We start from the raw sequence: 72,089 nt of genomic DNA on the forward strand, positions 1-72,089 counted from the left end.
CATAAAAAGCAAACCATCCAAACTGGCACCGCCCTTTTGTGCCATTCCAAGCATATTTACACAAAAGTGTTTAGAAGCAAGCTGGAAACAGCACAACCCTGGAAAAATAATTAAGAAATGAAGTCTACTATTTGGTGGCATCTGTCCCAAAAGGGAACAAAGTGTCCTTTGTGAAGTCTCCTCTCCAGAAGGCCTTCCAGGGCTTGAGCTGTATCCATGGCCTCCTCTGGAATTCTCCCCAAAGCAAGACTTCATTGTTCCTGTTCACTCCAAGGACCACATGCAGGGATGAAAATCCCCAGAGGTTTCAAAAAAATTACTGATCTGCCAGGCTTGGCTGCTTTTTTCTCAGGACATGAATCAACTTTATTGCAGTGAACAAAGAACTATTGGGGTTACTGAGATGCAGGCAGTATCAGCAAGTCTAAGCAGGGTGAAAGGGTATACAAATACTTTCAACAGCATGATGATACGTTTTGCTACTGGAAAAGCGACTGGAGTTTTTAAAAATGTGACCATACACAGCAAAGCAAAAACTACTGTATAGGCATTTCATAGACTCACTGGGGAATGCCAATAAATTAAAAAACCCACAAAACATACAACTTTAAATATTTGGCCTCTCAGTTTACTAGGAAAGAAAGTTAGTTGGACGGGAGAGCCTTTTTATATGATACATTTTCCTTGATGGATTGGATCTTGTCAAACTCCTATGAGTCACAACACAGAACAATTCCCCAGTGGAAATCTTCCAGAGAGGGCCTAGAGAAGAAAATAAAATAAAGTCTTTCCAAAGATTTAAGGTATGCTTTCAGTTTACGATATTAGTACAGTAAAATAAAAAGAACAACAAATGAAAATAAAATCACTTTCCCCCATCATCTTCTAAATTCATTTACAGATTCCTAGTATCGGATTTTTTTTTTAAGGCAGGATGCATAATGTGTGACCTAGAGCTGCTAAACTTTATCTTTCAGACACCTAAGCAATGTTAGGTGATGGTAAAACTGCTGGTAGGCAGAATTTAGCAGTCTAGAAAGTTACAGATTTCCTATAAAGACTTCCGTTTTTAAAATATTTTTTGGGGGGAGTGGGGAGAGCTGAGGAAGACAAAGCCTGTATACATTCAAGAATAATTCTTTCAAGTTAATTGTGACTTGAGCCCAAGCACTCCCTTTATATTCGTCAACAATAAAGATAACATGGAGATAACAACAACAGTGTGAAAGAATTGGAGGAGATGCATAATTTTAATAGAACAGAGGAATCAGTAAGTACTGGCCATTCCATGAAGACCTGCACAAAATCTTGCTCACAACTGATGCATAAACATGGCTATCAGCAAATTCACCTGCATTTATATTTCCTAAAATAAGCACAAGAGTGGCCAAAACGTAGAAGAAAAACAATAGAGAAAATTATTCAAAATAAGAAAGCATTTGTTTTCCACTGACAGCTGGCAGATTTTACTATTAGGGAATCTTTCTTTGTGTAAACCCATCAAGCAAATTATTCAGACTCTGTGGATGGTTAATATCAAATGATCTACTACTCTGGAAGCTCACATTTTTCTGTTTTGCTTCTTGTTCAGAAAGATGTAATTCCCCAAAGACACAAAGTTTTCGTAAGGTAAGTAAAACAGCTCATATGTATCATTCATTAATAACACAGGATGAAAGTCCAATTTAAAAGCTTTAGAGGAACTGAGTACTCAACTTTTTTCACTGTTTGTTTTACTGTTTTGCTTTTGACCTTCATTGTCATCAGCCCAGAGATCTCTAATTACTAGTATCTAGTTCAGTACTCTGTGTAGTGAATTACACTTACGATAAATGAATAATCATTGAAATACATTTTGACAATACAATCAAATGGTATTCTTTTTTCAAAAGGAAATTTCAGCTTCCCCCACCTTTTCTTCCCACCGAGAATATGACTCACAATCCTTTCCAGACCAACAAGCTCATATGGTGTTTATGCTTTTGTCCATGTCCATACATATAAATGGAAAAGGCTCAGCATAATCAACACATTAAAAAGAGATGGCAGATTGGCAAAAGTACCACTTTCATTCTGTCACCATCAGTTCTGCAGAGCAACAGATGAACACAAGCTAATGAATGAAATTCTCAGGGAAATCAGCAGCATTTTGTAACACATGGTGAAAGTCTCCCCAGCGTATTCATCTTCCACAGTCTATTTTATGGCTTATCCATCAACCAACATAGGAAAAAAGGGGGAAAAGTGTCTTGAGAATAAGTTGATGTAAAATATCATTCTAGAACATATAGCTGTAGAATTACTATGGGGGAAAAATCTGCTCTTAAACATAACAATAAAAACAACAGATGAGATATTTGAAATCACTAGGCACTCAGACAGCTGGAAATTATTCACAGCAGGAATAAAACAAAAGCAGGAAATAACAAATCTACAAATTCAGAGGTGAATAATTGTTCTTTTATAGCCTTTCCAAGTTTCATGATGGTTTCTAACACCATAGTAAATCCAATCCCATAACACATTCCTTGGTTCTCTGCATGCAGCTTTAAAAGAAAAAGAAGTTATCCAGAAAAGGAGGAAATGATGCAAAACTGCTCAAAGCCTATATGTCCACTTTACATAATTGCCAGATAGACTAGCAATGACAACAACAAAACCTTTGTTGTAATGACAACAACAAAACCTTTGTGGTGCAATGCAGAACAAACCATAATATGAAAAGGTTTACTTCAGTAGAGAGGATATTTTGTATAAGCAATGGATTGCACTTCTAACACTCTGTTCAAATAAAAATATACGATGAAGACCTAGTTGTGCATCAGAATTCCACAATCATCAAAGGCAGTGTGATCTCTTCAAACGAAATGAAACACAAAATAGAAGCTCTAGCTAGCTTTAAAGGTTAAAACTCTCCTGTAATCAACTTCAATCATGGAAGGCTTTCTGTATGAGCAAGACATACAAATAAAAGATGTGATGTGTGTATCAGTTTCATTATATGTACTACTATTGGTACTGTATGTCCTTTGTGATAAAGTAGAAATACATTGTATCAGGCCAAAAACAACATGAGAACAAAGGAGAAAAAACAGAAGAGGAGAAATGGGACAACTTGCCAACCTCTGATTATTAAGGTAAGTGGAGAATGGGGAGATAGATATATGTGCACAATTTGAAGTCAACTAACCTCAGCAGAGTTGCCTCCAGCTTCCCTCAGGCAAAGTGCCTACTAAGCCTCCCTTGTCCTTTCTCAGAAGTGTATATTACTTTTGAAAATTCTCAGCTACTATGGGCAAATTGATAAGAACTGAAGAAAATCTGAAGTATGCTCTTTGGAGAAGGGAACTTTTGAATTTCCCAATATAGGAAAAGGAAAACTTCCAGGGCTGAAGTGACTCTTGAGACAGCCAAAGAATGTTGAAAGTATGTATATACAATTATGAACAAAGAATAGGAAGATCCTGCTAGGAAGCTAAACTATTGTGCTCTCAAAGCGCACATAAGGCTAAGAATCTCAAGGCAACATAAAATCTTCTAAACAGAGATGTTGAAACTCAAGTTTGTGCAACCATTGTATCATAAACCTGCGCTGTTTAATTCTAAGTCTGATACATAAGTACACAATCTATGCAATGAAGAAAGTAGTCTGTAACAAACCCTGAATTATGTTTCTTCACTAGCACTGAAGTCTAGCACTGAAAAGCAATCCATAAACCACTCCCCTTGATGGTTTGTTTGTTCATTCAAGACACACTAAATAACATAGTTTATTTCATTGCAGCTTATTAAATGCACCCTATTATCTGGAGATGGCATAACACAACAGACTGAGCCACAAAGACAAATTAGTCATCACATTTCAACTCAGGAGGTGCCATGAATCATGGAAGTTATGTATGGAAGCTATGTATTAAAGTGAAAGTTATGTATTAAAGAAAAGGAGAGCAATGGATTGATACAGAGTGAAGAGATGACAAAACTCAGCAGGCCATTCTCAGCAGAAGAATCTCATTACCATCAGTGGAGTAAATCCACTGTAGAGGTTAACTCAGTCACAGGCAATGCAACAAATGGGCCAAGAAGTTGCATTATAGGCTATGATATGGTATAAAGAAATAATCAACCAATTTTTTTGGCTGCAGGTATGATGATGTACACAACCATTTCTTCCATATGTTCGCATATGAAATGCAGTAGGTCCGCAAGGGTCTGATTAGAAACACAAGCTTGAAACAGATCTGAGAGATACATTCATAACAACCCAGTTGGAGGCAGTAAAAATGCAGCCGTTCCCCAAACAACTCATGGACTCTGCTGGGGATAGTGTATTCGCACCTCAAAAGCTCTCAAAATCATCTTTACAAGTGATATGCAACAGTGAATGCTTTTGGAAAGGTAGCATGTGAGCCCATCATTGGCATATCTCCAACAGCAACATCTGCAGGGATGAGCCAGAATTATTATTTGTTGTTCTAGTCCAACACTCCCTTGCCACCCCCGCCCCCCAAGCTTTTCTTGAACTCCTTCATCTGAAAACTGTAACAGTTCCTGAGAATATCAAATTCTGGGATCAGGGAATATGACAATATTAACAGAACTGCTTCCCAAAGTCCCTGATGCTTTTTATTAATTTAGAGTCCTATGAATATCAATGAAAAATTTAAGAGAGCAGTATAAAATATTTGCTTCTTAAAAAAAATGGTAGGCTTCATTCATTAGAGTCAATCTTATTTTTCCCCACATAAAGTTTTATAATATTTATATTTGTTGTTGTTGTTGTTAGTTGTTTCTCCAGGCCTTCCTGTCCTCTACCATCCTCTGGAGTCCATTTAAGCTCACACCTACTGCTTCAGTGACTCCATCAGCCATCTTGTTCTCTGTCGTCCCCTTCTACTTTTGCCCCCAATCTTTCCCAGCATTAGGCTCTTCTCCAGTGAGTCCTTCCTTCTCATTAGGTGGCCAAAGTATTTGAGTTTCATCTTCAGGATCTGGCCTTCTAAAGAGCAGTCAGGGTTGATCTCCTCTAGGACTGACCGGTTTGATCGCCTCGCAGTCCAAGGGACTCGCAGGAGCCTTCTCCAGCACCATAGTTCAAAGGCCTCAATTCTTTGGCGCTCAGCCTTTCTTATGGTCCAACTTTCACAGCCATACATTTCAACTGGGAAAACCAGCCTTGACTATATGCACTTTTGTTGGCAGGGTGTATACTCATGTATATTTATATACATGAACATATTTAAAGAAAATAAAAGAACAAAGAAGTTATATTTTCTTAATATAGTCCAAACTGGACTAACAAGTTGGTATTTAGGCATCTTTACTAAATACTACTAAAGTAGTATATCTGAATTACTACACATTAGTCCGATGAGTATGTTTATTGCCAACATTTCTTCCTGTAGCTCAGAGTTGAGGATGTTGCTGAAATATAGCCTCAAGATATTGCTCAACTACAATTCCCAACACTCCTCACTATTGTTTATAGTAGCAAGCATTGCCATGGGTTGTACTATCAACATCTCAAAGGCCCCAAGCTTCACATCTAAATTCAACTGATGTGGTTATATAGGCTGAGTTGTGCTTATGTAAATCTGCAATGGCATGGATTGTAAATTGACATCTATTACCAGAGCATGTGTGTAGAGAATAGCTTGAAGTGATCAAACATGTGTCACAGGTCCCCAATTGAAATTCCAGTTTTAACGCTTTAGATGGTAATTGTTGCAACCAATTTGATGAAGAGGGGATGAGAATCACCATAGGTGTGTGCTGCACAAGATGTTGCTGCAAAAGATCAACAGTGGTCTCAGAATAAGACAGATTTACTGAAAATAATTAGATTTGTGGTTAGATCAGTCAATTATTCTTTTTTCTCCCCATATGCTACTCCTTGTGCCTGCAAGCATCAAATGATGCATATTACATTACTTTTCTGAACAGCTGTAGTGAAATTGAACAATTTTAATTTCCGTCTCAAGAATAGTGAATGAGGGCAGTAACAGTGTGAATTTTACTGGCTGATCATATGTTCATTCCATTTTCTGGAAAATATATCAGAATAGGGTGCCCATGAAAAGATAACAAGCTTTAAGAATAAGTTCACATCATTAATCTCTAAAATACTATGATTCACTAGCTGAGAACAAACATCAACAGACAGCATTGCACAAGTCTCTACTGTTGTATTATAACAAAACCGACTATTCAAATGTAGGTTTTCAAGTACTCTTCTTTAGTTTTTAATCAATGTGAAGTTTATACTAGGGGCTATTATCCTATTTTTCTCCTACTGTGGATTTCAATTATAAAAATTTAAAGACAAAAAGTCCTAAAAATCAATAGATACATATTTTAAAGGCGAGTTTTATACTCAACTTAAGAAAATCTATTGGTTTTGAATTCTGAAGATGGGGCAGATGTAAAAGCATTATCTACTGCCAATAGTTGGTGGAATTCATTTTACTATGTATTTTATAAAAGCCAAGTGGCAGTATTTCTTCTTTACCGTGTCACTGCTAATGACCCAAGAAATGGACACAGAATGATTATCTGGAGCCTTTCCAGAGGCCAGATAAGCAAGCAGTCTAAGGTTCAGATCCTTCCCTTTGTTCATGTATATGTTTAAGTGAATCAGCTTCATTTTTCACTAAACCAATTACATTATGTCCAAAGTCTATGAGCTGTGATTCTTTTACTGTATGGTCAGTCTAAATAAGGCAACATTTGAAATCATGCCTTGAAACCGGGTTATTATAAACTTATTGTAAATGAGCAGCTACAGTTCTCCAAGTTAGATATTAAACTGTGGCTTATTTAAAAGTGGTAGCAGATGCTTCCAATGCCCCCCTTCCTCAGCGTGAAAGAGAAGAGCAAAGGAACAGGCTTGTTTATATAGTATAAAACTATGTTTTCTGTTCTGTCTGAATGTGGCTGGTCAAATGTTCTGTGAGAAATAAATAAAGCAAGATGGAGATTTGCCACTCTGTTGTTTGGCCCTTACTCCTGCATCTGTTAATATATCACCGTTCATCTCTTAGCAAGAGCAGTCCACCATGGAGTTCACAGCTAGCTATCAGATTATCTTGTTAACGAATATCCAGCTGTTTCAGCCATTTCTTTAACTGTGCATCTTCTTCCAAAATTTTACAGGTGACTATCAGATATGGCATTGCATTCCATCTTCTTTACTCAGGTAATTTCTCATAAAATTATTGGTGTCATGCATTATTATTATTATTATTATTATTATTATTATTATTATTATTATTATTATTATTATTATTATTATTATTATTATTATTATTTGAATTTCTATACCGCCCTTCTCCCGAAGGACCCAGGACGGTGAACAGAATAAGATTTCATATACATATAATATTTTTTTTTATAAACAGTAAATAATAAATTGAGTCAACTTAGTGTATCTGCTAAGACCTTGGCATAGAATTTAGATGTTTATGCTAGCCCTGCTTGTTGAAACAGAAAGGTCTTCAGGGCACGTCGGAAAGTGCGAAGATCTGGGATTACTCGTATTCCAGGGGGTATTTTGTTCCAAAGAGTAGGTGCCCCCACAGAGAAGGCTCTCTCCCTTGGAACTACTAGACGACATTGTTTTAATGATGATTAAGGGTAAATGCTAATGAAGATTATTTTTCTTAATCCAGAAAGAAAATCTCTTTTTTTTTCCTGATATGGTAGTGGAATAGGTGGATAGTCAGAATAAAAATATACCTCTAATGAAAATAAGATTTGTTTGGCAGCAATGACAAACACCCAATCAAATACACTTTCAAACTTGCTTTTTATTGAATTCTCTCTGCAATAAAATATACTGTAATTTTAAAAATAGGGAGGGGGAAATAAAGTTCATGCAAAACCTGAGTCTTTTGCTAGACCTTTAGGAATGATTTAGAAAATAGAGAAAGAGATGCGTAACTGTCCTACTGACTATATCGTCTGTTCATTTAAGGTATTGAAGTTGACATGAGAATATGACATATACTTGGTTTATAAATATATTGCTATTCTCTTTTCTGCATTCTTTTCAGTGACTGCATAGAAAGTCCAGGCTGCCAGGCTTCATTCTTCAGAGTGCAGATTAAAGGCCAGAAGCAAGGAAGACACCCAGTTTAGCTAAAGGTTTTCTCCTGGCAATCAGGAGAAATGTGGCAGAAAATTGTTGGAGACAACTACCTGATCCCTTTTATCATAAATCATCAGAACTTTAGTTGCATATGTTGCATATGTTTTCAGACATTTTCTGAAGATGGTTGGTAATCTTAGATAAATTTAAATGCTGTGTAATTAATTCTAACATCAGCAATTCCATTCTGTTCTCAGTTTGACTGGTATGTAGTATGGAGATAAAAAATAAAACAAAACTTACTATAAATTAGATGTCTCTTGATCTACTTGAGTTGCACTAACTATCTCAGATCTTAGCACTACATTCAATTTTCCTACATCTCATAAAATACCTGAAAGCAGAAATGCAAGTAATGATCTACAATTACATGCATAATTGTAAATTGTAAAGATGTATTCTTAACCACAGAAGGTATAGTGTTGTACCATGTACAAAATTAGGTGTTCACTTAGGGATTCACTGAAATTTACAATTCTAAACGTAGAAGAGCTACATGCAAAAGTCCCTACACTTTCGCATGCAGTTCTTCTACATTGTGTTCTTTTTCACAATATTTTCTGGTCATCACCATGGAAATGTTCTATTATTTGACTCCATGTCGGATTCATGACCTTTGAGAAATATTTGGGTGGCCACGGTTAAAATCCTGGAATAACTTGGTTGAAATTTTTAGCAAATTCAAATCAAATTCCAAATTAATTAATAGTCAAAAGCCATTTTCACCATTCCCTTTCTTTTATCATTTCCCTCTACCTTCTGTCCTTCTACCTGGACAGAAAAGCAGTTCTCTAGATTCCATTATTTACATACATATGTATTTCTGCACCATTTTCTTCCACTATCACAACCCTGTTTCCTTTGCAGTTATCGTGAATTCCCTAAAGTACAATAAAAGCACAATTAAATGGCAAAATCCATATTGCCTAAATATAGTTATTAGATCTACTCAAGATGATAAAGTAGTATGGATGCTTCTGAATTGTTAAGAACTCTCTATCAAGCAAGATGGTAAATAAAGCAAAAAGTGAAAATCTGAATTTTACCTCTATTTAGTTTTTGAAGAGATATGGGAAAGTATAGATATGTAAATTACATCCTATCAAATGGTCAATTTCAGCTTATAGTGGAATAGTCTTCAGTCCTGCCAGGGAGATGAAATATGTATATAAAACTGATCAACCATTCTTTCGAAATATAAAATCTAGCTATTAAATTCTAGCCTGTCTTCATTCTATTCAATTCAATTCAAACGTTTATTGTCAATGCACAACATGTGTACAATGAGATTGGATGAGCCTCCCTTAGTACAACCCCCAAACACAAAATACATCTCAATAACTCATAAGTGAAAGAAAGGAAAAAAAAAACCCTAACCCAATAGATCATACTAACAGACACACAATCCTATATACATATATGTGCATAACATTACATTATATTATATTGCACCAGTGTAGACATATTACACGTTGTGCTGGCCCTGCAAGTCTATTAGACTAAATAGTTATGGTGTTATGTTGCATTCAGAAGTCTGAGAGCCCACGGATAGAAGCTATTTTTCAGCCTGTTCGTTCGGCTGGCTATGCTTCTATATCTCCTGCCTGATGGTAGGAGAATAAAGAAGTGCTGACCAGGGTGTGAATAATCCCTAAGGATTTTCTTCACCCTGCTAAGACATCGAGTCCTAGCAAGTTCATCTAGTGAGGTCAAGGGACAGCCTATGATATTTTGTGCGGCACTCATCACCCTTTGTAATGTCTTTCTATCTGCGGCTATCAAGCCAGCATACCATACCGTAACACAATATGTGAGGATGCTTTCTAATTCTTATGGGAAACACACAAATTATTGATTTCAGCTGAATCTGGCACATCTTAATTTTCCAGACTGAACCAACAAGAAACATCATTTCATTGTCCAATCATCAATAATTACTTGATTTTAAATGTGTTACTATGTATTGATTCATAAGAAAGCCTTCTACCAAAACTGGAAAATTGAAAAATGCCACTGCAAAACAAATATATTTTGCATATTTTTATGGAGCAGGTTACCAGTTTTGGAATACTTGCAGAACCTTTGGAAATAATCAATGAATCTCTATTAATTTGAGATTAGGTATCTAATTTACTATTTTCAGATATGCTGGGCAGATTTCGGTTTGTCTCCTTTATACTAAGAGAGCAAGGTACATTTCTTAGGCTGGTCAGAAGGGAAACAGAAGAGCACTGTAAATATTACTGATTAAACACATGTATACTTATCTAGATCCATTTCAGTTTAGCACCAGCCATATTTCTGGAAATGAAACAGCTCTGGTCTTCTCTATGCCAGGAACTAGAGTGGAGATTATATGCCTTATGGTTTGCTGAACATTTTGGCAGTGTGTGATACCACTGTGTGATACCACTGACTATGCATCCTTCTGTTCTGCTGGCAGGGATATATCTGGAATGTACTATTCTGGAGTGCCAGTCTTTCTTTACTTTAATACATGTTAATGAATATTCCATATACAAAGCATGTCACTGTTTAAGCTCAAATTTAACAGGTCTAGAAGTATGACACAATTCCAAAGTATGATTTTTTAAACATAAACATTCAAAGATTTTTTTACATTCTTTTTTAAATCGTTACAATGAAGCTATTGTCATTCTCTTCACCTAAGAGGTCTTATCATTTATAAAACCTTTTTAATATATCCAAAACAATCCTCACTTTTGTCAATCATCTGTTTATCAATCAACCAAAGATCCTCTAGCAATATATTAAGATATCACCTTACACCATTTCTCTTTTCTTTCTTTCTCTTTCTTTCTTTCTCTTTCTTTCTTTCTTTTTCTCTTTCTTCCTTCCTTCTTTCTTTCTTTCTTTCTTTCTTTCTTTCTTTCTTTCTTTCTTTCTTCATGCCTTTATCGTTTTTATAATTAACTGAAGGTAGCAAACATATCCAACCCTTTCTCTTCCTATTTGTCCCAGAACAACAACCCAGTGAGGTGAGTTGGGCTGAGAGAGAATGACTGGCCCAAAACCACGCAGGTGGCTTTCATGGCTAAAGTGGAACTAGAACTAATGGTCTCCTGCTTTCTAGCCTGGTGACTTAACCACTAAAACAAAGTGGTCTCAATTACGGTGATCGTGAATGAACTTATCTAAAACTGTCTGACTAAATGATCTAGGGTTTGAAAGATTACAAAATAATCTAAACAAGTACATGTATCATGAAGATGACAAAAAATATATTTCTGTTTAATTAAATTTAGCCTAATTCATATGATCCCTATTTTTCTCCTGAGGTAGATTCCAAAATATAAAGGTGGAAAACGTATCTCTGATGACTGTGCCATTAATATGTGGTGTCTCTTTGAGATCAACTTTCTTTACAGTATTTAAAAATAGATAACTAGGATATATCAGCCATGGGTCTGAAGTGCACTGACAAAATACATGGGTGGCATACAGCTCCATTTTTATTTAATATCAAGGAAACTATTGAAGATAGTAAGTTCTGCATAAGGACTGTTTTATTGAAGAATAATTCAAGCCAGGCAGATATCCCCTTAGTTAATTAAGATGGAGATATATGTATCTGTATATTGGAAGAAAGATTCAAGTTCTCTTAAATCAGATTACACTCCTTTTTAAAAATCTGTTTTGCAATGTTCTTGGATTTGGCTTTTCATGTGGTAATCCACAGGCTAACTGAGTCCCTTTGACACATTGGGATTTATTAAGTGCATCAGCTGTACTTTTTATCAAGAAAAGCAACCAAGGTTACATCAATGCTGTAAAAAGAAAATCACAAGAGGAGTTGGCCCAAAACATAGTAGAAATCATATAATTTTGTTAGTTTTGTGTGGGTTGCTAGTTTACGAAATATTTGCAGTACTTTTTAAAACCCTAAAAGGTCCAAAATTCCTAAAGGATTGCCATACATTAGACTAACTTTCCAGTTTTTGTAAGATCAGAAATAAGTTCTTATCTGTGTTCCACCAAGATTAGACACATGACTGATAAACATGTGTATTGATCCAACTACCCTCTCCATTTTCTCAGGATATAAGCAAGAATTTGATTCAGATAAATGTGATTACACAGTGCAATGGACACCACAGATATGGTACTTTATAAAGTAGTATCAGGTCCAGCACATACCCAAGCAACCATGTCCACAAAGAACAGCCCCAACTTGTCTCATATTTTGGTGCAAAGAAGAATACATCTGAGAAGTCTCAAAGTATTCCATAGGTGCAGATTTATTTTTTTTAAATCTATCTTTTGCAGTTTCCAATTAAGACAGGGAAAAATAGCAAGCTCATGTAAGGATGCAATGGAATGTGTTTCAGAGATATTCAATAAATACAGTTCTTTAATATAATTGCTTCTCTCCAACTCCAACTCTATTCTAATTGTACTTATTACGGTGGAAAAGCAAAAGGCTGGAGTTCGCTCAAAGATGTAAATGTCTGGTATTAGTCAGCTGCTAATGGAAGGACCACATTGTTTTATTCTAAGCAGGAAACACATGCTGGCTTGGAAAAAGACCAGTCCAACTTCTTAAGCGTATCTGTTCAAAAACAACCAATGGGTGTAAACTTATTTTTAGCAAGTTCTTGCCTTTTTAAATATATTACAATGATAAAGCCCAGCATGCTGAATATGCATTCAGAGACAGACAAGTGTGAATTCTTTTAAATAGGCAGCTGAAAAGAATAAAGGATTTATCATAAGGTAGAATTGCTGCAAATTTGGTACATTTACTAAGCATTGTGCTGGCATGTACCATTAATTGAGTTACCACCAACTTGCATAGACCATTTGTCCATAAATATAATGGCCATAAATATATTCAGAGATTGCTCCTTTCTGCATTCAGATACGCCCTTAGTGAAAAGACTCCTACTCAGTAAAAAGAATTCTCTACATCTTTGAGTGCCTGTTCAATTAAACCTGCAGAATCCGTGAGCAGATAACTGACGCTTACATTTCCTACTGTGTAGATTTTTTGCTATGGAGTCTTAGCAGATTGATGTTTGTCATCCTTTTCACTAACATAAAAGCACGGATGCCTTTGTTCAAATCAAAGCACATATTAGTTGGAAAGGGACAAAACAATTCTAATAAGTAATAGCAGGCTGAGAATGTTTGCTCTGAGGTCAGAGTTTGCTCCATCCTTCTCTGATCCATTCTGAAAAGTTGGCTAAGAAAATGCCAAATAAATCCCATATTGTTATTGCTTTAAAAATCTCCATACTTTCTAGAAAGTTTGCAGAGCTCAAAAGATTACATTAAAAGATGGTGCACCCAATAAAACGTTGCAGTTAGTGGCAACATATATAACACAGAAAGCATTTCCTAAATTATCACAGATTAATCCTAAGAGCGGGGAAGTAATGCTGAGTAATAGTAACTTGTCTACTGAGCTCATGGAAGAGGTGAGGTAATTCCAAGTTTGCAGCTCTTGTTCTAATCAAATGCTAACGCTAACACTGTGAAATATACACACAGACTCCTCCTACCAGGCAAATGAGCTTCTTGACTGATTTGGAACCTGTTCAAAATTTGCTTGATAATTAGTTCCAATACTTAAGTTTATGAATGCCAAACCTAAGCAACTTGATTCATACAGTATATGGAGAGTTGTTCAATATTTGAACTCATTAGTTATAAATATATCTTGGGCAAGCATTATTCTTGAATCATTAAGTTGGCCCTTCATTCAACCATACTGGGAATTACAACAAGGACTGAGTATTGCTGTTCAACTGACATGGATCTAGAAGTCCACTTTATCAATATGTTAGGAGGAAGGGAGACCATGCTATGTCCCGTAGTTTTCCTCAAGCAACTGCAGACTGCAAATTACCAGGGACATTTGTGATCTTAAACAAAAATTTTGACACATGAAGTTCCTTTACATTTGGTTCTATCCAGGGGTGAAATCCAGCAGGTTCTGACAGATTCTGGAGAACCGGTAACGGAAATTTTGAGCAGTTCAGAGAACCGGCAAATACCACCTTCGGCTGGCCCAGAGTGGGCAGGGAATGGGGATTTTGCAGTATCTTTCCCCTGGAATGGGGTGGGAATGAATATTTTGTAGTATCCTTCCCCTGCCATGCCCACTAAGCCACACAATGCCCGCCAAGTCATGCCCACAGAACCAGTAGTAAAAAAATTTGGATTTCACCACTGGTTTTATCATTGGTTCATATGGCAGTATCAATCTATTATAATCACCAGTTCTCTAAAATATAGGGTAAAACTTGGGCAGTTATTTGCTTGTTTTTAAAAAAGTAATAACTGAATTTGGGAACTATGTACTGCACCATTGAATGTGACCCATTCCATGTTCGCTGTATTTTTTTGTTCATAGCACTTTGGCAGCAGTTTTACTGCTCTTATCTTAAGTGAGCCTCAGCTGAATATTCTAGAAGAGATCAAGCTACATGATAAATAGATAGAGCTGAGGTGGTGCAGTGGTTAGAGTGCAGTACTGCAGCTACTTTAGCTGACTGCTAGTTCAGCAGATCAGAGGATCAAATCTCACTGGCTCAAGGTTGACTCAGCCTTCCATCCTTCCGAGGTGGGTAAAATGAGGCCCAGATTGTTGGGGGCAATATGCTATTTAGTATACTGTCTTTGGTGTAAGCCGTCCAGAGTCCTTGGAGAGTGGGAGGCATAGAAATATGAATAATAAATAAATAAATGATCTTACCCAATATCTTCACCAAAAAATTAAATCACTAACTCACCTAGTATTCCGTAGACTGTTAGTTGCTCCCTCCTTGCAATATGTTTTTGAACACCAGTCACCTTTCAGCACAGTGTAACTCCCTTTCCCCCCACCCATCCACTCCATCCCCTGTGCCCTGAAAGTCAAGTTACATGAATTCAGCTTTGCTGTGTGATTGCAAACAGCAATAAACTTTTCATAGGTATTATGAAAGATGGCTGTAGGTTGTGCTGATGCTCCAATCAGATATTTCATACACTCAAGCATACCCTACTCCAAATTGGGATTCCAAGGCAGCATAAAGATACAGGTGACAGGACAGAAACAAAAAAGATAATAATTAAGAGCAACAGCATCTTTGCACACTGTTAGAGACAGTTCAGGACAGGACTCATTCATTAGTTCAGCTGGTACTGCAGTTAAATGGTACTATAATTGGTACTACAGTTTTAATTCTTGGGAATAAAAAAAAAACCAACCCATAAATCACCAAGCAGATAGGTCTTTGAGATACTGCAAACACACCTACTCTGTTCTATAGAATCATTGATAATTATGGGGATGAAGTAATCTACTACAAATCCATATCCCTGCCTTGTGTATTCATTCATAAGTCTATTCCATTTTTGTATTAATCTGTATTTTTTTTTATAAAAAATGCATAAATGTATTCATAAAAATGTTCAAAATCTGAATCCCACCTAGGGAAGAGTTTCACTCGTTCACAGGTGATTTTTGTGATTCTTTACAAACTCCTGCTGGTTGCAGAGAGGATAAAACTATTTTTGTCTGTTTTTGTATCCAACTCTAATCTGCTACTGAACTGTATGAGAAAATTGCAAAGAGAAAAGCAAAGAAAGGGCAAAAAAGACAGATTGTAAACACACAACCCCTGCTTTCTGTTGGTGGAAATTTCTGGGTGTATTTATGTCAAGGAATGCACTTTAAGTATCAATAAAACTATTCAATCCATAGTTCTATTTTTTTTTCTTAAAATGCATACCACTAAATGCATTTGGGTGCTTTAAGACTAGAACTACACAGAAAAATTTAGAAAAGGTGAAATCTTGACAATTTTGATTGCAGGTAAGGTCAATTTTCTCTGGACTTGATGAAAATTAAATACTGCACTACCTTTATTATAAATGTTGTTATCCATACAGACATGTTCAATTCATGACATCATTGACCATATAATAAAAAAGATAGAACTCTTGTACTGCAAAGGTTTTTTTTCCTTATAACTAAAACCATCTTTGAGATCATTATGGATAATCATTACATCTAAAAGTAGTGAAAACTGTTGTTCAAAAATGTTTCTGAAGAATTAATTCTGAAATATATGGACTGATCAACCACCTCTTAGTTCCTCTGAGGCCTTCTCCATTTACTGATTGATTGATTGATTGCAATTTATATGTCATTTCAATCTAAATAGGACTCTAAGCATCTTATATTTTTCAAGAATACAATTAAATTAATAATTATCAATGCAATAAGTCCCAAATAGCATAGTGTGATGGATGCCTTCTTACAGGTCTTTCCATGAAATGAATTTTACTCACAATTGTTTGCTTTATCTTAGAAAAAGCATACTTTTTTGAGCAGGCTCCCCAGATACAAATTTCATCACCTCTTCTGATGGACAAGGGGAGCTAAAGTCAAGCACAGCAGGAGGGCACTCATTAGGAGTGCATTATGGACAATTGCCATATTGCCTTGGCCAAGAGATGATTTCTGTCTCCAATAATCTAGTTTAGTGAGAAGGGATTAGAAGAGTAATCTGAGAAAATCTCCTTTTCACCTCAGTTTTAAGCATTAGGGCATTCTTTTGTCAAAGCAATATAAAAACTTGGCAAAACCTCTTGGAATAAAACAAAGTCCCAAAAGACAGTTAGATGTACTACTGTTGCCACCTTAATGAACACAGGGAAATGTGTGATCTTTGAGACAAATGCAGAGGTCTCTACAATCAATAATCCAATTTAATTTCTCAAGGACAGTCATTCATACAAGCCTACATGAAACACCAAACACACTCCATTTTTTCAGAATAAAGCCTGTCTCCCTATCATAAAAAAACAAAAAAACCAACCTTCATGTACATTCTTTTTCTACCTTCTCTTTTTTGCAAAAATAAAACTGGGGTGCTGTTAAAAGTCTTAACTTGGCTGGGTTTTTTCCATTTCAGATCTAAAACAGGCAAGGATCTGGATCGGGCATGGTTTCTCTATACCTGTACCTATTGGTTGCTCTTAAGTTAGACCTTTTCCTGAGCTTGCACATTAACTAAAGAAGCTTTGAAAATATATGCTCAAGTTAAGGAGGCATTAAGGAGAATGTTGCCATCTGTTTCATTCAAACACTATTTTTGACTCTGTATTTTCCAGAATCAGGATGCAAGTCTGTTAACCAGACAATAACAACAGTGAGGCTGCATATATCAGATTAGAGGTATCCTTGCTTGTTTCAGATGCAAAGAGTAGGTATCTTTATCTTCCATTCTTTTTAAATATGGAACAGAAAGAATCTGTCAGCCCTGAGGGCCATCTTTTACTTTGGATCTTCAGGGCTGCCACACTTGAGAAACAGGAGGGGGGCTGGATAGAGACAGGGTGAGAAGTATAGCCATAACAGCATTCTTTTCCCTGGGAGTCAAGGACGTTCAGCCTGCACCTGGAGAGGCGTGATTGGGCCATGTGATGGACACGTGGGTGCAGGGGGAGGACTTTGACTTTCCTTCGGATGGGGAAAACTGGGGGCCCTTTCAGATTTGGATTTTCCCAGATGTGCCAATATGACATCTCTAATAAAATGGAACTTTGAGGAAAATCCCTGCCTTGGAGTTTTACTTCTGTTGGAGGTGTTACCTGGAACCCTGTCACAAACTGTACTATACAGTGACAGTATAATATGCCATTGTTATCTGTTATCCAAGAAATGGCTGATACTTTGGCCTAGAAAATTTGTACCCAAATAAAAGTATTTATATAGCTAGGACAAAGATGTTTGATTAAATAAAATTCAGAACACAATAAAACTGCATTTTCACACATATCAATCAGATGACATTAACTTTCAAGTATGGGGAACAAAAGCGGAACAGAAATTTCTGTGACTACTGGGAATATATATGTCAGCCCTGAAGCCATTTTGGGAGCATCTTCAGGGCTGCCACAGTGAGGCCAGTTGGAGCTGTGGGAACAGGAGTGGGGAGGTAGAGATAGCTGGAGATGTGTAGCCAAAATAACATTCTTCCCGTGGGAGCCAAGGACGATCCACCAGGTGTTGGAAAGGCTTGGACCAAAGCCTGCTGGAGATGGGACTGGGATCTGATTGGACCATGTGATGGTTGCAAGAACTTGGGGATTTGATTTGGGTGGGGAAAACCTCTGGCCCTTCAGAGTCGGGTTTTCCCCAACTGTGCCAATATGACATTCCTAATAAATTCATACTTTGAGGAAACTCCAGGACTCGGAGTTTTGATTGCATTGGGTCTGTTACTTGGAACCCTGACAATATAAACAATATCTAAAAGAAACAATCTAGTAGGTCCAGGCACTTGAGCAGAAACTTGAAAAGGACAAGGAGATGACTTTAAGTGCTTATTGGAAAACAAGAAATGTTAGAGGCTAATCTACTTTATGAATGAGGCTGAGACCATGCATGGCAGGGCTTCTCACCTGTTATGGTGCAGTGATTCCCTAAAATGATAAAACAAATCTGGGTAATTCCCCTCAATAAATAAAATTAATCATTTCATTAGAGTAGGCAAAAATAAATATATTTCCTACTTTTAATAATTACATTTCAACCTATATCTCAAAGAAAACAATGATATGAATATCAAGATGCAGCACTTTCCTGAACACACAAATGTGGCATCCCAAATTCAGCACATAGGCACACACAAAAGGGAAAAGATCCACACACTCAGCAAAGTGAAATAAGGATGTTTTCCACCAATGGAGCTCCACATTCCAAAAGACATATTTACAAAGGATCAATACAATTTCCCTATAAAAACTACCAGCCTCAACGCCCCGATTTTATAGCTACTTATTTCCATGCTTTCAACTAAACTACCTCCTTTTCAAGCAGTCTGTCCAATATAATTCTTCTGCAATCCTGGCTCAAAACAGAACCATATTTTGAACGAAGGAAAGAAGGAAGGGAGGGAGGGAAAGAGGGAGGGAGGGAGGGAGGGAGGGAGGGAGGGAGGGAGGGAGGAAGGAAGGAAGGAAGGAAGGAAGGAAGGAAGGAAGGAAGGAAGGAAGGAAGGAAGGAAGGAAGGAAGGAGACAGACACCAGGACTTCACCCAGAACTCTGGGTATCTGCTGCTTCTTTGCATTCATCATATTCTGGCATCAAACTAGGTCTACTTGAAAAATAGTGTGAGGAAGGTACTCTCTGGCAATGCTCCATCCATTGTCTCATCATTCCATTTTAAGAAATGCTTAAAATGTTTCGTGAGCCAAATTGCCCTTGCCTAAATTGTAACACAATCTGAGAATTTTTTTATAATTGTATCAAATTATAATTCATTCTGCATTCAGGAAAATTCATCTCACCTCCCTTTCTGCCCATATATCTTGCTTTGCTCTTCTACATTCTGTTCTGAAGTCTAGAAATAGTTTTCTGATGATAACATGTTTATTTAATTAATCAATCTCTTAGTTGACAGATGTGTGTTCTTTCCTAGGGCTGGAAAGTAATGTAAGGGAGGTTTGACTCATGTGTTTAGTCAGCCTGCAAGAAAACACAGTAGGCAAGCTTATTTGCTATGATCAATGACTAGACTTGTTCACATGGGCCCCTTTATTCAGGAAAGGAAGCTAAGAATATCTCAGGACTTTCTTTAGTATACTTCAGTAAGAAGGAATAGTCAAATGAAGAGATTGAACCAACATTTATGCGCTGGTACGCTCATCTCACAGCTACTGCTGTTGAGTTTCCTTTTTATATCTGTCTATACAGCTGAATTGCTGTAAAATGTGTGGAGGAGTCTGGTAAAAGCCACTGTGAGTTTTTGTGCAAGGCAATCTTTTCCTTTTACTTTAAAGGTCATCTCTAAAAACAACCATTAAGGAAAATGCCAATGTTTACAAATTTAATTCACAATGTGGAAACTTTTCTTCTATCAAACAGCACTTAAAAGAATCAAAGACAGGAACAGGACAAAAGATTTAAATTTTGATGTAAGTGATAGGCTAAACAATTTAAAATTCTTTTCTTTGAATTTTACAGATAACAGGCACATGCAAGAAAATACTGTGTCTCATCTATTTGGCGTTTGTATGATTGAGTATTTGAAGTGCTATAAAAGGTGTATGGAACAACTGTGTTAAGCACAATTGCATTTGGATTAAGAATAGCAAGTGGATTTGATGGAATGTGGAAAAGATGAAAAAGAAGTGAATGCAGCTGCCAAAGCAGACAGCACAGAGGAAAGACCATAATCCACATCCTATAGTTCACCCTTCCACATTATTTATTTTAACTTACTGAAAATCAGCAGCAGCTGAAAATGTGGCCTGTAGTTCAAGTTGGCCACAATACTTGTGATTGTTTTGCTGTCACAGATCCTTGACACTCCCATTTCTACTTAATATCATTATATTAGTTAAAAATATACAATTCATCTAAATATATAATTAAATAAGAAATCATATAAAAATCTCTGATTTGGGTGCCTTGTTGACCATTGGCCAAGAATGACAGACAATAGATGTAATGTTGCAGTTTCTGGAAGAATTGCTTGGTTCCTGAAACTCTAAATCGTGGGTGTCAAACTCATGGCGTCATGTTGATGTCATGTGATGTTTCACGATGTTTTTCCCTTTTGCAGAACTGGGATGGACGTGGCCTATGTGTGACGCATCCAGCCCGCAGGCTGCTAGTTTTACACTCCTTGCTTTAAATAGAAACCTGGCATTGCCATTAATTTTCAACTTTTTCAAACATACACCATTTAGGTCTATGGGAGGTACCCATGTATGAACATTTTTTAATGAGTGGATATTCTAAAAGACATTCATTCAAAACATCCCTTATTAATATAGGTGCAAATCAGTTATACCTGATTTAGAAGCCTTCAATTATTATTAGCGGGTGGCTTATCCAGGCTGACAGAAGTAAACAGTATTCAGAGCATCTGCAATGCAAATTTGCTAAAATATTCAAATCAAAGCATGTTCTGTTTTCCCTGAGAAAACTTCAAGTAGTTGCCTCGAAATAGGAAGTACCAACTCTGCTCTGTGGTGTTTTCTTAAATAAGTAGCATCCACAGAAGGAAATTAAATTCAACTGTTCAGGTTTGCTTTACAAAACAATAACATGCAATCATGGGTTTTGTTCTCATTGTCCAATCAGGGACAGCCACCCTCCTTTGTTTTGCTGTAGGAGACAAAAGCTAATACATGCAAAAATGTGTTAGAATAAAAGATAGTAATTTATCACTTGAACTACAGTGCACTACTTCTTGGTATAAAATCCAACTGTGAATTCAAGAATGAGCATACTTGCATTTTTAATGGAAAGTAAAAGTCCACACTTTAACCAAATAGATCTCCAATACACAATCCTGATAGATAAAACTACTGGATTTAATTTGGGTAAAAAAGGCAATACACATATAAACACATAAACTTTATTCTTGAGATCACTACTGAATTAGGAGCGCTGAATTTATTCTTCAGTTAATTCCCATATAAAGAGCTACATTTTAAAAATTCTTTACAGGCATCAAGCTACACATTTTTCAAGCCAGACACTATCTTTACAATGTTTATAAACAGAATAACTACATCTTAGAAACAGTCTATAAAATATGTATCTCAATTGTATTTTACTATCCTGAACTAGAAGATCTCCTGAATCTGGTAATTTCCTTATCTAATAGACTAGGCCAATAAATTAGTATTTGGTAATAAAAGTAAAAGAATTGGAAGAAAGTTATTTATTTTTAGTTTGAATGCATATATTATTTTTTCTTGCATATTCTTTTTTCAATGCAACAAAACCACCAGAAATCAGATCGTTTCAAGAATAATTCATTTTCTTCCCAACTCAATTCAGATAAAGAACAAAATAAATATGTTAGAATTTGTGATTTATTCTTCCATTGATTATTATACCACTTAACATGTGAAAATAGTCATGTTGAAATGAAAAGACTGGAACTATCACAAGCAACTACTTAGAAATGTGATATTTATTCCTGGGAATAGGAATTGTTATTCAATGGGTGTTTAGAGTATGACATTAGAAATTAAAATACGTTTTCTTAACTCAGTCATGTAATATATAATAAATCTCCTTAATTGTTGATGCCAATATTAAAATAGCGGGCATTACTTCAAACACAAAGGCACATTTTATTTTATTACTTACATTTTTATTATATTTAAGATGAACTTTGCATTGTATTCAGTGATCCTCACTTAAGTTGCTTGCCCATTATTCATGATCTAGCCTTCCAAGAGAATAATTTTTCCCACCCTCTCTTCATTCAAAAATAGATGTCTTTAAGCTGCTTCAGCTGTTTTCAGCAACTGGTAAGAGGGAAGATAACCAGAGAATCATTTTAAAAAAACAATGGTGTTAGCAGATAAAGACAACAAGTATTTCTTCCATCACCAAGAACATTAATTGAATGCATCCAGAACAATTTAATTATTGATGATCAACCCAAACACTTTAGGTCTGATCTTCAACAACTAATTTATAAATTATATCACAATATCTGCAATAATTACAGGGTAAAAGAATGCTGGACACCAAACTTCACATTTTGAGAAAGAGAATCTATTAGCTGGGGTGTATCAAATTTCGAACTGGAATACTATATCTAATTCTGGACACTACAACTGGAAAATAACAGAAACATCCTAGAATGAGTTCAGAGGAGGACTGCAAAAAAAGGTTTGGAAGCAAATCTTATTGGAATAGTTGAAGATTCTGGATATGTTTAGCCTATAGAAGACATAATCGAGGGAAGATAGAAATCCTAAAATAGGCTCATGAAGAGTTGGCTTATTGTGCCAGAGAGTAGGACCACAACAAATGTATCAAAACTGATTAAAAAAAAAAGTTTAGGGATGGAAGTCAGGAAGAACTTTCTGACTGCATAGGCTGTTAGTCAGTGGAATAGGCTGCCACATAAAGTACTGAATGTTATTGAAATTGTTTAAATAGAGACTAAATGGTAATCTATTAGGAATGTTCTAGTAGATCCTGCACTGTGCAAGAGATTGGATAAGATCACTTGTAAGATTTTTTTCCCAACTCCATTTTTCTCACATCTAACACCAGTTGCAAAAAATGATTCGGTCTCCAGAATGCCACGACAGTAAGAATCACTCTTGTTTTCAGGGAGAAGTTATTCAAGAGAACAGCCCCTATTATAAAGGTCCACTCCAGTACCCTCTCTCATTGTATCACTTGACTTGTGGGATCCTTCAACATCTATTCCCTAGTGGCCTACTTTGGTTTGCCAAGAATCTATAATAGGCAGTTTCATGTGAGAATATGGAAATTGCTCAACAGGCACAGGCAGCTGTATTTTGCATCACCTGACATTTCTAGATGGCTTTTAAAGGCAACCCTATCTAGAGTAAATTATAGTAATCCATTATAAGAACTCTCTATATTCCTACTTTGTTTTATTTTCTTTTATCAGTTAATAATACGAACCCATCCTCATTCCCTGGAAATATTAAATTTAATAGAATGTTAAACAGAAATGTTTAGTGACTTCATTAGAAGGGCTTTCTTTTTTTAAATTCCAAGCACACAGTGCTTAATAAATAACACCATCCAAATGCATGCTGAGTCCCTGAAACAGCTCTGAAAAATAAGTAAAATAGCAACATAACTAAAATATCATTATTCCCTTTTAGACTCTAGCTGTATGATTACAGAAATATCCATGAAGTAAGCTACAATTGAGAATATGGTAAAGATGTACTGTACATGGGAGAAGGTTTCCACACTGAGATCTGACCTCTACTAGAATCCTCCATGGGTTTGGAATGGAAAAACTATTCTACTCTACATTTTTTTCTCAAGTAAAATAATGAGTGTTTAGGAGAATAAACAGTAAGTTGCATACACCTTATTTTGTGATATGGTGAATCCACTATGAAAAGTGATAAATAATTGGGGGGCAATTAGCAATATAAGACTTGGAGACAGTGGTGGGATTCAGCCAGTTAGGGCCGGTTTGGGCAAACCGGTAGTTAAATTGCTGGCTGGCTCTGCCCCTCCCCTTCCAGGAGTCACCAAGTGCCCAATTTTTGCTCCCAGGAGGCTGCAAGGAGGCCTCCTAGGCCCAAAACGGGGCATGGGGGGAGCAGCGCCCCTGTGGCCTGTTTTTGCTCCCAAGAGGCTTCAGGAAGGCCTACTAGGCCCAAAATCGGGCACGGGGGGGGCAGAACACCCTCCACACAGCCTCCTGCAGGATGCTGCAGGGAGGCCTACTAGGCACAAAACGGGGTGCAGGGGGGAGGCGCACCCAGGGGAGTGCAGGAGGCCGAGTGCTGCCTGTCACACCCCCTGGCCACACCCACAATGGCCATGCCCACTCAGCCGGTCATTAGGGCAGAGAACCTGTTGTTAAATTATTTGAATCCCACCACTGCTTGGAGACTTCATTTTTCTTAGGCCAGCCCTTCATCCATTTGGTCTCCTAAGGAAACTTTAAGTTTGTCGCAGTTTGTGTTGGCAGGGGGGTAGAGGTCGACCTCGAGGCCTCTCATCTGTGGAGTGCCGCAGGGATCGGTCCTCTCGCCCCTTCTGTTCAACATTTATGTGAAGCCGCTGGGCGAGATCATCTGTGGCTTCAGGGTGAGATACCACCAGTACGCTGATGACACCCAGCTGTACATCTCCACCCCAGGCCACCCCAATGATGCCCTTGAAGTGATGTCCCAGTGCCTGGAGGCTGTGCGGATCTGGATGGGGAGGAACAGGCTCAAGCTCCAAGCTTCCAAGACTGAATGGCTGTGGCTCCCGGCATCCCGATATAGTCAGTTGACTCCATCACTGACTATTGGGGGTGAGTCTTTGGCCCCCGCAGAAAGGGCTCGCAATCTGGGAGTCCTCCTGGATATGCAGCTGTCCTTGGAGGAACATCTGACAACTGTAACCACGGGGACCTTTTGTCAGGTTCACCTGATTCGCCAGTTGCGGCCCTTTCTTGATCGGGATTCCCTGTGCACAGTCACTCATGCCTTGTCACCTCTCGCCTTGACTACTGCAACGCTCTCTACATGGGGCTCCCCTTGAAGAGCACCCGGAGGCTCCAACTGGTCCAGAATGCAGCAGCGCGGGTAGTGACGGGAGCAGCATGGTGCTCCCATGTAACACCACTCCTGCGTGAGCTGCACTGGCTTCCAGTGGTCTTCCAGGTGCGCTTCAAGGTGTTGGTTATCACCTTTAAAGCGCTCCATGGCATCGGGCCTAGCTATCTTCGAGACCGCCTGCTGCTACCTACGACCTCCCATCGTCCCGTGCGCTCCCACAGAGAGGGCCTCCTCAGGGTGCCATCAGCCAATCAATGTAGGCTGGTGACCCCCAGGGGGAGGGCCTTCTCTGTGGGGGCACCTACCCTCTGGAATCAGTTGCCTCCAGAGATAAGGAGAATCCAAGACCTTAGTGCCTTCCGCTGTGCCCTTAAAACCCACTTTTTCCAGCAAGCCGGGCTGGCTTAAGAAGAAATTTTAAATGTTTTAATTGGTTTGTATTTTTAATTTTGGGCCAAATTTATATATATTTTAATTGTTTTTTAATATTTGTATTCCATGTTTTTTAATTCTGGCTGTACACCGCCCTGAGTCCTCAGGGAGAAGGGCGGTATATAAATTTAAAAATAAATAAATAAAAAAGACATACATTTATTGGTATCCAAACATCTACCATCAAATTATTTTTCTTGTATGGTTCATTTAACTGAGATTCAGTGCATCAGTGAGCCTACGAGGGTTTATCTGCAGACAACAGCCTTATCACTGGACATCCAGCCTTCTCTGCCTGAGTGCTATGGTTACAATAAACACCTGTGGTGAGCTACAAAATACAATATCTGTGATACAGATACCATATTAGGAACCCTCCATCTAACCTGAACAATTCAGGACAAGCATTTGGATGAGTAAGAAGCCCTTTCAATCCTGGCAAAGTCTCAGGAGAATGGTTCTATAGAGAATATGGGTATTTTTTTCAGATATACTCTTGATTTAATTACAGTATCTGGAGGAAACAGTCCATCAGAGCAGAAAGATTTATTGCTAACTACTCTCCCAAGATGGAACAGTACCTTCTAACTAAGCAAGTATCACAACTGACCTTTGTTCTCTTGCTGTATCAACAAAATTGAAGATGATACTTTTAAGTGTTCAGCCAGTGATGTAAATAATAGTAAAATGATCAAATAATGCCTGTGACACCTCTGTGAATACAAAAATAAAGTTGTTGTCATAGGTACCAGTGCAAGAAATGGAAAAGGTTTCCACAGCAGCAAGACACTTTAAAGTAATCTTTTCCAAGTTTCTTGTCTATAAATGTGATGATGAGAAAATTGATATATCACATAAATTAGAGGAAGGTTCAAAATCTGGCAAATACCTATATTAAGGATAGGAGGCAATGTCTTTTCAAGCGCAACATTTCCCAACCAAATTTGTATGTTTCAGTGGATCACACACGTATAAATCAATCAACTTTCAAAAGGAAGGAGATAATAGCAAGAGCCAGCTATATTCTTTCCATGCTACAAATATTTGCAAAATCGTTTAGATAAAATATGAAAAATGTAAAAAAAAATAGCAATTTTTTTCTTTAGTATGAAAGGTTTCTTAAAGTGCTACATTACCTATTTTGTATCTGTTGGTTTTAATTTTCTGAAAAATGTCCAGAATTGCTTGGTGAGTTGGCTTTAGAAATGGGATGAATGAATAAACTTTGCAATTACTATGCAGAAGTGGCTTGAAACATGAATCTCTAAGTTCAACATTGAGTAAAATTACTTATTTAAAAAACAGGTGTGCTGAAAGTTCCGCGCTGAAAATAAAACCCTGCTGAGACTGTGGCTCTGTGGCTTGTGATTTGGATGCTTTCTTCAGGCTGTTTCCATTCCTGACAGTACAACAATGGGAATAAATTATGCCTTACTACCATTGATTTAAATTAGATGATATGCGATGGAAGTGAAGTGGTGAAGCTGCTGTGGGAAGCAGCAATTAAATCAGAAACAGCCAATTGCATGCCTATCTGGCAAGTTACTATTCTTGTTTGCTTGTTTATAAGGACTTTGCTGTTAAATAGTTAGGGTAGTGATAGTCTTCATTCTCCAGGCAGATTCTGCAAATCGCAATCGCAATAGCACTTAGACTTATATACCACTTCACACTGCTTTACAACCCTCTCTTAAGTGGTTTACAGAGTCTGGATCTTCATTTTACCCACATCGGAAGAATGGAAGGCTGAGTCAACCTTGAGCCGGTCAGGATCGAACTGCTGGAGGTTGGCAGAGTTAGTTTGCAATGCTGCATTTTAACCACTGTACCACTACCAAAGTGCATATATGCACATTGTGCTGTGCTTTGTACACAAATACCATTATTACTTTTCAGACTGTGTAAATGCAAAAATTTATAGCAGAACACCAATTTTGATAGTCTGAGCTTTGTTACACATAAGCATTCCATATACATTCCTGAAGCTTGCTATGGTTGAGCTTTCAGAGCGAATTTTAAAATGCCACAACTAAAGACTCTTTGTCGCTTGGGAACTGTTAGTGAATTTTGCTCTCATCTTTCTGTGCTGTTGCTTTTATCCTCTATCTGCATGGATTTCTCATGTCATGCATGTCTTTTCCACTTGTAAGCATTTCAGAATGTGGAAACCTGGCTGTGAGAATTGGAAATCCTACTACATGAGGTAGGCTAGGCTATATTACCAAAACCTGGTGAGATGGAACCCATGATTGCATATACTATGAGAAGAATATAATTTGTTCAAAAGAAAGAGACCTAACAAAAAGGAGTTGTATTGTATGTAAAAAAAATTACTATACTCGTACAGCAATGCATGATACCAAGGATGAAACTCTTCTTGAAAGTATTTGGGTGAATATTAAGGGGAAAAGAAATGATGTTGCCATAGATGTGTACTACAAACACTGGCCTTACAGTGCAGGCCAATTGGGGACTAACTACTCAGACATCAAACAAATTTTACAGCAAGTGGATGATTAAACAGCTTCCTGATGTACATAACAGACAACTTTGTTATCCAAAAGGTTGAGAAAGTAACTAAAGAGTCAATTACATTGGGCTTCATACTTATTAATAGGAATGAAGTGGTTCAGGGAGCAGAAGTTGTAGCAATTTTGAGAGAGAGTGACCATGTTATGCTAGCATTCACCATAATGCAGGCAAGGATAACAAAACAAACATCAGCGTGCTAGATTTTAAGAGAGATTACTTCAACAAACTAAGAGAAAGAATATGAAGAATTCCATGGATAGAAATTTTAGAGGGAATACAGTTTTTGCTTGGGAAACTTTGAAAATTGAGTTAATAAAGGATCAAAGAAAAACAATACCACAAATAAAGAAAAACAAGAGACTTCTGTTGAGAATAGTATGGTTGCACAAAGAGCTCTCTGACAAGCTGGGGGACAAAAATGACAAGTATAAAAATGGAAAGAGGGGCTTATAACTAGAGCAGAATACTAGTAAATATCCTGAATCTGCAAGGACAAAGAAAATAAACTTGCAACAAATGCCAAAAAATAATAACAACAACAAAAGGCTCAGAATGAGCTAAGACTTGGAACAAATGCTGAAAATAACAAAAAAGAAGTCTCTTTGATATGTAAGGAGCAAGAGGAAAGTCAAAAAAATGATTGGTTCACTAGTAGGAGAAGATGACATGCTGCAGGGAGAAGGTGGAACTGCTTAATTCCTTTTTTTGGCATTTGTCTTTACATAGAAGGGGAAAAAATACTCCAACCTGTCAAAAGCAGCACCATGGGAAACTGAAGAGGAATGCAGGTCAAAGTAGATAAGGAATCAGTTAAAAGACACCTAGTTGTTTGAATGAGTTCAGGTCTCCTAGACTGGATGGTTTACTCTCCTGAGAAGCTGGCAGATGTGATTTCAGAAACACCGAATGAAATCTTTGAGAGCTCCTGGAGACAGGAGAACTGCCAAAAGACTAGAAAAGAGCTTCAGTCTTTTAAAAGGGGAAAGGGGGATTCAGGAAACTACAGACTGATCAGTTTAACATCCATACTTGGAACATCCTGGAAAAGGTAATTTTTTAAAAATTATTTTTGTCAACCATGTATTTTATGACAGATACAAGTGTAAACATAATTATAAATACATGAAAAGGATACGAATAAAAGAAAACATTAGGACAGGGACGGTAGGCATGCTGGTGTGCTTATGCATGCCCCTTACAGACCTCTTAGGAATGGGGTGAGGTCTACAGTAGACAGTCTAAGGTTAAAGTTTGGGGATTTGGGGAAGAAACCACAGAGTCAGATAATGCATTCCAGGTGTTGACAATTCTGTTATTGAAGTCGTATTTTCTGCAGTCTAGTTTGGATCGGTTTACCATGAGTTTGTATCTATTGTGTGCTCTTGTATTGTTTTGGTTGAAGCTGAAGTATTCATTGGCTGGTAGGACATTGTAGCAGATGATTTTATGTACTATGCTTAGGTCAGATCAAAGATGGCGAAGCTCTAAATTGTCTAAGGCCAAAATTTCGAGTCTGGTGGCATAAGGTATTTTGTTGCGAGCAGAGGAGTGGAGGACTCTTCTTGTGAAATATCTCAGGACTCGTTCGATTGTATTAATGACCAATATGCAGTGTGGGTTCCAGACAGATGAGCTGTATGCCCTAGTTTGCATATTATCGGAGAAGAAGAAGCTACGCAAGATTTGTGAGCACCTAGAAATGAACAAGGATAGACAATAACTGGCTCAACAGTAGTGCTTAAGAGAGGGATCTATATGTCCTGGTGGGCCACCACTTAAAGTCAGCAGTATGCCAAAGCTGTCAAAAAAGCCAACACAGTCCTAGGCTGTATCCACAAAGGAATAGTATCAAGATCAGAGGAAGTGATAGTACTGCTCTATACCGCATTGCTGAGGTCATAGTTGGAATGCTGTATTCAATTCTGGTCACAATTTTTTTTAAAAAAAGATACTAGAAAGAATGCAGATAATAGTAACAAACATGATAATACATCTGGAAGCCAAATCCTATGAAGAATGGCTAAAGGAACTATGTAACTTTTTCCCTCTTTTTAAACAATTTTAATATTTTAATATTTTTAATCCTCAAAGTTTAAATTTGTTTTAAATTGATTAGGGTTTTAATCTGTATGGGCCAAACTATTTAATTCGATTTTATTTCTGCTTTTTAAATTTTGTATGTATGTATTTTATTGTTGGCTGTTCACCGCCCTGAGTCCTTCGGGAGTAGGACGGTATACAAATCAAATAAAAGTAAAGTAAAAAAAGTAATAGCAGTCTTCTTATACCTGATGGGCTGCCATAGGGAAGAGGGTGTCAATTTATTTGAGCCATGGTGGTGCAAGAGTTAAAATAGAGTATTGCAGGCTAACTTTGTCCAAAGCAGGGGTTCGATCCTAACTAGCTCAAGGCTGACTCAGCCTTCCATCCTTCCAAGATCGGTAAAATGAGGGCCCAGATTGTTGAGAGCAATATGTTGACTCTGTAAACCACTTAGAGAGGGCTGTAAAGCACTATGAAGTAGTATATAAGTCTAAGTGCTATTGCTATTGCTATTATTTTCCAAAGCACCTGAGGGCAGAACAAGAAGCAATTAATAGAAGCTTATTAGAGAGAGATCCAACCTAAAAATAAACAGGAGTTGTCTGACAGTGAGAACTATTAAGCGATGAAACACCTGGATTCCTGGAGTTATGGGTATTCCATTGCTGCAGGTTTTCAGTAAAAAATTGGGCAACCATTTGTCCAAGATGAGGCATTTGTTTGAGGGAGTTGGATTGATGACCTTCAAGGTCCCTTCCATCCTATGATTTTATGATTCCATTGTAGGTGACTTTAAGTGTTAAAAGTGTTTCCAAAACAATATATTTGGCCATTTTTTCTGGTTGTCTATAGAAATCTTCCTCTAAAAGGATGCAAATGACCAGCTATCTGCAAGGAATATAAATCCTTCCATTCTCCACTATCCTGTCAGAGCTGAAGAAGCTTCTTGGATGAGAAGTAAAAAGTCTTCAAGGAAAAAAACAAGAAAGTCCAGTTGCACCTTTGGGACAACCATGACCTGGATGACTGAGAATCTCTACAGACTTTTATCTATACAATTTGGGATGAACACCCTTTGAATGATGTGGGAGTAGGAATGGATTTCCAGAGAAAAAATTGCAGACTACAGGAACCAGGAACGCTAGTCAGGTGACCCTGAGGACACAGTGTTTCAACGACCTTCTAAAAGGATGAAAATGATCAGCTGTCTGCAAGGAATATAAATCCTTCCATTCCCCAATATTCTGTCAGAGCTGAAGAAGCTTCTTGGATGAGAAGTGAAAGGTCTTCAAAGAAAAAACAAGGAAGTCCAGTTGCCTCCTCAAAAAGCACCTTTGGGACAGAAATCTTCATGGATTGCTATCCTCTTTCATATCTGGCAATGGGATGAAAACCCAGAAGCTCGTACCATGTTTCTACTGTTTCCTATGGCTGGAACTTTAACACCTTTTCAGATTTGTAAACAAAGCAGTACACATTTCAAAATCTGGTGGAATGTTTCAAGTGGCATTGTTCTCAGCTCAAAATCTTTCACTTATTTGCATCAGAAAATACCAAACAATTCACAAAGGGAACTTTTTGAGGGCCATAAAATCCAATACTCTGTTGGAGGCAATAAATTCAGAGTTAGAGGAACACTACAAAAGGCTGCTTACACTTTGTTCCAATGTAGCAATGCCCTAATTCTTTCAGTAATTGGTTCCCACTAATAAAGTGCTATATTTTCTCATGTTGTATTAGTGAAGCCCATTAAACTGTATCCTGCACTCTCTAGCAACGAACTTCAGGTGTTTGATCTTTTATGTGACAGTCTTCCAGAGTGAATATTTCTCCAAGCTGAACATACCTAATTTTATTCCACATTTTGTCATATAATTTGTTTCCATATCGTTGACCAGATTCATTGTCTAATTCAAATTCATTTAAAATGTGGTACCAGTATTGGAAAAGGTCAGACTAATTTTGAATTACAGTGACTAACTGTAGTAATTTGAAAGCTGTGTTTCAAATAAATATGCCTAAAAACCAGGGTTTTTTCTTCTAAATGTATCACATATCTTATTAATGTCCAGTTTGTGTCCAGTTACAGTCCTCAGATTCTTCCCACGTATTTGCCTCTGCACCTGTAGAATTTTATTTATTGCCTGATCTCATTTAATTTTATTAATTGTGTCTATTCTAGAAAGGGCACCTGGAATTTTATTCTGCCTTGGAGTGTGTTCTCCAATATATCATTGTACATTACTAACAATGCCTTCTACTTTATCTCCAAAAGGAAAATTCTTACTGTATCCTGCTCAAATTCCTTCTCCACTTAGGTAAATAAAGGCAGTTATATAAGAAGGTATGCAATTAAAGCTTTTATTAAGGTTGTTTCAATATAATACTGAATTTAAGAAAAAGAGGCAAAAAAAAAGACAAAATATTTGGATGAGATAAGAAAGAATTAAATAAATTTCCAGGGAAGATAGGTAATCTTCCCTGGAAGATAATTCTGGAATATGCATATTTGATGATGATGTATATCATTCAGAAGATAAGTACCTCATGAAATGAAGATTTTACAGCAACCACTATCTCTATATTACAATAAGAGAAATAAAAATGAAATATGTAAAGCACAAAAACTTTGTGAATAAACCAGGAAAATGGATGGCATATGAATTTATATTAAGAGATGAGAAAATTGATATTAAAACTTCAAGAGAAAGATACTGTGGTTATGAAACAAGCATTTCATCAGTATTATTCAAATTTGTATAAAGGACATGACATTCCATTGAAGAAAAGTGAATATTTTAGGAGAAAAAAATAACCCAGGATTACAGAGGTACAAATACAAATTATGAAAGCTCTATAATAATAATAAGGGAAGTTCCAGAAGCTATAAAAAAGATTAAACCAGGAAAGATGCCTGGATCAGATGGTTTGTTGGGTTTGTTCTATAAGTGCTTTGAGGATGAACTTTTACAGCCTCTACAAACTGTGTTGAATCTGAATTTCTCTGATCAAAGATCAGATAAATGTTTACCTAGAATGTTATTTTTGTTGCAGACAATACCACTCTTGAAACCAATGCACCATTGAAACAATGGCAAAAGGACATATCTAAGTTTGTCTGGCAAGGGGGGGAAAAGGATGAATTAAATATAAGATATCTCAAGATGCTAAGAGATGGATAGAGTTTACTGCTCTTGAAGTTATACTTCTTTGCTTTGAAAGATGGATGTTGCTGAAAAATGAAAGTTATTGAAGTTAAAAGGACACCGTCTGATATTCTTGTTAGTTTTTATCTTTACATTTAAAACTCCTAATAAAAAATTGTACAAAAACAGAGAAAGCTATGCCTGTCTGTCCTACCATCTGTCCTTCAAGACAATCTAGACCAGGGGTGTCAAACCCACATCGTCACGTTGTCATCACATGACGTATTGCAACTTCCCCCCCTTCGCTAAAACGGGGGTAGGTGTGGCCAGTGTGTGACGCATCTGGCCCATGGGCCAAGAGTTTGACACCCCTGATCTAGACAGTCTACAAGCACAAACTTGTAGAAATATCGCTAACCAAATCCAAGTTCTTCTGGTACTGTAGTAAAATTATTAATTGAAAACCTTTTAACTAGCAAAAAAAGTAACAATCAGAAACTAAATGCATAGTATGATGATCCTAGATTTCAGTACTTATGTGTTGATTATTTTCGCAGCTCAAAGCCAAAGGTATCCAGAATGCCTTTTTCCTTCTTCACCCCCAAGACAATACAATGAAATATGTTATGACACATTTATTAAATGGGAGCTGAGAATGAAAGTGTACATATTTTGCAAACGCTTAGTGCCATGTCCAAATGACAAGCAAGGTTTCCAACATCTAATTAAGCACTATCCATTAGACCACAGATGGTAACTACAGGCATCTATGCAGCTAACTAGAGGCCATAAGTTAATTCTTTCTTTTATTTTTGGACAGGGAAGAAAACGAAGTGAGCTGAGTCACATCTTTTTCATGTATTGGTCCACGTTTTAGTTTTTTTTACCCAACTATTTTTTTAAAAAGTGAATTTATCCTATTATAGGTCTTACACTTCTGATTTTTTGTTTCTCAGCTCAAAACATAGGAAAATACATTACTAATTTTTGTTGGCTATCAATGTTACTGATTACTGTTAGTCAGAATGAGCTATATGTGGCAAGAAAACCTCTGGGCTGTATAGAGATTTTCCTAGATTGTTTCCTAAAGTAAATTTCTGCACAGAAGAGTAACCTATATTACCACTTCAGCAATTTGCTAGCTAGGAGATTAGAAGTATTGTGAGGTGTGAAAGATGAAAAGTAGTGCAAATGAAGAAGAAACATGAACATCTGTACTATACCAGAGGTGGGTTTCAGCAAGTTCTGACCAGTTCTGGAGAACCGGGAGCGGAAATTTTGAGTAGTTCGGAGAACCACTAGTAAAAATGCTGACTGACCCCGCTCCCATCTATTCTCTGCCTCCCGAGTCCCAGCTGATCGGGAAGAAATGGGGATTTTGCAGTAAACTTCCCCTGGAGTGGGGTGGGAATGGAGATTTTACAGTATCCTTCCCCTGCCATGCCCACCAAGCCATGCCCACCAAGCCATGCCATGCCTACCAAGCCATGCCCATATAACCAGTAGTAAACATTTTTGAAACCCCCACTGTACTATACCAATAATTGGCATTCAAAAGTCTTAACAGATTTCGCCTTAAATTTTTCTCATTGACATCAGATTACTTGCTTTGTCCTTTCTCTGCAAAATCTGGAACGAAAGGACTCTTAGTTCAACTTCAGCACAATCCTTCGGCCATCACTAGCATCTTGATAAATAAGAGTTTTCCTAAATTTAACTTAAGAAGCACTGCTTATCTCTGCCCTGAACTGTCTTAAAGGAACACTCGGAATTCTAACAAGTTGTGTTTGAAAAAATCCATCTTTTGAAGGCGAGAAAAAAAAATATCTTCCCATCAGCCCCATTGATCAAGGTAAATGAACTGCATTAACTGTAAAGCAAAAGAGATTTTTCCACCCACAGGAGAAAAATAGCACAGACAGTCCAGGCTATGTCATGGATTTTATTCTGTTTGGGGTTTTATATTGGCTGTTTTTAGGATTTTTATTGTTATATGTTTTTAATTCTGTGCACCGCCCGAGTCCTACAGGAGAAGGGCGGCATATAAATTTAATAAAAATAAATAAATAAATAAATAAATAAATGGATTACCTGGAGGGCTCTAGGCAGAAACTATTTGCAGTAACAGGCACATCAGGAGCAGAGGTGGGTTTCAGCAGGTTCTGACCAGTTCTGGAGAACCGGTAGCAGAAATTTTGAGTAATTCAGAGAACCAGTAAATACTACCTCTGACTGGGCCCACCCCCATCTATTCTCTGCCTCCCGAGTCCCAGCTAATCGGGAGGAAATGGGGATTTTGCAGTAACCTTCCCCTGGAGTGGGATGGGAATGGAGATTTTACAGTATCCTTCCCCTGCCACGCCCACCAAGCCACGCCCACAGAACCGGTAGTAAAAAAATTTGAATCCCACCACTGATCAGGAGTAACACATAATGAATTCTAATCTTATAAATCAGCAGCAAAAGACAAAAAGCATTAAGAAAATGCTTAATGTGCCCCAAATATATTTGCTTAGAGTTTAACTTTACTTACTTATTTAAAGTGCATTTCTAGTGCTTGCTGTTAAAAGCATCTCAGTACAGTATTGTACAGGCTTCAGGTTTGAAGAAGAGACACAATTGTGCACTTCAACTGAGGACACAGAGGTGGCTCTGCAGTCCCAGTCTGGAAGCACAGAATCTAGCACAATGGGACACTGGCATCTATTGTTATAGGAACTGTAGGTGTTATTCTGTGACACCGTTCACAGTTTTCTATCAGTGTCTGATTGGCAGTGCCTGTCTTCAAAGCCAATGGAGGCTTCATAGCACGGCACTGTACTGTACCTTTAGGATACAGAACTGATATTTTGGGAAGGCAAAATAATATATTGTCAGAAGGTTCACTTATACCTTGATTAACGTATGTAGGAATTTATTTATCACATTTATATAGCCGTCCATCTCGCCAACACTGGCTCTTCTAATTTTTTTTCATAATGTTGGATAAGCTTTATTATCTTGCCCACCCTGAATTAAGAAATCATAGCATTTTATTGACTTTAAACTAGAACAAATGATGTATTGCTATCATATGACAACTTTTATAGCTCCTGTGCCAAATGCCAGTTCACATGTTTATAAGCTTTAAAAGAGCAAGTTAAAGCAAAGGTGTTTCATTTCTGATAACCGTGTCATCCAGCTAAAAAAATAAGCTCTTTGGTTGAGAACTTAATATTTACCAAAGAACCTATTCAGCACTTCATTTCTGGTTGTAACTTTTTTTTTTTTTAAACAAAAGCAGTTCTGAAAAGTCACATAAATACTTAGGAAATGTGTTTTTGGGAGACAGAAAGCATCAAAAATTACAGAATAGGACGAATACAGTATCCAGGATTCTAATAAGCTACTAAGCTTACAATCGTATTCACTTTTATCTGAAGATAGGTTCTATTAAAAGTAATAGACTTTAATTTTGGGTAAACTTACATAAAATTGTACTATAAAGCAGTATTTTTCTACTTACTTTCATCTCTCTTTCTAATTAGGTGGCCTAAAAATACAAGCAAGGTAGTAACAAAATGCAGTTTCTCTTCAGGTCTCTGAATTTTGCTGAAGAGCTAATAATTATGAAGGCTAATTTGAAACAGAATAGCTTGGATCCAACATTTCCTCCTATTGGCAGGGATACTCCTTGAAGTCCTAGATAATAAAGGCAATAGTCAAGAGTTTCCTTTATCTTTGGAGCCTCAAGATCTATTTTGGTACACCTCTCCAATATTTTGAATTTCAGAGAAATAGGTGGAATCACAAATAAAACCTTCCCCCTTTTCTCCCAACATCATTACATTAGCCAGCTGAAAAGGATTTTGTAGGCAGATGTATTTTTTTTATGATATAATAGAAACCCACTGGAACAAATATAAGCAAACATAAAATCGGGGTAAGCAATAGGCTTTGTCTGGAGCATTTCATATCAATTTACTCTGATTAGCCTGTAAAATATTCCAATTAGAAGAACATTTGGAGAATGTATAAATGCTTAGATTCTGTTGAATATAAACAATCATAGATATGAACACGATGAACAAATCATTTCTGGAAATATTTATCACTCTTCCAATGGCAGAAAAGCTAGCTACTGACCATTAAAATAATTTAATTAGCAAGAGCATTTCTAATTAATATGTGCAGTCTTATACATTCACCATGAAATAAAAGAAAACAGACTTACAATATAGGTGAACCTCGATTTATGACCAGTAACTTAGCAAACATTTGAAGATAAGACAGACACCCCCCCCCAAGAAGCTACTTACAACCTGTTGTTACGATCTATTGTTGCATCCCAAAACCCCCATAACTTTAATCTGTCTGTCTACTGTTGGCTTCACCCCATTCCTAAGAGGTCTGTAAGGGGCGTGCAAAAGCACACCAATGTGCCTACCATCCCTGTCCTACTATCCCCATTTATTTGTATCCATTTCCTGTATTCATATTCATATTTATATTTATACCTGTTATCTCGTACGTGTTTGACAAACTAAACAAACAAACAAACAAACAAACAAACAAACAAACAAACAAACAAACCTGGTTTCAAAGTTACAGCCTTTGCAGCATCCCCATGGTCATTCACCCTTATGACCAACTACAGGGATGCTGCAGCAGTCACCCCCTGCCTTTTTCTCACCCACCCCATCCTGCTGGGTTCCCACAAGACTTGAGCTTACGTCCCACCTAAAAAGTCACCCAGGGGAGCCTCAGGCCAGCTGCAATGCACATGAAGTGGCTGTAGCTTGCAGGCTTGGGCCTGCTTCCCACCCAGCCACTCAGCTATCAGGGACTTGCAGGATGTGGCCTGCTCCTCAATCAGCTCCAAGACCCTTTCTACCTTTCTATTTTATTTTAATTTTTTTGCAACTTCTGAGAGAGGTGCCAGCTGATAGAGGCTCAGCTTTTCTACAGAGGCAGCCTTGTAGCAACCTTGTGCTATTATGCAAGCAGGTACTATTCTTGCAATTCTGTAGTGGGTTTCCTTTTTTAAGGAAATTCTGTAAGGGATGGCCGAGTAGATGGCTGGGGAGAAAGACCAAAGCCTGTGGAAACCCAGTGGAGGGGAAAGCAGGCCCAAAATCTCCATGGTTCCTGAGTGGCAGAAAATAGAGGATGGCGTACCTCAGCTGGTGGAGGCCTCAGGAGAGCTGGAGCAGGTGTGCTTGGGCCTGTGCTAAGCATCCCCTAACCCAGGGATCAGCAACCTTAAACACTCAAAGAGCCATTTGGACCCGTTTTCAACAGAAAATAAAACACCAGGAACCACAAAACCCTTTCAACATCTAAAATGAAGATAACATTGCATATATCGTTTTTTTACCTTTATGCTATGTATAAAAAACTATAGTGTGTTGCATTTATGAAATCAATGAACTGCAACAGACGAAACACATTTTTGTTTCTGCATGCAACAAAAACATTTTGAACTCAAAAAAAAAAAAGTTGGGTCAAAAACCTCAATAAATCACGTGCCACGGGTGTCGCACGTTGGCAGTTGTGACGCATATTTTGAGCGACAGGGAGCCACATGCGGCTCCAGAGCTGCGGGTTGCAGCAGTGGTGAAATCCAATTTTTTTTACTACCGGTTCTGTTGGCGTGGCTTAGTGGACATGGCTTGGTGGGCGTGGCAGGGGAAGGATACTGCAAAATCTCCATTCCCACCCCACTCTGAGGCCAGCCAGAAGTGGTATTTGCTGGTTCTCTGAACTACTCAAAATTTCCACTACCGGTTCTCCGAACTGCTCAAAGTATCCGCTACAACTTGCTAAAATTTAGCAAGTTCAGAACCTGTCAGAACTTGCTGGATTTCACCCCTGGATTACGGACCCCTGCCCTAACCTGAGCATATCATGTTCCACTTAACAACAGCATCGGGCATCAGGGATCATTAATCAAAGCAATTGTATGGGTGCCTCACTTAATGACTGTCACGACTTGCAGCTATAAAAGATAGGTTCCATTATGGTCCATATTCAAGAACTATCTGTAATGCAGGAACTAAATACACTCCAATAACTAATATGGAATGGAATTAAATTTAAAAAATATAGGTTTTGTTGTGCAAAACATGTAAAATGATGAGGGCTATATCCGGACTATATATGTTTATTTATTTATCGCCTTTATTATTTTTACAAATAACTCAAGGCAGAAAACATATCCAACACAATCCAACAATCCAAACATATCCAGCTTTCATCCTCCTACTTTCCCCAAAACAACAACTCTATGAAGTGGATTGGGTTGAGAGTGACTAGCCCAAAGTTACCCAACTGGCTTTCATGACTAAAGCAGGACTTGAACTCATAATCTCCTGCTTTTTGGCCTGGTGCCTTAACCACTAGACCAAACTGGCTAGAGCACGGGTATCAAACTCAATCAAGTCACGTGACGTATCATGACGTATCACAATGTTTTTTGCCTTTGCAGTACCGGGGTGGGCGTGGCCTGCAAATGACGCATCCGGCCTGCGGGCCACCAGTTTAACACCCCGGACTAGAGGGAAATGTGAGTAGAAGGAAAGAGATTGTAATTTAGATCTGAAATGAGTAACCTACTTATCCTTAAATGTTGTTGAACCCTAAATAGCATGGCCAATGGAGCAAGACGTTGAGAGCTTTCATGAATCAATTTTATTCAAACAAATAACAGAAGGAAAAAGACATTTGGGAACCACTGCTATTTCAAAGAATAGGTGAAGATAAACTGGAAGCTTCAAGTCTGGCCAGAAAGTGGTTGAACTAGTGGAATCTGAAAAAGCATTGCTATGTAATCCAAGAACAGCTGAGCAGAATGTCACCCAACTGAGAAGAATGTCTATTCTGACCTAGGGTGCTAGACAAATCTGAAACAACCTGACTCTGAAAATAAAAGTGCCTGTTCATTGACAGTCAATAACATACATTATATGGCAACTCACAGGGGGGGGGGGGGAAGAACTGTTAGACTTCCCGAAATTACTCAAATTAAAACAAGCTGGAACCGTACAAAGGAAGCAGAATTACTGATTGTAAATAGATCTCAAACACACAGGTGCATTGCTAGAATTCAATAGTCATAAATTCTTATTTCTGACTTATATTATCTCAGCATTGGGAAACTGAATGTCTATTCTGTTTATGTCTATTCTGATTTACATCTTGGGTCCTATTTTCCTTTGATTCCTGAATCTGATTTCCTGGCTTCTTATCCTTGCTTATTTGCTAATTTTTCTGTATGCTCCTATTGTTTCTTTGAGGATAACAGTGCAACACTAGAAAAACCACGTATTTCTCTTTCTTGATTTAATCTAAGTTTTTGATCTGACAGATCACATCCCAGTTATAGATGAAAGCTTACCCGTCCTTGTCAATTCCTACCTTGTTTTTAAAGTTCAAAGTAGACTGTTAAGGCAGGAATATCAACAACATAGTCCAATGGTATATATTTGTAAACATACATGTTTTCCATTAATTCAGTGAAATAAGGGAGATTACTCCTATATTGGTATTACTACAAGCTCCAGGATAGATTTTGAACTCGTGCAGATAGTGTAGGATGAATAAAAGAATAACACAGTTGGAAGGGAACTTGGAAGTTTTCTAGTCTAACCCCAAGCTCAAGCAGGAAACCCTATAACATTTCAGACAAATGGTTGTCCAAACTCTTCTTAAAAATCTCCAGTGATGGAGCACCCATAACGTCTGGGCGCAACTCATTCCACTGGTTTATTGTTCTCATTGTCAGAAAATTTCTTCTTAATTCTCGATTAGTTTCTGTCTTTGATTAGTTTCCATCCATTATTTCTTGTCCTGTCTTCAGGTACTTCGGAGAATAGATGGACTCCCACTTCCCTGTAGCAGCCCCTCAAATATTGGAAAGCTGCTATCATGTCACCCCTAGTCCTTCTTTTATTAAACTAGACATACCCAATTCCTTCATATGTTTCAGCCTCCAGTCCCCCAATCATCTTTGTTGCTCTTCTCTGCACTTTTTCTAGAGTTTCAAAATCTTTTTTATAGCATGAAATAAAACAAAGGAAATCTCTGCTCTACAAGTAGACATTTATTCTCCACATTATATTGGATTTCATCCTAAGTGGCTTGTGAATCATGTTTGACTTGATGACTTCATATATTATGTATATACAACTGGACATATCACAAGCAAGACTGTTAACTGCTGCAAAATATGGAGATTGATTGGGAGCATGCATATTTTTTTTTAAAAGAAATAGCAACACATTTGCAGTTTTGCAAAATTCTCAAGAAGGATTATTGTGAAGTCAGACCATGGCTGATATGAAACCATGAATGATTACCCTGACTAATGAGGCAAATGATATGAATTGATTTGTTTAGAGTTAATTAGAATAAAACTTTAAAACAAATGTCAGTACTGTTAAATATACAGGTAGTCCTCGCTTAGTGACTGGTAGCTTAACAACCATTTGAAATTAAGACAGATTCCCCCAAAAGGTACTTACAAGCTGATTTCAAAGTTCCAACAGGAACACACACACACACACACACACACACACACACTGGTCAGATGATGGTGTTTCGGGCCCTTCATAACTGGGTCATTTTCATGGCAGTTTGCCATTCCCCCCTGTTCATGTGACTATGATTTTCTACGGTTTTTTTCCCCCAGTTTCCCATTTGCTTCCAATTTCCATAAAAAAACCCCACTCATTAAGTAAAATGAATTTACATAACCACCATGATGTTCACTTAATGACTATGGCATTCACTTAACAACTGCCTCACAAAAGTTCGTAAAATTGAGCATGGACACATTGTGATCTGACTAATGGCTGAAATTCTGGGTCCAATTAGTCGTAAGTTGAGGACTACCTGAAGTTCTGAAAGGCTTCATGAATATCTACTCTGTGTAAATCTAGTACACTGAGTTGTATATTGACACGAAGGTAGGCGGATTTATTTATTTATGCTAACACAGCTGTTCCTATGCATGCTATAATAAATAGCTCTGGACATTAGAGGGAGAATGTATTTCTACTTGAAGAGGCTATGTCCTATTCATAGTACTTACAATCACTAATATGAATGATGCAATTTTAAAAAAGTGACGTGTTGCCCCAGTTCCAAGATCTTTGTTATGCATTTGATAACAGATTGCTTATATTACATTCTGACACTGCTGTTGGTACAGAAGTCTATTTCAGAATTAAGAATGCCAAAATAAATTTATGGATATCCTTTGCCTAAGACAACAATGTGTTTTCCAACAGTAATTAGAGATAGAAAAGGGGAACACTGATCTAAGTATTACTGGCTACCCTGTAGAATATCCAATTAGTTTTCCTCACTTATTTGCTAAAAGACATCATTACAAAACCTCTTTGTGTTCATTTACTGTGTCCTTTCAATATTTAGAACTCAGCAGGGCAACTTCATAGACGATGACCTACAAAAATAACTGAGAATTGCTTTGTGTGGATGTGATTTTCTAATAAAAACGATAAATCTGATTTGAAGAATAATGTTTCTGCATTACATATTAACAGCAGGAGCATTCTGTCCATTGTTGTTCTGAAGATCGGGGACTAGATGTTGGAAACATCCAGAAGGACGTATTGCTAATAAATGGGTAGAACATTATTATAAACTATAAATTATTTTTAAAATTCATAGCAAATTTTTTATTTGTATGGGAGGTTTTTATAGCTCCATAAGGGAGGGTTTCTTTCCCCTCTTTTATTACACGTAGGACCTGTGGTAGTCCTAAATTAGGACTTGCATTATTTTTTTTTTCAAGTGTTTCATACATGAAAACAGCAGGAAAACATTGGTGGTCAATACCACCAACAGCAGTGCTGATATTGGCTATGAAGTGTGATGATCCGTGATGGCAAACCTATGGCACGTGTGCCAGAAGTGGCATGCAGAGCCATCTCTCTGGGCATGCGAGCCATCGCCAGTTGCTCTTCCGGGTTCTGGCGTGCCAACCAGCTGGTCTTCATGTGTGCGGGAGCACCGGAAACCAGAAGAGCAGCCATCCGGTGCGCATGCACGCCATTGGTGAGTTGCCCCTGGTTCACACCGGTTCTATAGAACTGATAGTAAATACCCTGACGTCATCAAAACGCTTCTGTGCATGCGCAGAAGAGCACGCGTGCGGCCCTGTTGCAAACTGGTAGTAAAGGTAAGTAGAACCCACCCCTGTTGCACACACCAGGAAGATGATCTTCTGGTTTCTGGCAGGCGCATGCACACCGGAAATCAGAAGAGCAGCTGCTCGGTGCGCGAGTGCCAACAATCAGGCTGTGGGTATCACAAAAAGAGGTCTAGGGTCTACAACCAGTCTTTGGGCTACAAGATCCCATTGTTAGTATAAGGCATACCAAGTAATGAGATTTTAATTCACAAAGTAATATAAAGGACGAATACATCAATCACAATTCCTGAGCTAATCCTATTAGGAGACAGGTTATGAAATTCTTTGTTGGCATATGATACATTAATGAGCTCTCTTTGAAATAATCCCATCTCCAAAACAGAGTGAAAATTACATTTTGCAGCCTGATTATTATGTCACTCAAACACCTCTACTTCAGTATTAATTGCTTTTTTTAAAAAAAAATGACAGTAATAGATTGTCAGATGAGGGAAGGAGAGATCCAGAATGAGCCTTTTTGAACAGAGTGAGGCCAATCGTATATATATTTTTAAAAAGGATGCAATCAAGTGATCGGGACAAAATTAATTATGCTTTAAAACACAATTCTACAAATATCTACTATCATTAGTCATTAGTCTCACACAGATCCTTTTATTTGGAAAGGGACTAGGAAAAAGACAGAGGTAAATCACAACTGTTATAAAAATACATTCACCAGCACAAAACCCTTTGTTAGGGATCTCCTCAATATCTTCCATACTTAAATATCCTCCAGCCTTTAATATTATTATGTGAAAGTCTACAATGATATTAAATTTGCAAAACACCCATGTATCTTGCAGCCATTCTCTGTAATCCAGCCATCTGAATCTAGTAGAATTTTCTCAAATACAGAAAAAGGAAGGTAGTTCATCCATTAAAGAAATAAACCCTACTAACGTTGAACATTCTATGTTGTTGAAACATATAGTCTACACAGAAACTTTCCCCAGAAATGTATGGATAACAGTATATCCTCACAAGAATCCAAATAATAGGTTAAAGATTGGCTAAAGTCTGTGTAAAAGATCACAAACTTTAAATCTGGATTTTGTCAGCAAAGTTTTATTTCAAAACTTTTCTGACAAATAAATAAATAAATAAACTTTATTTATTTATTTGCAAAATTTATATTGCCGCCTACTCACATATGGAGACTCAAGGCAGCTTACAGGACATAAAAACACAATATAATAGAAATAAAAATAATAAAATAATAACTCCCCAGCCACCCACCTTGTTGACAACACACATTCATACTAGACATTTAATGGGCTCCATCCTGCTCTGGGTTCCCCAGGCCCACTGGGAGAACCACGCAGTTGTGGGTTCCTCTTACCTCCGCTACCGGTTCAGAACTGGGAACTCACACATGGACCTTCTGAGCGTCTGTGATGACGTCCGGGTAGGTGGGTGGAGCCTCCTGCCACCACCACTACCAGTTCATTCGAACCGGGGCGAACCAGTAAAAACCCACCACTGGAACCACATCTACAAGGCCTTCCAAAATTGTGTTAGAGTGGGGCCAGTCTAATTTCCGTAGGGATGATGTTCCAGAGGGAGGGAGCCACCATGGAGAAGGCCTGGGTCCTGCCAGATGTATCTTCTTAGGGGATGGGATCCGCAACATCCCTTGCCTCCCCACTCTAGTAGGTCGGGTAGATGTGACCAACAAAAGAAGGTCCCTCAGATAACCTGGTCCCAACCCATGAAGATCTTTAAAGGTGACAAACAGCACCTTGAATTGTACCTGGAAGCAAATCGGCAACCAATGCAGCTCCTGCAGGAGAGGTGATACATGTGCACACCAAGATCTGAACAAAACCATGTGGGCTGCTGCATTTTGCACCAAGTGGAGTTCCCAAATGCTTTTCAAGGACATCCTCATGTAGAGCACATTGCAATAGTCAAGATGGGAGGTGACTGGGGCATGAGTGACTATGAGTAGGAACTGTTGGTCTAAGAAAGGGCATAACTGGTACACAACCTGCAGTTGTGCAAAGACTCTCCTGGCCACGACTGCCACCTGCTCTTTGAGCAGGAGTCACGACTCCAGGAGAACTCCCAGATTATGCACTGGGTCTATTTGGGGGAACGCCACCCCATCTAAGACCAAAGGTGGCAATTCTCCATGGACCAAACTTATTAGCAAACAGAGATAGCGAAGATGATTTCTATTTCATTGCAATCCCTAAATATGTACTTTTCAGAAAACAGAATGGGACAACTTGGTGCCGGCAGCTCACCATCACCAAGTTGTGCCTGCCAATTCACTGCCACCAAGTTGTTGCAGAACAACGGGGCCAATTCGCCATGGGGACACTCACCATGGGCAGCCAGAGGGAGAGCCAGGTGGGCAGGCATGCGTGTGGGCAGAGTGCAGAGTACGGCAGGGGCTAGGGGCTTCCCACTTTCACATTCCCCACTGCTACCGTGCTGAGCTGTTCAAAGTTTGGGCCTTTCAACAGCAGCAATGTTCGGGCTATTCAGGGGTAGCAGTGATGGATGGGGTGGGCAGCAGGGAGGTGGCAGTGACAAAGGCTTCCCATTTTCACACCCTTCACTGCTGCTGCACCGAGCTCCAGATGGTTCAGAGTTTGGACCTTTCAGGAAGGTGGCGGTGGGCAAGGTGAGCAGCAGGGAGGCAGCGTAGGCCAGGTACATACACCCTGATGCTGCTGTCACAGCAGCAGTGGCAATGTTCAGACAGCTCAGGGGCGGCAGGAGTGGGAGGGGCGGGTGACGGGGAGGTAGCAGCGGCCAAGCGCATTCCATTTTTATACACTTATCAGCTGCAGCTGTGAGCAATATGACTAATCCCACCCTCTTCTCATGCTTAAACCAATGGAAAACCATTGTCCTGCAGTCTCTTCCTGAGGAGCAGCCATCTAAGGAATATCTAGGCAATATCCTGTCCTCTTCTTATCCAGACAACTTTCACAGAACCAGTCTGTTCACTGGTTCCGTGATCTTTGCCACATTTGTCATGTCTGCCTTCATGGAACCACTTCAATTCACCATTGCTTTCCTGGAAGTCCCAAAAGTTATTATTTCTGAAGCACAATACACACCAAGTCTCTGTATTCTTACTGTATTCTTTCTTGAGAAGAAAGGATGGTGTAACAGGAATTCTGGCAACTGAATTATTTATTTCCCTTCTACAACTAATACATCTCTGAAATACTTTGTGGCAGAGCCTTATTTAGTTTCTTTCTAGCTGCCTCCCTGTGAACTTCACTAATAAGAGAGGGGCTTGCAGCTGATTGTTTGCACAATGGTCCCCTGAATCTTTTATCAGTCTGGGAACCAATCATTACAGCAACTCTTTCTCCTATTATCACATGTTTTCTTATGGGATCTTTCTCCAATCTGCTGCATACCCTTAATGTGCTGCACATCAGGTAGCCTGATCAATGCTGTAGTTGAAGAGATAGTTCTGTGTCATGAGATCTATGACCACTTCAGCAATCAGCTGCATTAATCTTGTGGCACCAAACTTTACTTCCACAATGAATACACAATCAGCCATTCGCTTATCAGCTATGAATGAGTTAGTCAAGATCAATTTTCCTTTAGGCTACATATCAAACAGTGCGCTGTTCAGATGACCTTAAATGCAGCCCATGTTCTTACTTAAAGTAAATGGTTTACTTTATCATCAGCACTTGGCTTCTAGCCCTTTTCTAGTTCATCTTCACATTTTGCCCATCCAAAAATGAAACCCCCTCAGGAGGTGATACAACTTGCTTGAAAATGGCATCGCCTGTCATTTCCCACCACTTTGCAGGCAGCAGGGTCTTAACTGGTTACAGCAGGGTATGACACACCAAATGCATCTGTGCCCTGCCTTTTCATATGTGCTGCTCTCCTATAATTACTGACTTTCCCCTTTTTGCTGCAATTATCTCTTCTCCCCCATCCCTTAATGATCAGCTGTGGAATTAAGCCGATTTTCTCACTCTTCCCTTGTTGCCATGACAACTGGCCTGCACCTGCCACTGGATGAACAGTGGCACTTTTGGATGGGGGAAAATATAACCACAATGGGAACAGTTTATGGTTTCTTCCTATAACTAAAGGGAGGGGGTGTAGAGTAAAGTTGCAAAGCAACTGTGATGGGGGATGGGAACAGTCTCAGAAAGAGAAGAGATGGAATAACTGACTGAAAATGCACAAAGGAAGTTTATGTAGCACTTGGAGAAACAAAAATTCTCATTTCCTTGGCTATGCAATTTCCAAGGGTTGAAACCCTGAATGTACATGAAAATATGGAAAGATGGGAACAACTTCTGAAAGAGTAACACACAAGAGTTTTAAAAAGAGTCTGATCACACCGAATTGTCACATTTCCACACTGGGGCAAGTTTATTTACAGTATATTTCACTTCTCTTCTATATAATTCCAGCACTAAGTATAAAAACAACAAAACAGAGAAGGACAATGTCAGTGCTTGATAATAATTATTTAAATCATAGTTTGATAAAAACAGCAACAGAATTATGACCCGCTCATAAGGACTACCTCCGCCAGCTTCCAGAAAGTTGTTGGTAGGGACATGAGATGGGCTACCCTCAGAAAGGAATTCCAAAGCCTAGGAAGACTCACAAAAGAAGTTCCTTCTCTCACTTCTTTTGTTCTTCAAGCTCTCCAAACCTTCATTTCCAACCCGAAAGGGATATTTTTCTTCTTGGTGTTACCATAACATCAATCCTAGTGTTATAAGATATAACAGTGTTTGGTGCAATGCAAAATTAATGATTAAGAGGGAACAAATTCCTCACACTTCAGTTTGCCTCTGAGCAGATGTTGCAGAAATCTTCCTTGGCATCTTACCCCAGCGATTTACTTCCTTTAAGATAGAAGGAAGGAAGGAAGGAAGGAAGGAAGGAAGGAAGGAAGGAAGGAAGGAAGGAAGGAAGGAGACTACACATACTGCTAAGCAAATCATTAACTTTTGTCATCATAATTATTTCAAGAATCTTTCTAATCCTCACATAGAGAGCAGACACATTCTGAGAAAAGCAGGAAAGATTGGAGAGTTACTTAGCACTTAGATTTATATACCACTTTACAGTGCTTTACAGCCAGTGGTGGGATTCAAGTAATTTAACAATCGGTTCTCTGCCCTAGTGATTTCTTCCAACAACCAGTTTGCCAAACTGCTCTGAAAGTTAACAACCGGTTCTCCCGAAGTGGTGCGAACTGGCTGAATCCCACCTGTTTACAGCCCTCTTTAAGTGGTTTACAGAGTCAGCATATTGCCCCCAACAATTTGGGTCCTCATTTTACCCACCTCAAAAGGATGGAAGGCTGAGTCAACCTTGAGCCTGGTGAGATTCAAACTGCCAAATTGCAGGCAGCCGGCAGTCAGCAGAAGTAGCCTGCAGTATTGCACTATAACCATTGTGCGACCGAGGCTCATACTTGATAGGAGGTAGGGCAGTGATAAGAGAGACTGTATTCTGCTAGAGAAGTGCAATGTTCCCCATGACAGCCATTTTCTGACAGCACTTAGAACATCCACTCAAAATTCTAAATACAGTATATTGGAATTTTCTGATTTCTATTTTCTGACTGCAGCTTCTTACCAATTATCAATTGCCACATAACACATTACAGCAGAGGAAGTTTGCTCTTGCTTGAACATGTGCTTCTCAGAAGACAGAATAACTTAAAACACTTGGATACTATGACATAGCAACTCCGGTACCTGGATGAAACTGTCTATCTAGACCCGCTCCAGTCCGGCTTCCGACCTGGGCACAGCACGGAAACGGCATTGGTCACGTTGGTGGATGATCTCTGGAGGGCTCGGGATAGGGGTTGCTCCTCTATCCTGGTCCTGTTAGACCTCTCAGCGGCTTTTGATACCATCGACCATGGTATCATGTTGCACCGGTTGGCGGGGTTGGGGGTGGGGGGCACCGTTCTGCGGTGGTTCTCCTCCTACCTCTCTGACCGGTCGCAATCTGTGTTGACGGGGGGGCAGCGGTCGACCCCGAGGCACCTTGCTTGTGGGGTGCCACAAGGGTCGGTCCTCTCACCCCTTCTGTTCAACATTTATGTAAAGCCACTGGGTGAGATCATCCGTGGCTTCGGGGTGGAGTTCCATCAGTACGCTGATGACACCCAGCTGTACATCTCCACCCCAGGCCACCCCAACGATGCCCTTGAAGTGATGTCCCAGTGCCTGGAGGCCGTGCGGGCCTGGATGGGGAGAAACAGGCTCCGACTCAACCCCTCCAAGACCGAGTGGCTGTGGCTTCCAGCGTCCCGATATAGCCAGCTGACGCCATCGCTGGCTATTGGGGGCGAATCACTCGCCCCCACGGAGAGGGCTCGCAACTTGGGCGTCCTCCTGGACGCACGGCTGTCTTTAGAAGACCATTTGACGGCCGTGGCCAGGGGGGCTTTTTATCAGGTTCGCCTGATACGCCAGTTGCGCCCCTTTCTAGATCGGGACTCTCTACGCACAGTCACTCAGGCACTAGTCACTTCCCGCCTGGACTACTGCAACGCTCTCTACATGGGGCTCCCCCTGGGGTGCACCCGGAGGCTCCAGCTGGTCCAGAATGCGGCCGCGCGGGGGATTATGGGGGCGACGAGGCGCTCCCATGTGACACCTCTCCTGCGCGAGCTGCACTGGCTCCCGGTAGTCTTCCGGGTGCGCTTCAAGGTGTTGGTGACCACCTTTAAAGCGCTCCATGGCTTAGGGCCGGGGTACTTACGAGACCGCCTACTGCCACCAATAGCCTCCCACCGGCCAGTACGCTCGCACAGAGTGGGCCTCCTCAGGGTGCCGTCTGCCAGACAATGTCGGCTGGCGACCCCCAGGGGGAGAGCCTTCTCTGTGACGGCGCCCACCCTCTGGAATAACCTTCCCCCGGAGTTACGTATAATAACAGACCTCCGGATTTTTTGTCGGGCCCTGAAAACTTATTTATTTCAACTAGCTGGGCTGGCTTGAGCTAAATTTTAAATTGGTTTTAAATTGGGTTGTTTTAATTTACGGCCAGAATATCTAATTATTTTAATACTGTTTTTTAAATTTTGTATGCTTTGTTTTTACTTAGGCTGTGCACCGCCCTGAGTCCTATTTGGAGAAGGGCGGTATAGAAATTTAAACAAATAAATAAATAAATAAATAAACTCAAGTGAGTTTTGCTAAATGGACATACATTATTGTTTGCAAGAGATGATCCACATATATAACACCTGCAGTAGTTGATATTTTTAGATTTAATAGAAATCCAATTATATGCCAGATAGTTCAGATATTTTTGTATCATCATGCAGTTCCTCATCCCTCTGTTTGCGTCACCCCCTTTTCAATTTTTCACAATAAAATTTCATGCTTGATATCTGGATTATAGATTAATAATGGAAACTGCTATAAAGGAAAGCAGTTGGTTTGAATCCATTCAGGTTAAGAATCTAATAATACATCTGGGCCAGAGGTGGTATTCAGCAGGTTCTGACCAGTTCTGGAGAACCAGTAGTGGAAATTTTGAGTAGTTCGGAGAACCAGTAAATACCACCTCTGACTGGCCTGCCCCTTCTATTCACTGCCTCCCAAGTCCCAGCTGATTAGGAGGAAATGGGGATTTTGCAGTAACCTTCCCCTGGAATGGGGTGGGAATAGAGATTTTACAGTAACCTTCCTCTGCCATGCCCACCAAGCCACACCCACCAAGCCATGCCACGTCGAAAAGCTATGCCCACAGAACCAGTAGTAAAAAAATTTAAATCCCACCACTGATCTGGACACATAAATCAACATGCTGCTTGATTTTTCAGGCTCCTCAAATTGATTGTGATTGAATTATTTATCAATAATTCTGTAAGCAGAGAAGCCAAAGTTTTATCAAGAAAAGTATTTGCCATTTACTTTTATATAATCAAAGTGTACAATGAATAGAGATAGAGATAGAGATAGAGATAGAGATAGATATATGCATGTAATCAGTGATATGCAAAGCTGTATACAATACATATGAAATTGGTATTGAAACGTTTGCAATAGAGACTTGCTGAAGTACCCATGTGGATATGTAATACACAAAAGTCATTGCTTAAGTAGGACACATTCATTTGACTGGAACAGTGTTAAACATTTTCTCTGTGTTGGCAGGCCAATTTCGAATTTAGGAAGTAATGCTGTGGATACTTATTGTTGAGATGGAATTACCACTAAGTGACAGCATCTATTTATCAAAAAGCAAAATGGTAAGCTTGCTTCCTGTTTCCTCTCAAGATACTTTCTATCAAAGGAGCACATCTGCATTTTTATTCCCTCACAAATTACTAAATTATGCTCAGCCACAATTTTTAATTTGAGAAATACTTAGAGAACTTACTGGGACTCAGAAACATTCTCAGATAAAAATGGTGCTGGAAGCAAAATCTTTGGTTTGAAATTGATCAGCTTTCTGCTTTTTAAGATTTAAAAAAAAGGCAAATATGACTATGAGATAAATGGATGCCAATGGATATGCCTATGGGAGCATTGTTACTCACTAAACTAGTACAGTACCATTTATTAAAAAGTTAAATGCCCACATAGCAATATTTCTACATTAGCTCTGGATAATTAGTAATGAGCATTTTACAATATATCCATGTGAGACCAATGTTTTGTGAACTGCACTGATTGGCCAGCTGGTTGTCGCTTGCAATTCAAGATACTGGTTAATCCAGGGGTGAAATCCAGCAGGTTCTGACAGGTTGTGGAGAACTGGTAACGGAAATTTTGAGTAGTTCGGAGAACTGGCAAATACCACTTCTGGCTGGTCCCAGAGTGGGGTGGGAATGGAGATTTTGCAATATCCTTCCCCCAGGAGTGCGGAGGGAATGGGGATTTTGTAGTATTCTTCCCCTGCCATGCCCACCAAACCATGCCCATACAACCGATAGTAAAAAAAAATTGAATTTCACCAATGGGTTAATCCCTCTCTGATAGTTTCTGCTCATCTTGTAACACTGGACAGAGTGGATGCACCTTAGGTCCCTTTGAACAAACAATGCCATCTACCAGGATGTAGGAACTTGCCCTCTGAAACAGCACCCCTTCTCCAGATCTCTATGGCTCCCCCTAATGGATGTTCAGCAATTTACTGAAGATTTATTTTCCCTGGTTTTGATAGATTTGTTGTGTCATTGTTGCTGAGCCAATTTAGGCTTTTCTATTTTTTTATTTATGATTTTTCTTCGGAATGCATAAGATCTATACCCTTTTATTTTATTGTTCTTGCTTTAAAGGAGTAAGCTTGTATGGAGTAGGCAACCGTATTTCATTATTGCTAGATGAGATGCACAGCAAACAAGTTAAACAAACAAACAAACAAATAAACAAATCTTAATAAAATAAAAATAATGAAACAAATTATGACTTATTCAATACTCTTATTGTTTTAGGATTTTAGTTGGAAAATTGTTTCATTTCATAAGGTAGCACATTTGTTTTATATTTTGTGTTCTGCAGAATGAACATTATGTTTTATGACAACCAGAAGAAGGCATACATAGCAACATTATATTCTCAACTTAAGGGAGAAAATCAGGACCTTGTTGGCTTTGTGGCAAGTACTGTAGATGCTGTCAACTCCTAAATTCCAAATGCATTCAGCCATAGCGTCCCATGAGATGACAATAAACTTGACTGATTCTTTTCCCTGCTATTATGAAGTATCCCCAGAATAGCATCAATTTAATCTGAGACAGTGAAGCCCTCCTTGCAACACAATATAAATCACCACTAGAATGAAACATCTCAGAAACCAAAATAAGGTCAGATAAAAGAACTTACTTAATCCTCCATCCTAAAATAAAAATAAAAACTCTTCTTCTGTAGTTCTTTCTTATAATTATTTGCATATGATGCTGAAATCATCATCCTATCTCAGTTGCAAGAAATCTGTATTTACTTTATCGACCATTGGAGAATAATAATGTTTGCCCCAGATGGCTCTAGGATCATATAGATAATGTGAACAAAGACTTCAAATGTTTTAAATGTGCTATAAGAATGTAATTTGGGCCATGCCCTTCTCAAACCTGACTGGATATTTTGCCGACTAGAGAAAAGAACCCTTAGTCCATTTCTAACTTTCTAAGATTAAAAGCATATTTTGTTTTTTGCTGTTTATCTCAGATTCTTTAAATTCTTAAGCTTATGATTAATTTTTTTTTTCAGGATTGAAGATAAGACTCACCCAACATTTTCAAACGTGTCACTCTGTGGGTTTCCATTAGCTTTGTTGTTGTTAGTTGCAAAGTTGTGTCCAACCCATCGCAACCCCATGGACAACGTTCCTCCAGGCCTTCCTGTCCTCTACCATCCTCTGGAGTCTATTTAAGCTCATGCCAACTGCTTCAGTGACTCCATCCAGCCACCTCATTCTCTGTCCTCCCCTTCTTCTTTTGCCCTCAATCATTCCAAGCATTCAGAAAAAATTTGCAAACGTACTGTCCTTTAAATGTCTCCACTGCAGCTGCGAACAAGATAGCTAATCCTGTTGTTTCCCCGGCACTCAAACCTGCAGAAAACTACAGTCCTATTGTGTCCTCATGAGCAGTAGCTACCTGTAGCACTTGTGGGCAAATGCTCTCCTATCTAGAGAGGTTACAAGGAACAGGTCTATTCATTAATTCACTGGTCTTTGCCCAGTCATTTTCAGTTCAATATACCAATCCCGTAAGTTATGGGAAACTCTTTTTTTTATTTTAATTTTTTAATTTCAGTTTACATAATAATAAATATTTTTAACATGTGTCTCTTACAAGTATTTACATTTATTCCTATATATTTTTATTTCTCTGTTCTAACCAATTATACCACTTATCCTACACCTCATAAAATTCTGCTTCTTCCTTTCATTTCATTTCTAATGTGAGTCTATGATTCTCAGCACATTCTAGTATCTTGTATATAATCATCTCATTGGCTGGTATATTTTCTAGTATCCAACATTGAGCATAGACAATTCTCGCTGCTGGTACTATGTGTAAAATGATGTATTGGAGTTGCTTTTTGATCTAAGTTATGGGAAATTCTGATTGATGAAATTTCCACCCAAGTGATAGATTCCAGTTGACTTTCATTTATTTTATTGAATTTAGCACTAAATTAGAAAGCACCAGGAAATGTCAGAGCTCAAAGAAGAAGGAGAAGGAGCAGGAGCAGGATAAGGATGAAGAAGAGGAGGGCAGTGGCATAAACACATTTCTTCTGCATATTGCCACAAAAACTACAAAAAGACTTTGGGAGTCAAACTTAAGAAATAAAATAAGAAACATCAGCCTCTGTGAGACTTCTTAAGACTTCTATTTTATTTTTTAAAATCTTACAACATCTCCCAAATTCGAGATGGGGTGGTAGAATGGCACATTGAAATCACAGGATACAATTTTCTTCCTCTTTTCTAAAGGTTTCCAGTATAAATATTGGTGTTGTCCAGAAAATATGAGTAGATCTATACTTCTCATCCCAATGTAAATGCTAGAGCCAAAGCAACAAAAAGGGTATTGAAGAAGGTGATCAATAGATTAATGGCTGAAGAGCTTTTATCAAAATAATTGGAAAAAAATGTGGGCTTATATAACTTGTCTCTCCTAAAATACAATATTTCTGCCCTGCTCCCATAGCAGAATTGGAAAATTGCTGCAGAAGTTAGAAAAAATTGCTGCATTCAATTAGAAAAAAATTGACAATGCTGAGTAATTCCAAAGTTGAACAGAAAACTGCAAGCTAAAGAATCTTTGGGTTACGAGCGTAAATGTTGCTAACCTAAGAAAAATTAAGTACAAACAATTTCTGATGCTGTTTTGGTACCTTTTCCTCTTCTTTAATATTAGGATATCATACAATTTTAAGGGCCGTTTCAATCCTGCAGGTTAAAAATTAGTAAATTATTCACCATTCCCTTCAAATGATTATACAAATATCAAGCATGACTTATTAAATACCAGCAACAGCACTTCACTTTAGATCCACCAATTTTTCAAATAATACTGAAAGACTTTTGATGAGGTCACTTTGACACCTCTAATCACTTTGACACCTCTATGAACTAAAAACATTGCATAAAAAATTCCCTTCAACAAAATTAAAAGCAGCTATTTTGTCAAATGTTGTATGATCAAGATGGTTCCTACAAAGATCATTTCTTAAGTTTAGCTAAACTAAGACATTGGATATATTAAAAAAAAATCTCAGTAAAAATTATATCTATCTTCTCCTCTGTTTCCCATAACCAAGGGGAAAATGAATTTACTTCACTCAGACAATCCACTGACGCATCCCATCTGGCATATGTGCAGTAGAATGGCTAAAGTTTATTTTTGCATAATGAGATTAGCAAAAATTTGTATATTGTTGGAATATATCATATTCTGGCCTTTTTAAATGGAAACATATTGTAGCTTCCTGTCTTCCCTTCCTGAAAAATAGAATAATGCATTATTTCAGAAAATAATGCACAGTTTCAGTAAATGTATTTTCTCCAATCTTCAGCAGTAATCATTTATTATTCTAACATTTTCTGAAATCCTTAACTGGAAAATCAAAGCCAAGAGGATATATGAACCATAGTGCTTCCACAAGTCTTAAAGTAATCCAGAATGAGTTTGCAGATATTAGAGATAATACAAGTAATCACACAGTGACTGTTTTCTGATCAGAGAATATCTTCTTGGCAGCATATTGGAACTTACAAAACATTTTTTTGAGATCCAAGTTATTAGATGTTGAATATTTAGGTACTGATGCTGCTTAAGGCGATTAATAGTCTAAAAGGTAAGTTCCACTTACAACAGCATAAAGACAGCAAAACTACTCTGCTATGAAAGATACCCATTTTTTCACATGCCAGAGTATTTGAAAAATTATCTCAAAGAAAGGAATAACATGATTCTTTTTAACCTTTGCCTTTCATGAGTAAATAATCAAAAAGATGAATGAAAAAAATTATGACTTGGACAGTTAATACTAGCAATATTATTACCAAGCCAGTATTCTACGCTCAGCTTTGAAACCAAGTACAAAGTTGAAGCAATACACATAATGGAAGCATTACATTATTAATATGAATTGTCCTGCATATTGCTGAGACTTAAGTTCCTCACACACATGATAAAGAGGTTGATTTCCAACATTGCTATATAGTTCAACTAAAGACATCTTGTACAATATTTTCAGACAGACAAATTCCAATATGTTGAAGGAAATGTATTCCCCTCCAATTAGCAAAATCAATATATTAAAATATAAGATTGCATCAAGGAAAAGCAGGTGCCAAGGTCAATTTTGCCTTATTAACTTTCTAGGTTTTTGTTTTATGAGTATCAACAGGACTGTCAATTAGGTGATTTTGTGGATGTAGTCACAACCTAGTGCATAAAGTTCCTCATCAATGCCACTTTGCAAAGTTAGCAGTCATGGGACAAAAGGATTTATATTTTTGTGATTTAATAGGTGATTGTCAAAACAACAAAAAACAAGTACAACTAAATGGGCAGTTTTTTCAACGGAGAGAAGTAAAAAGTGGGTTCTCTCAAGGATATATTTTTGCTTTTTAATGTGTTGACAAATTATCTTGATTGACAGTGAAGAACAGAGTGGAGAGAAACTGTTAACTGGTCAGTTCAGGATAGCAAAAACCACAAGTGATTATGAAGAGCTGAAGAAAGATGTCTTTAAACAAGGTAAATGCTCAACCAAATGGTTAATGAGATCTTGTTTACCTAAGCATAAAGTGGTGGACATTGGAGAGAAAAATAACTTCATGTATTTCGGCATTGTCTCCAACAAACCAAGAAAAAGACATTAAGATCATAGAGGGTAGTGATGGGAGCAGGAAGATAGTGGAATCATGGGAGCAAGAGAAGGGGTCTCTTTGAGTAGCTCTTCAAGGAGCATCTGAAGGTACATTTTTCATGAGGAATGTGGAGCTCTGATAAGGAATACTGGTAGTTTAGGCCAGCTGAAGGCAAACAGTATACAAAAAAATGAACTTTAATAACCTGAAAACTCATTATAATGTAAAACCACACCCCCTGAATATTCAATTGGCCATTAACAAGATCAAGATCAGTGTATTGTGGGATGTTATGAACTGTTACATGGTATATGTATAGTTGCTGGACATGGTCTTTAGATGCTTGATGGCTCAAATAATTGAAGAACACATTCTAAGCTATATGTAGTTTGAACTACATATAAAGTGATTTGTCCCCTTTCTAAGGGGTTTTTCACCTTGCACCTGTAGGATACCTATCTTCTTACTTATGCATAAATAAAAAAAATATTAATCTACCTTTCTGGTTTGGATCGTATTTTGGCAGACGCACATTGGTCTAAGAACCTTAGCATGATTTACAGCTAATAATAGCTCTATTTAGATGTTGTTTTAGGGTGTGGAATTTTGACAAAGGGAAAATCCATGCTAGAACATATTAGGAAAGAAACTGAAAATACATTTGCCAATATTATGATTCTCTATACCAGTGTTTTTCAATCTTGGCAAGTTTAAGATGTCTGGACTTCAATTCCCAGAAAACCCCAGTCCATACATCTTAAAGTTGTCAAAGTTAAAAACATTGTTCTGTACAGATCAAAATATGTCTCTACCTAGAATATTTTGCTGGTTCTCATAATCACGTTTGGAAAATAATATAAGAGTCCTGGAAAAATTAGGCGAACCAAAACTTTTAACAACTTCCTTATGAGAAACTACAGACCATTTGGTACCCAGAAAAAAAAAGCAAATTGAAGGCGGCAGGATGAAAATGAATACAATTATGCATAGAATGGACAAAGTAGAGAGGAAAAACTTTATCAACAGAAATCGTACAATGAAGCTAACTGTTAAATCCCAGACAGCTAGGCAAAGTCAAATGTGTTGATAGATACCCCTTCCCTCTCTCTATACACATGTAACCTGCCTTCACTCTCACAAATCTCTCAGATGCCTCCCAAAAATATGAACTTCTTAATTCCTTAATTAGCCTCATTGTCTGTTTTCTGTTTGTTAAGTTTTTCTTCTCTACTTTGTCCATTCTATGCATAATTGTATTCATTTTCACCCTGTCTACTTCAATTTGTCTTGTGTGAAAAAAATCACAGCAAGTTGAATTAACCATGAATGGCAACAGAGAGACAAATTAGTTAGGATCCTGTGGTCCAGTAAACCAAATTGCTTTGATTCATCAATCATATCTCAAAGATAATGTGGCTAGCAGGCTGACCTAATTGGAAGGAAGAAATGTATTTATATTCATAAGGTAATATGGATGGATTTTGATAATACTGCAACATCACACTGTAATTTCCACTGTGTCTGCCTTTTTTCTTTGCTTTGCAATGTAGTGGGCCAAAGGTACATAAATCCTGGTTTTGCTGTTGCCCAAGGCTTTTCAGTAAAGCTTTTCAGTAAAACTTTGCTGGGAGTCCAGTATATACAATATATTATTGATTGCATGCAAAAAATTAATATGTTACATCTTCAAAAAGATTTGGCTGCTTTAGGTGAGCCAGGTGTGCTTTTGGTCACAATACAAGGAAACAAGGATTACACCAACTTTAGTAAAATATTTTTAATATTTTTAATGCTAGCCTTGGGATAAATGCAGAATCATGGAAATTGCAAGAGGAATTTTCAATTTATAATACAGATACATACTATAATACTATACTACTATAATCTATAGTAATTTAAATATTCTATCTGTCTATATCATCTATATTATATATTATTCTTATTATTTTCAATTCACTAACTATTTTGAATGATTCAAAATGTTTCTTTATAGGTTTCTGGACCTAGGATGAGTTCCCATTTATAAGATAAGCTACCAAGGGATTCTCTATTGCTCCATTATTTATGTCTACTTTCCCTTCCATTAATTTCCCAGCCTCAATACAATCTCTTACACTAACTGGAATGAGATTTACTGTAGAACAGACAAAAGAAAGCATTTCTTCACACAGGACATAATTAACCTGTGGAATTCATTGCCAGAAGGTGATGGTACTGACCTGGATGACTTTAAAAGGAGATTTGATAAATTCGTGGAGGACAGACATCAAGAACTGTTCATTTTGAAGATTCATTGTTACCTCTGGATCAAGGGCAGCATACCTCCAAGTTACAACTACGGAGGAACAAGAAATAAGAAGTCTCTCTCTCTCTCCCCTGCTGGGTGATGCTGGGTTAAAATGCCTTCACCTGATCAAATTAAAGGGACATTGTCGCTGTCTGTCAGCAAGCAAGCAATATAAATATTACAATGTTTAACCTTTATGATGAAGAATTTATTTCTATTCTCAAACAAAAAGCAAAGCTAATGGAGTTGAGTAGTATTAGGATGTAACATCACAGCAGCCGTAGAAAATTATAGAAGTTAGCTCTGCAAAGTCTATCTATTCTACTTGGCTTAGAGTCATGAGGTGTTATGGGAAATCTAGATCAGGGAAATCATAGAGACTTTTGGCCTGGGACTCAAATTCAAAGTAAAAAACACATTTAGGTATTTGCAAGTTTTCCATTAAGAGTTTCAAATACTTTTCTTTCATTTTAGGTCCTGTTTCATTTTCATACATTAAATTTTATTTTTATTCTGGCTAGAGGCCTCAGAAGCTAGAAATGGCCTCAATTTCTTTCTTTCTTTTTTTTTGGGGGGGATCTTTGAAATGGTCATTTCTGGAGGCTATGAAGATAGTAGGCTATCAACTTTTCATTTTCCTGGCTTTTATTCATCAAAGAAACAGTTAACCTCTTCTGATTCTTATCTTTAAATTCTTTTCCTCTTTGCTAGTGCTTTCTTAAGCCAACTATCTGAATTCAATACTGCCCCAGAACTTGATGTTTCTTGTGCTACTTCAAGGACAGAACAGGTCAAAGATTCCTGATTTTGTGTTATTCTTTGATGTCAGCATTAAATAGTCACAGGTTGTTTTGAAATATCTGAGAAATTAGCTCAAAGATGACTGACACTAGGATCTCAGGAAATCTGGCTGAAAATAAAAGCAAAAAGTTGAAATACTGTACCTGATCAAAGGCAAATACTTAGAGGATTAAAAATCAATTTAATATAATTATATAATATAATTATGATTAAAAATTCAATTTAATATTAAGAGACCAACATTGTTGAAGATTAACTCATTGTTGAAGATTACCTCATCTCTATCTGGATGACTGGTACTCACAGAGGGTTTTTACTTTTATATTGTGGGTATAATAAAATAATGTATGGCAGCACTAAGCAGAATTTATTTACAAGGTTGTGCAAAAGATTTGAAATGGTTGTTATGCTAAGTTTCTTCCCTCCTTGCATGTTCTCATTCATGTATTTAACACATCAGTCCAATAGGTTCTAAAAAGTATACACTCATCATCATCATCATCATCATCATCATCATCATCATCATCATCATCATTAACATCAGTAACAGCCTCACATTCTGGCACTGGCTTCTCACAAACTATTCCATCTCCTACTGCCTTCCAGAAAAGGAGGCCCTGAGAAGGTTTGAGAAGGCTATGAGACTAGGAGCTACCATCACCTTGGGGGATTGAACATAACTTGATTTATGTTGGCCTGGACAAAGCATTTCTCCTTGAATCATTAATGCAATATTTCTCAACCTTAGCAAAGGCTGGCTGGGGAACTGTGGAGTTGAAGCCCACACATCTTAAAGTTGCTGAAGTTGAAAAACACTTACGTCTACACATACAGAACTTCACAGCAAAAGGCTATGCATGCGCATACATGCATAGAACCAGGGTTAGGGATAGAATTAGGAGGTGCAGTGATTCTTCTGGAGAGCATGGGTCTTTTAGTGCTTCAGGGAGAGATGCTTTATTTATAGCAGTGGTTCCCAACATGGGGCCCACACCCCACAGAGGGGCAATTTGACTTTTAATGGAGACAATTTGAGCCTTGTTTAAACCAAGTTAATGGCCTTTTAGGTTTCCTCCACATGAGTAGAGTTCACTTTTTGAGTAAAGTAAGAATCAGTAGTGGGTTGCCCCCGGTTCGCACCGGTTCTATAGAACCGATAGTAAAACCAGCAGGAGGCTCCACCCACCGACCCCGATGTCATCAGAATGCTTCTGTGCATGTGCAGAAGAGTGTGCGTATGTGCGAGCAAGGCGAGCACGTGTGTGTGGCCCCATTGCGAACCAGTAGTAAAGGTAAGTAGAGGGGGTGATCAGGATTTTAGGGGGAGGATCAGGATTTTAGAGATGGTTAGGTGGGACATGGCCAAAAAAAAGTTGGGAACCATTCATTTATAGTAACATGCTTTGCAAAGTGCCCTATTCAACGATTTTGCACAGTCCTAGTTACCAAAGCTTTGCTTAGCTTTATAACTGAGCACACTATAGCACTGCCAAGTCCCCTACAGATTTTTTTTAGTAGAAATAGAAAATATTCTGAATATTTCTCTAGAAATAATCTGTAAACCAAAATCTGTCACATTTCAAAGTCTTCCTATGGGGATTTGGGTTGAATTCAGATGAGTAATCCCTCCTCAAAGTGCTTGGGGTGAATTCTGATGTTAACTCACCCAACTTGTAGCACTTGGATCACTGCATGCATCAGATATGATCATTCATCAAATTTCACACTTCTTTGAATTTTGTAGGAAGATTCTCAGTTTTAAAAGATACTACAGTGATTTGAGAAGTGATTCGTTTAAATATAATACATTTTGATCAAGTATATTCATAAATGTGTATTCTGTGGTCTAATGCATTTGAAAACACCTATTTATGTGCAAAGGTTCTAATGGAATGATTGAAATGGCCCAATTCTCATTCAGAACAGCTGCCTATAGTCATTATTAAAGTATTTCAAGCTAGAAGCAGTTCTCTTTTGAATTCAAAACTCTTCCAAAATTATATTTCAAATAGGTTTTTAAAAAAAATATAATACAGCCATATATTTTAAATCCTGTACAACATTATAGATGGGGGAAATCTCATTTTCTGAAGGTGAATGCTAAAATGTATTTAACTACTAAGCTTATTATTTTTACCACAGGTCATAGTAACATAGTATAATATAAAAAGAGAGAAAAATTAATAGCAATACAAAGAAATGCAGCATGAATAAAAAGCCATATAAAGAAATTAAGTGGAACTAAAACCAATGTTACAATTTAGAACATAAAAAGTTATTTTCTGAGTCTAAAAGAGAGCAGTGCAACAGTTACAACTTGGCTGCTAAAACACAAATCATGGGCACAGGAAGATAATGCAATCATTCTGCATCTGGAGTCTTCTTCCCTCCTCTTATTATAGGCAGGATAATAGAGGACATATTAGTGAATGGCCTGCCCCATGGAGAAAAGGCATTGTTCCACTGGCCATTTCCATAATCTTCCTTTGAGATCAGGTGAAGGCATAGTCTGTAAGTGAAAGCCTTCCTTAATGGAATACTGGTAGTGTTACCACCAGTAACTAGAATGAAAACATCATGTCCAGTAACCCACTCAAAAGAGTGGGTAATGGTACTAGAATGAAAACATGTCTAGTAACCCACTCAAAGAGCAATCTCTATGATTTCTCTGCTAAACTAAAGAACTAAATTCAACCAGTGGGACAAAGAGTGGGATATGATATACAGGTAGTCCTCAATTTATGACTGGTCACTTAATGATTCTTCAAAATTACGATGGAGCTCACTACATCCCTCACAAAAGTACTTATAATCTGGTTTTGAAGTTCTCACAACTGCCTCTTCCCCATTCAATCATGTGACCACACATCTGGAGCTCTAAAACTGGCCCACTTTAACAGCTGTTTGCAGCATCCCACAGTCATGTGACTGCACTTTATGATGTTTTAACAATAACAATAGCCCTTAGGCTTATATACCACTCCACATTTATATACCACTCTAAACAGTTTACAGAGTCAGCATATTGCCCCCACCAATCTGGGTCCTCGTTTTACTGACCTCGGAAGGATGGAAGATTGAGTCAACCTTGAGCTGGTCAGGATCGAACTTGTGGCAGTGGAATGCTGAGTTAGATTGCAATACTGAAAAATGCTCTAACCAAAGCATTTACTTCTGTTTGCAAAAATGCCCCATGGCCAACAATGGGTTTACTTTATGACTACTGTGTTTGCTTTACAACTACTGTGGTTATTTAACAATCACCACAAAAAAATCTCATACAAATGAGTCCAGTCATGTGGTGACCCATTGTACACTCATCACAATTTACAACTGTAATGGGCAGAATCTGTTATAGTCATAAGTTGAAGACTATCTGTGGTGATTCCTACCCATACAATGCAGGTAGCAAAATATAACCAAGTGAAATTTTTGAAGGCTTTCTATACTACCTTAGCAATGCAAGGTAGATCCTTACAGAGATCAAAGGTAGCCTAACCTTCATCCTTAAAGAGAGGCATGAGACAATATCTGCATACAAACCCAATCTCAGCACTGTGGGCCTTTACATAATCTTTGAAAAAACATGGCCAGAGTTTCTATAGACAAAAACAGACACCTTCTTGTCAATGAGAAAAAGCAGTGAAAGTTTATAATGTTCTATAAACCCATCACAATCTCCATTTTAAAAAGCAAACATAAAAGAAAATGGAAATAAATGGAACATATAAAAATATTTGGGAATAGGAAAGGAACGACAGGGGGAAAAAATGCTGCCTAGACTAATTAGCTTTCTTGTTTAAAAATTTCCTGGTAGGGTAAAAAATAATTTAAATTGGAATGACTAACTACTGGTTAAATCTCAATATTCATGCACATCAACTGGCTCTAACCTAGCCTCATTCTAATCAAATTGAGATAGAAGGAGACAGATGGAGAGACAATGGACAATTAGTCTCTCATGGGAGAGCCAAGTTATTAACTCAGAACCAATTTATGTAAGATGAGTAGATTGCTCCCATTTGTAATTTCAAGTTCTGCTGGGATCCTTTCCACAATATATGATTGTCAAAACAAATGTAGTGAACCTAAAACTCCCTAAGGCAACAACATTTAATGGGTGCCTGTAGTCTCTTTGGCAGAAGGTTTTTCGTAACATCACTTTCATTACCCCGAAGGGTGGGGACAAAGCAGAAGGATAACAATAAAAAATACTTACATGAGTAAGAAATAATTCATTACTGCAGTGCATCAAATATATAGTCTTGTAAAAGCAAATAGAGTACTCTCAAGCTTTGTCCTTATTAAGCCTACATCACTTACTACAGATTTTATGGTGATTTCAATTGCATCAAGAAAGGCCTAAGAATAGAGAAAGCTGCAGACTGACAGCATAGATTCAAATGCAGGTAGTCCTCGTTCAGTGACCATTCGAAGTTATAAGGGATTTAACTACTGTTTCTGACAGCTGTGACTAAGACAGTGTTCCCGCAGTTGTGTGTTCTCAATTTGGGCAATCAGGTTGCAATTACAACTGTTACAGCATCCCACAGTCACATCATCACCATTTTTGACCTTAACTGCCAGCTTCTGATGAGCAAAGTCAGTGGGGAAGCTGGCAAAAGGTCATAAATGGTGATCATGCAAGTGCGGGACATTGCAGCCACCTAACAATGGCAACTGGAACTGCCACAACTGCCTCAACAGTCAGAATTGGTGGGAATAAAGTTCTAGAGCATGCTTGCTCTGGACACATAACAACATGGACAATTCCTATTTTGTTTTACTTGATCTGAATATGAACGCTAATGTTTGGGTAGGGGTTGTCCTCCTACAAAACTAATGTTTCAAATATCCATAAAGGAGAAGGCCTACTGAAAGGCACTACATTCTACTAATATTTCCCTTTGTTGATCATCCTCTATGGCATATACTTGGTGGCGGGGGGGGGGGAAGTTGGACATATGTTAAGAATGTTGTCTTTGGACAACAGTAAGAATTGGGCTAGACCACAGAGATCCAGGTTCAAGTGCATTCTTAGCCAAGGTGATTTGGGTCTAGAAGCTACAACTCAGTTCATCTTATCTCATAAGGGCATTGCTGTGGGAAAGCAAAGCAAAATAAATTCTTATGTTCATAGAGGAGAGATAAGGTATAAGTATAAAAGGATGAACAATTGACTAGGCTAGTACAGTCATAAATTGTGCCTCAACTGTGGTCCTTGGTATATTGTATTTGAAATCTTACCACTTATTCTCTCAAAAATAGGGGTCCTTTTCACTTTTTCCAATAACATCTGTAATAATATGCTAAATTCAACCTAAGCAAATATAATTATGGAATTAAACAAATTTCAGCCAGAGAGGAGGACACTAGAGTCCAAGTGTTCCACTCAATGAAAACATCTTATTTGGGGTACCAACATATACACATGATAGTTTCATGGGAAGGTGGGAGAGTGTCCATAGAAAATCTTGGGACTAAGATAATTTTTTACAAGACATGGAAATCCTAATGAAAGAGAAATTTAATTCTCAAGGCAGAGCTATTGGGAGAAATGTCTCAAAGGGATAAGAAATTTGATTCAGTTATGCTACACCTTTCTCAGAGGTTTGATTATAGCTTAATTTAGTAATTGGCTAATTATACTCTATATCTGAGACTGGTAGATATAATACAGATGGATCTGTGGTATGGTTTATATCAGTGTCAAATTGATATATAAGGGATACAATCCCAGTTGTTACTAACCAAACTCTGCTAACACTTTGTTTGTCTCATTCTCTTGTATTTTCATTAGCAATAATAAATTTTCTCTGAACAGTCAGACCAAATTATATGATATTTTTTTTTTGTTTCTGCTCTTTATTTCAGTGTGTGTTTTAGTCTAAATGTTTATAAATTTAGGCATTTATTTGCCTTTTTAATGTCCCTTTAGATGTCATTTCAATGATTAATATTTAATTAGCAATTGCCTTACCCATTTCACATAAAAAAAGGAAATGTAAAATTGACAAATATATATCAAATTGATCCTGTGATTGCTGAAGCTAATTCTACTTGACTTTTGCCTGCATTAAAGATGTCAGAATTAGATTAAAATACAATCACTTCAGTTCTCAACTGTATCAACTAATATATTGATAATGGAGGACAGGATGTTATCTTCCTATATTTTAATTGAGCTGTTAAAGAATTGAGGCAGCTTAAAATGTAGTTGCAGTAACACCATGTTGCTCTACTGTACTGCCTATAACCCATGATTAGATAGTCTTCATTAATTAGCAGGGAAGTAGAGTAGCTGTTTGCATGCAGTAGATAGTGGATTTAGTTTCTGATATCTAAAGTAGCGAAACCTTAGAAATAGTGCTACTAGTTAGCTTAAAACATTCACTTTTAGATTGAGAACTGCTTTGATACAGTATATAGCTGTTTCCTTTGTTCCTAGACCTTGGGTACTGTACAGTGTACCTTTTACTTCGTCACTTGTTCTATCAGTTGGAAGCTGCAAGTCTTCCTTTGAATAATGACAAAAGGTAATTAGCCAGAAAAAACACAGATCCTCAAGGAGTTTACTGGAGTCAAACATAATGTGGGACATATGGCAACAACTCCCTGTGTAAATGTTATAAAACATAATGGGAGAAGTCTTGTCATTAGTTATGTATACCTAAGTCCCACTGACTTCAATCAGACTTGTGCATAAGTTAGTAGAGAATCTGAGTCAGTGACATTCATCTAAAGAAATGAGCAGGAACGGTGTTTTGTTTTGTACGTTGTCACTCTGATTTCCTCTCGCCTCATTTAAGATTAGATGTGCATTTGTTAAAAAGAAAATGAGCAGTAGAAACGTATGGGTGAGATGTTGGAAACAGAACATATGTGAATAGAATAGGCATTTGCAATTATCATTACTTTTCCAATGCATCTATACTAAGTATGAATCCCCACCAATATAATGCTATTCTAAAGTGTGATCAAAATGTATGGATTTATACACAAGAGGTTTTTCTCAATGTCACTATGTTAGTGGGATCCATACAGAAATTCAATAATATGGGGAAAATAATCAAATACAGAAACGGGAGTGTTTATATTGCCAAATATGCAAATGAGGTCATCCGTAGGAAGCTAAATCCTACAATAAAGAGAGGATTTTAGAAACACTCTTCATTCAATTCAAACCTACCATATTTTTCGGAGTATAAGATGCACTAGAGTATAAGATGCATCTTAGTTTTTGGGGAGGGAAGTAAGAAAAAAGCTGATTGGTGGGTGGATAGGCCTCCCGGAATATCCCAAATCAGCTGTTCCCAGTGGTGAATTTTAGCAACAGGTTCGTTGGTTGTGAGCTCTGTCCCTTCCTTTTTTTTTTCAGCCTCTGAAACTTTTGAAACTCCACTTCAGAAAAAAACTTTTTTTTCCTGCCTCTGAAAGCCTCTGAAACAGAACTTCAGAAAAAAAGCCTTTGAAACTTCATTTCAGAGGCTTTTTTTCTGAAGCCTCCTTTCAGAGGCTGTTTTTCCTGAAGCTTCATTTCTGAGGCTTTTTTTCTGAAGCTCTGTTTAGAGACTTTTTTTCTGAAGCTTCATTTCTGAGGCTTTTTTCAGCCTCTGAAACCTCCGTTTGAGAGGTTGGGCAGGGCTACATTCTGAGTATAAGGGGCACCCAGATTTTCACCCTCTTTTTTGGGGGAAAAAGGTGTGTCTTACACTCCGAAAAATATGGTATTTTTTGCTACTTAAAAGGGTTCCCTGAAAACCTCATGGCCAATCGTGTAGTCAACTCTGGCACATTCCAATAATTTCTCTATGGTCATTTTTAACAGAAACTTCTGAAACTGATATCCCATTTGGTTTTGCCACTTTTAGCGATTATGAGCAAGCCAAAGTAAACCAATTAAATTTGCAAGCAAGTCAGTGAGATAGAAAAGCAGGTATTAGATACTAGTATACCTAGATACTAAATAATAATAAATGATGCTTAGGAAAACCTGCTTTCAATTCTATTAACTCTGCACCAAAATCACATGAAATATCTTATATAGGGAACCAAAGCACCATGACCAGTGTTCAGTATCTGAGTGTAACTTACATTTCTTTGTTTAATTGGGGTGGGAGAGGGATTTTCCTCCCAAGTTCAAGGATATTTCTTTGTGCAATCCTCCTACAAAGTCAAAATTATTAAGAACAGTGAAGAAAAAGCTTAGCTTATTCAAAATGATAGGCATGTACAGAATCCAACTGAGCATTCACTTGACTGGCAACCTGGAAATTATAAGCATTAGGGATGCCAATTTTGCCTTACATTATTAGAACATTTTCTCTTCCTGCAGACAAAATAAGGTTATGAAAAATACAGCTCACAGGAAGGAAATGAACCAGCTGAACAATCCACTCAGTCTGTCAGCCTGCCCCAGACTCAGTGTCAAAATACTGGTAGCCTCACTGATAGACTTTTTAAGATTCGCCTTGGGCGTTGTCCAAATGGATTCCTATTTCCCTTGTATATTACTGTAAGCACATGGGCAAAGATTTCTACCAGAAATAAATAATCTTCAATACTTTCCTACAAAAAAGGAAGTAAGTGTTCATAGAAGAAAGGAGGGGAAATGAAGCCAACATACAATACGTACATACCAGGGGTGAAATCCAGCAGATTCTGACAGGTTCTGGAGAACCGGTAGCGGAAATTTTGAGCATGTCGGAGAACCAGTAAATACCACCTCTCGCTGGCCCCAGTGGGGTGGGAATGGAGATTTTGCAATAGCCTTCCCCCAGGAGTGGAGAGGGAATGGAGATTTTGCAATAACCTTCCCCTGGAGTGGGGCGGAAATGGAGATTTTCCAGTATCCTTCCCCTGCCACACCCCCCAAGCCACGCCCACAGAACCGTTAGTAAAAAAAATTGGATTTCACCACTGGTATATACATAACACACTCGTACATATCTATATATAGATACTTACATAAGAACCAAATAGATCAAGGATATAAACAATCATGATAAGCAGTATAAGAAAAGAATGTCACTTTTGGATGAAACATATAGAACAAATTTAGCTTGAGTTCAATTTTTGATGATTAGGCAACAGACATTGTGTCAAAGGGGATATTTAGACTCAGGATCAGCAACTGGCTCCAGTATTGTAAATTGTTTTAAAATAATTCAAATATCTAGCAAGACAATAATCAAGCTTTTACAAATTGGATAATATGATCTGATTTGGTGTAAGGTAATATTTCGCTAACTAAAATATGCAATAGAAAAAAAGTATACTAACATCGTTGGTTAAAGAATAACATTTTGTGCACAGTGCAATTTACAGTCCTATTACTACAGTTACTATTTCCACAAAAATAATTGACATAATTACATTTTGTTTATTAACATAAATGCTTCCTTTAAAAAGTGGACAAGTGCTTTTACACTGGCAAGTGCTTTTGCATTCACTGTGTGTAATTAACAGAAGAAATTTTCTTTGAAGCTGATAAGCAAAGAATAATAAATATGTGCGTCTTTTCTCCTCCCTAAAACTGCCCAGTTATTTGCTCCAATGTTAAATTTGTGGAAATGAAAGCCTTCTTAGAATATTTCTGTTAGGCTGGGTGAATGAGAGGCAGAAGCAAGGTCTTCAGTAACAACAGCTCTTTAATTCACAGTGTGAATCCAGCGAAGCATACAGTAAAACAGCTCCCTTTATATACTTCTCCGGCCAGGGAGTTAGCCAATCACCAACGTGCTATAGTTCTTTTAAACTTCCCACCAAAACTATATACATTACACCCCTCCCTTCCCAGAGAACACTTAGGCTCAATATTTACATTTTTGCATACAAAATCACGCAGGTGACCAGGGTGTTCCCTAAACCTAGTTGACCTGCACAGTTCAGTCTGAGGGGTGGCATCGAGCTGGTCAGAGGGACCTTTTGTCTCTCCCAGCTCCGCCAATGGAACCTCCTGGATTACTTCGGGGGCATTGATTTCTTCGGCTGGGACTGGCGTCTCGCTAGGGCAGCGCTGAACACCAAAATCCTCAGATAAGTCTTCTGACCTTCTCGAGCTTGAGCTAGCTGTCGTGGGAAAGGTTTGGTAGTTAGGAATTGGAGTTTCTGATTGTGGTTCTCGTTCTGTGACTACTCTTTTTCGGATTTGATCTATATGCCTTCTCCAGATTCTCCCATCTCCCATGTCCACTGTGTATGACTTGGGACCGGTTATGTCAGAAATCGTCCCAGCTAACCATGGGGGCCCACTGGCGTAATTTCTGGCAAACACTGGTGTCCCTATCTAGAATTACCTCAGTTTCCTATCGGCTCCCTTGAACCCATCTGGGGAGTAATTGGGGTGTAGCTGGTCCAACATGCACCTAAGTTTTCTGCCCATTAGGAGTTCGGCCGGACTGAGCCCAGTGGCGGTGCATGGTATGGCATGTTGGGCAGCCAAGAACTTGTCTACTCTGGCCTGCCAGTCCCCAGCGTCTAACCGTGAGAGTGCCTCCTTGGCCATTCTCACGAACCTCTCAGCTAGGCCGTTACTGGCCGGATGAAAAGGTGCAGAAAGTGCATGCCTGATTCCCAACTCCGCCAGGTACCCCTCGAATTGGGTAGCAGTAAACTGGGGCCTGTTGTCTGATACAAGAGTATCGGGTAGCCCATGGGTGGCGAAGAGTTTCCGAAGCACCTTGATTACCGCTTCAGATGTCGTGGATTGCATTAAGTTGATTTCGAGCCATTTAGAATAGGCGTTGACAATGATCAAAAATATTTGGTCGTGAAAGGGGCCTGCAAAATCGATGTGGATTCTAGACCAGGGACCTTGGGGTCGTTCCCATTCCCTCACTGGCGCTGTGGGGGGATCTGGCCCAGACTCTTGGCAGAGTTGACACTTCCCTACCCACTCGGTATTGTCGTCCATTTGTGGCCACCAAACGTAATGTCTGGCTAGACCTTTCATCCTAACAATTCCGGGGTGCCCGTCATGTAAGATACGCAAAACCTTTTCCCTTAAGCATAAGGGTACAATGACACAATCACCCCACAATAGGCACCCCCCTTGCATTGACAATTTGTTTCACTTAGATACAAAATGCTTAAATTCCCCGCCTTCAGTCCTTCCCAGCCACCCCCTCGTGACCCAGCTCATGACAGTCTTCAGTACATGGTCTTTAACCGAGGCTCTGGCTACTTCAGCAGAAGTGAGAAGCCCTGAGTCCAAAATGTCAATTAGTAGGACTGGTATTCCCGGGGTTGGGTCTTCTAGGATGTCCGGTAGTGGGCATCGGCTGAGGGCATCGGCATGCCCTAAGCTCAGTCCTGGTCAGTGGACAAGGGGGTAGGAGTATGCTGCTAGGAAGATAGTCCAACGAGTCATTCGTGGAGACAAGGCAGCAGGGGTGGGCCGATCCCCTGCCAGGAGGCCCAAAAGCAGCCGATGATCCATGACTAGTTCGCAAGTCCGCCCAAACAGGTATTCATGGAACTTTTTTACTCCTGAGACGGCTGCTAGGGCTTCCCTGTCCAGTTGGCTGTAGTTCCGCTCGGCGCTGGACAGGGTGCGAGAATAGTAAGCAATAGGCGCCTCTAGTCCATTCGGTAGTCTATGGCTCAAAAAGGCCCCTACTCCAAAAGGGGACGCGTCACAGACTAGC

At 38.3% G+C, this 72,089-nt stretch overlaps 4 long non-coding RNA genes across 4 annotated transcripts; 2 read left to right on the plus strand and 2 right to left on the minus strand.

The window, feature by feature from the left end:
• Positions 1 to 7,121: 7,121 nt before the first annotated feature.
• On the plus strand, positions 7,122 to 8,395 carry LOC148116471 (uncharacterized). Its single transcript, XR_015729612.1, has 2 exons — positions 7,122 to 7,195; positions 8,052 to 8,395. It is a non-coding gene; the product is annotated as an uncharacterized LOC148116471 (long non-coding RNA).
• A 13,862-nt stretch (positions 8,396 to 22,257) lies between these two features.
• On the minus strand, positions 22,258 to 26,307 carry LOC148116472 (uncharacterized). The gene is made up of 2 exons (XR_015733611.1): positions 26,230 to 26,307; positions 22,258 to 22,436 (listed from the first exon to the last, which is right to left on the minus strand). It is a non-coding gene; the product is annotated as an uncharacterized LOC148116472 (long non-coding RNA).
• Positions 26,308 to 51,673: 25,366 nt separating this feature from the next.
• Positions 51,674 to 53,155, plus strand: LOC148116473 (uncharacterized). Its single transcript, XR_015729603.1, has 2 exons — positions 51,674 to 51,765; positions 53,021 to 53,155. It is a non-coding gene; the product is annotated as an uncharacterized LOC148116473 (long non-coding RNA).
• A 1,692-nt stretch (positions 53,156 to 54,847) lies between these two features.
• On the minus strand, positions 54,848 to 59,747 carry LOC117665471 (uncharacterized). The gene is made up of 2 exons (XR_004591366.3): positions 59,573 to 59,747; positions 54,848 to 55,036 (listed from the first exon to the last, which is right to left on the minus strand). It is a non-coding gene; the product is annotated as an uncharacterized LOC117665471 (long non-coding RNA).
• Positions 59,748 to 72,089: the final 12,342 nt, after the last annotated feature.

This window comes from Pantherophis guttatus, chromosome 1, assembly GCF_059756535.1.
Source record: "Pantherophis guttatus breed Tessera chromosome 1, ASM5975653v1, whole genome shotgun sequence".
NCBI classification, from domain to species: Eukaryota; Metazoa; Chordata; class Lepidosauria; order Squamata; family Colubridae; genus Pantherophis; species Pantherophis guttatus.